Below are 53516 nucleotides of genomic sequence, written 5' to 3' on the forward strand. Positions count from 1 at the left end.
GACATAGTCTCAGAAGTCACACAATGTCACTTATGTGGCTGGGCTCAGTGGCCATGTCTGTAATCCTAGCACTTTGGGAGGCTGAGGTGGGAGGATTACTTAAGCCCAGGAATTCAAGACCAGCTTGGGCAACATAGTGAGACTGATAAGGAAAACCCGCATCTATTACTTGGCGCATCAGCCACCTGAGACCCCCACCCCTCACAGAAGACCCGCATCAGCATAATACTTATCTATTACCTAGCCCATCAACTAATCTATTACCTGGCGCATAAGCATAACACTAAACCTATTACCTGGCGCAACAACATAATACTAACATATTACCTTAGCTAACTGAAACCCCACTACTCAGACCACCCCAACTTAATAAAAGTGGGAAAAATTGGGAAGACAGGGCTCAGAATTTGGTGGCGAGACCCCTCTGAGCCCGCCGGAGAATAAACCTTGATTCTCCAACTCTCCGTGTGCCGCTAGGTTTGTCCTTGGGACCACTTGCTGTAACAAGACCCTGTCTCTACCAAAAAATATTAAAAAATAAAATATTATCTGGGTGTGGTGGTGCGAGCCTGCAGTTCCCAGCTACTCTTGAGGCTAAGGCAGGAGGATCATTTGAGCCCAGGAGTTTGCGGTTACATTGAGCTATGATTGTACCAGTGCATTCTAGCCCTAGGGGACAAAGTGACACCCTGTCTCTAAAAAATAAATAAAAATTAAAAAACATTGTCACTTATGCCAAAGTCAGGCTGCCATGATTTGAATCGAGGGACATACAGCACCCACCTAATGGAAGGAATGTCATGATCACATTGTAGGAAGAACATATAGGATGGGAGATATTGTGGTAAAATCTGGCAGATCTGGGAACCTGAGCACCATTAGAAAAAATACAACATAAAAATTAATCAATTATTCCAATCTCAGCTGATTCCATGACACCACCTGGCAATCCTTGAACATTTCTCTACTCAACTTGCCGTGATTATGTCAAACCGTCTCCACCATGGAAGGCACTATGTGTATGTCTTTGCTGATATTCATTCCCAACCACCTTTTCCCCATCCATGTGCTTTAAAGAGGTTAGAAAAGCTAAACACTCACTTTCCTAGGCTCTCTTTCATCTGTGTGACACAGTTCCATCCAGTGTAATGTAAGCAAAAATCTCCTGAGGGATTTCTGGGCAAGCTTCTTCCTTGAATAGGCAAAATGATGCATATTGCCACCGTCTGGGAGAGGCCAAAAGAATTGCAGAAGTATTGGCCCTGCTGTCATTGAGCCACTGAACCAATGTAGCCGCCTACCTTCAGGCCTCCTAGCCCATGAGACAATATACTTATTTGTTTAAGCCACTGATAGGTTTTCTGTTACTTGTAGCCAATACAATCACTCTCCTGAATCCCCTGCTCCTCCACTTTCTCTCTTTTATAAAAGACTTCAGCTGGTAATTTTCTCTTTCTTGCCACCAAACCTACCACTTGCTGCATCCATAGCTACCTTGTTTCCCCCTTCCCTTTTGTTATAATGGAAGAAGGGTTCCTGCTCCACAGACCAAGGAGTGGGAGTAAATGGGGAGATGCTAATCTTGAATCCATTCTATATTCATCTTCCAGTTGTCAACGAAAAGAAGCCAAACTGTAAAATAATCTAAAGAGGTTTATTCTGAGACAAGTTTGAGGACCATGACCTGGAGCCACGCCCTAGAAGCCTTGAACAAGCGGACTTGCTGTGGTTGGGTTACTGTTTGGTTTTATACATTTCAGGGAGTCATGGATTACAGGTAAATTCATAAATCAATACATGGAAGGCACGCATTGGTTTGGCCTGAAAAGGTGAGCCATCTCAAAGAGGGGGTTGAGGGGCTTACAGGTGGGTTTAAAGACTCTTTGACTTATAATTGGTTAAAGAAATGAAGCTTTGTCTACAGACTTGGAATGTCTTAAGTTAAGGAAGTCTCTTAATCAGAGACAAGCTACTAGCCGTATGTTTGTTGTGTAGATGGAGGCCCTGCAGGTTTGTCTTGCAAAGCCTTAGGCTTGTTAATGAGTTACAAAGGATGTCTCCAAGAATGGAGGAGGGCATGATGAGGCATTTCTGACCTCCCTCTTCATGGCTGGCAATTCAGTTTTAGGGTATCCCCTTGGCCAAGAGGGGGGTCCATTCAGTCAGCAAGTGAGGGGGAGCCTTAAGATTTTATTTTAGTTCACACAGTTTTGGTTTTCATAGTCATTCTCACATGCTGGGCCTCTACTACTCATCAGCTGTGTAGCCTTAAACAGGCCATTAAAGTGGCAAATGTTTGTTGAGTAGATTCTAAGCTGTGCTCAATGAAGGCGCTGGGCTAGATGCTGGGGTTTGTCAGGGCCAGGAAACAGACGCAGTCCAAACAGGCAGAAAACTGTTTACAAGGTAGGGGAGGCACCGAGAGTGAACAACGTGGCTGGGAGGGAAGCGTGGGAAGAGCTCAGGAAGCAAGGCTGGAGAGGTAGGAAGGGGCCAGAGCCCCCTGAGTTCTACAGCCTCGACAGGGTAATGATTTTGGTTTTAATCCTAAATCAGAGACAGGAAGTAAGTTAATCTCTCTGAGCCTCAATCCTACCTTAAAAAATATGTTTCAGAACTAACTAGCCTGTTAGTCGCTTGTACTGGGTCCAGGTGTTTTGTTTTTTTTCAGGTCCAGAGTTAAAGGCAAGGACTTGTGTTTTTATTCATATTTGTGTGGCCAGTGCATAGCACATGGTAGGCGCTTAATAAATGTATGTTGTATGAATAAGTGAGAGTGTGGACTCCTCCACAGATTTCTGTTATTAAGACAACTAGTTTAATAGTTTTCTTTCTTGGCATTCCTTTCCTCTCCTCGGCTCCCCTACCTCCGCCCTCCCACGCCCCCTCCCCGCTCCTCCCGCTCCAATCCCCTCCCGACCCCCCGCCTCCCCGTCCCGGCCCCGCCCCGTGAGTCACGAAGGCGGAGAAGCCGAGGCGGGCTTTACGGCAGCCGCGTTGCGGCGGGGCGGGGCGTCGGGCGGCTGGCGTGCTTGGCGGCAGAGGTGGGAGGCAGGCCGGCAGGCAGACGTACTCGCAGGCGGGTGGCGGTGTCCGTGCTCGCTGGTGAGGGCGGGAGCGAGTGAGTCACTGAGCGTGTGTGAGGGAGGGAAGGAGCGAGCGGGCGAGCGAGCAGCCCGCGCCGTCCTCCCGCAGCACCAGCCAGGCCACGCCGCCGCCGCCTCCCCTCCGCCCTGCGCCCAGGCCGGGCCGAGCCGAGCCGGGTCGGGCCCGGGCCATGCTGCTCACCGTGTACTGTGTGCGGAGGGACCTCTCCGAGGTGACCTTTTCCCTCCAGGTCGACGCCGACTTCGAGCTGCACAACTTCCGCGCGCTGTGCGAGCTCGAGTCCGGCATCCCTGCAGCTGAGAGCCAGGTACGCCGGGGAGCGACCCGGGGTCCCCCCTCCCGGAGCTAGCCCTCCCTGCCTTGGGGCCTCATGCCCTCCCTTTGCTACTGGTGAAGAATTGGGTGGAGGAGAGCAAGGATAGCCATTCCTAGCTCGCCCCCGCATCCGGGAGGGAGCTGGAATCGGTAGCTGCCCCCACACACCCTGAGTGTGGGGTACGAGGAGAGAGAGCAGAGAACCTGACCGCAGACGCACCCAACAGCAGCATGAGGGGCGCGTGGACTGTTGAGTAGTCCTACCCACCTTCTGGCTTTTTGGCCCCTTCTCCCTTACTAATCCCAAATTTGGGGTGTAGTCGTGGACCTAAGAAGCAGTCTTGGGTTTGCAAGGGCTCATACATCCTGCTTCACCAACCAGAAATACCTGTTTGGATCACTGTGGTAGATAGATGTTCATCTGCTTTTTTGGAGAGGGTTCCTGCTTAACTAAATGCACTTTGCCTTTAAATGTACAGATTTGCTCTTTAGGTGAAGGAGAAAGTTTGAGACTTGGCACTACCTCGTTTTGAGGCCTTTGGAAGTGCTCTTTTCCATACCACATGGGTTTGTGGTTAAATTCTTTTTAAAAACAGTAATTACTCAAACCGTTTTCTTTCGGTTCTTCCCTGGTAGTAAGCCGACAATCCCTCTTTCTTTCAGGTAACTGTTCAGAGTTTGGGTCAATTCAAAGCTTAGTGCTTTGTAAGGATATTTGCTTGAAAATGCCCTAGTATCTTCTCAGTGCGATTTCGTGGTTTCATTTCCCTACACGGTTTGCTGGAAAGAAGTTCAGTCCGTCTTACATCTTAAATAAGCAAAGTCATTTATTTTCAAAACGCTTTGGGGCTTCCACTAGTCTTTATCAAACAAAATTGGTGACAATAGCTCTGTAGCCTTTACACTAAAACACTTAGATCCTGGCTTAAGTGGGAGGATATAGTCTAAACATTAAGAAAATTATAAAAGTGTTCTAAGACCCCAGAATGTAAATGTTGGTTTCCTACTGCAGTTAGGAAATAGTTCCAAAAACTGTTACCCAATTACAGCTTGTTCTGCTGTCTTATGGTAAGCAAATGTGTCAATATTTTGTTCAGAAGTATGATTCCTTTACACAATGTGAACTTCAGAACTTTGGCATAAAGCTATTCAGAAAGAATTTATTTCAAGGCACAGAGTGTCACTCAATTACACAGGCTGGCAAAGGCTACAAAGAAATTGTTAAAAGGGATTTTTCTTTTTTTGCAACTTCTTTTATAAAAAGTTAATCCACAAAAACTCAGGAACTAGTTCCTGTCAGTGAATCCCTCATGTGGAGAACTAGGAAAGGACAGTTTAAATAGAGAGGGAAAATGAACTCAATTTTTGAGGATGGCTTTTTCAGTTCTTTTCCTTGTGGCTGTTATAATATCCTAGTTATAATAATCAGCTGGTACGGGAAATAAAAAATTAAAATGTAAATTGATTTTGTTATTAAGGTTTGGGAAAAGAGATTGAGACTGTTTGTTTTTGCACTTTTTGTGATTGTTGTAGCAAGAAATTTAAGTAAATTAAAGGGGTGTCGGATTGAAAGACTGTTGTATGGTTGAGGCAGGCACTGTCCTCTGCCAGTTCAGAAAGTTGGGAATACCTTACTGATAGAACATAGGCTAAATCCAAACTCTCTGTCGTTTGTTTTGTCAATGTTATGGCATTTACTTCCTTCCCAAGCCAAATTAGCATATAGAAACCCGGGGTTCTGACTCGTGTTAAGCCTGTATTAGATAGCCGGAAACAACTCCTGTTTTTCAAGTTTGTTCTGTTGGCTCCACTGTAACCTGACAACACAGTGTCTATTTTAGGATGTCTGGTGGTCGGTTGTCTTTCCACTTGCTTGCCCATCAGGCAGGAACAGGATCCACCCTAGACACTTGAGTCATTTCCTTTCATCAAATCATAAAAGTAAACATCATTATAGTTTTAACCTACAAACACACCATCTTCACATAGTTGAGGGCCCCCTCCATTTACCTCCCAGGGTTCTGCTATTACTCATCTTCCCTTTCTCTCATAGATCTACTGGTTTGTTTACCTCACTCTTATTTTCTTATTTACCTTCTTCATTCTCAATCCTTCACCTCCCATTTCTGACTCCGTATCTTCAAGGGAGCTTTTTTGTTTTTTTTAATGTTCCTAGCTATTCTTTTCAGCCACTGTGTCCAGACTTCTGATCTCCAAACTTTTTCATATGTATCCTTGTCAGTAAAATGTTTCAGAACATGCTCGTAGTTACGTGTATAATATATACATGAACTAATGTTATGGATTATATATGTCCATGTATTATACACTATAAAATATATAACATGCATTATATGTACATATATGGTACATTATGTACATAAGTTACATTATATACATAAAGTAATATATACATTATAAACAAACACATAATAGAATTTCAGGAAAGTTGAAGTAAAGTAAATGGAAATAAAAATTCTAGTATTTTCTGTTTTCTTCCTGTACCCTTAAAGAATTGTCTTGCATCCCTGCCCCACAGTGGGTATCACTGGTTTAGAATTTAGTTTTCCACCTGAGTGACAATTGTACATAAGCATACACTTGGAAAATGTTAATTTTTAACAGCTCTAGTCTGATAATAGTAGTTATAATGCAGTGATAAAGAATTTAGAATAGAAACCATCTCTGCATGTGATTAAGGTTGGGCATGTTCCATCTCTTAATACAAGTGTGGGCCTGGAAAACCAGTCGTGGCTCTGATGCTTTGATGCAGACTTGTCTGGGTTAACTTCAGTGATCAGAACTTAGCTTCACTTTAAACTAATGTCTTCCTATTTTTGAAACATCATTATAATTTACTTCTGTAGGTAGCATGTGGTAAAAAGTGTGGAGAATGTGGAAGGGCCCTCAAATGACAGGCACATTTAAATGCCAAGTAATAGCAGTAACTGTATGATCCCGGAAACACAGCTCTATACACGGCATGGTCTGTGGTTTGTAAAATACTATTTTAAACCAGTGGAAACTGAAATTTCCTATTGTAGCTGGTTTTGGCATATTTATTGTCACAGGTAATTTTCATGTATTTTTTGCTGATCAACACTACATATTCATTATAGAAAATGTGTGACAAATAGAAAAGAATAAAGAAAAGCATACTTATTACCTCATAACCTAGAGAAAACTGTGGCTTACTTTTCAATGTATTTTTTCTAAGATTTTTTTCCTTTTTATAGTTAATAGGTCTTTTAAACGTGATGGGGCCTGAACAATATAAAATTGTTTATATGAAATTTATGTGAAAGGAAATTATCTTTTTTCAGTCACTGCTACAATGTTAGCATTTTCCCGTAACACTTCAGATTCTTCAAATGTATAATTTTTAATGGCTGTATAAATATACTGTCATATAGATGTACTGTAATTTATTTAACAGTTTCCTCGTTAGGCATAATATTGGGGGAAATTGGAAACAGCTATGGGTAACATTGTCACAGGCATTTATATACTTACATGTCCTCCACTTTATATGTCCTCCATTTCTGATTATTTTCTCAGGTTAAGAGGCAGAGTCTCACTCTATTGCCCAGGCTAGAGTGCCGTGGTGTCAGTCTAGCTCACAGCAACCTCAAACTCCTGGGCTCAAGCAATCCTTCTGCCTCAGCCTCTCGAGTAGCTGGGACTACAGGCATGCGCCACCATGCCTGGCTAATTTTTTCTATATATTTTTAGTTTTCCAGCTAATTTCTTTGTTTTTCTTTTAGTAGAGATGGAGTCTCACTCTGGCTCAGGCTGGTCTCCAACTCCTAAGCTCAAACAATCCTCCTGCCTTGGCCTCCCAGAGTGCTAGGATTACAGGTGTGAGCCACCGCGCCTGGCCAGGTTAAATTCTTAAAGATATGGAATTGCCAGGTCAAAGGCATAAACTTTTTGAAAGGCTTTTAGTAATCCTTGCCAAATTGCCTTCCAGAAGGATTGTAAAAGTCAAGTTGGCCATTACATGGAATGGTATGTATAGATAACTTGACTTACAGTGAGCACTCAGTTAATGGTAGTACTATCATGAAGCGATTCACATGTGGTTCCAAAGGTTTTGTGGCCAGTTTGTGGGTCCTTAATGCTAGAAATGTATTGCTAAGATTTCTGTTAATAGAAGGCTCTCATTCAGAGACCAGAAAACATTTGACCTCATGCTTAAATATTTTAGAGTTTTATTAATTAGTTTATTGTTAAATGTTGATTAAGATTAGAATTCAGTCTCTAGGGTTCCTCCTCTGGTGTAAGTACTAGCAGTTATGCCAGTTCTGCCCCTTAAGACCAGTAGCTATATACGTCATTCCATCATAACAGTTTCCATCGCGATAGCTGCCACAGTATTTCCTCAGCAGGCAGTATCATTTTTATAAAGGCAGGCAGCATGACCTAACAATAAAAATGTACAACCCAGATAATCACTAACATCAAGCATGTATATGAAATATGGAATATTGCTATCTGCCCCAATTTCCTGGAACTACTACTGAAGAACTTGGGTGAGGAGCAAATGTTCTTCACACTGACAAAGCAGCAGCTGTGCTCCATTTTAGTCTAAGGACACAAATGAGATCAACTAAAGCATAGTAACAATTATAATTACCACAAAGGACTGATTTCTTTGTTAAAATAGGCTTAAGAGTCCAAGAAAGAATTATTTTGCAATGTAAGTCCCAAAGTAAATCTGTGTGATCTTCCAGCTGAACATGAGTACCATCTGTATAATGGGAGTCCAGAGAGCAAGGAGGTGGTACTGTTCCTTTCTTCGTTTTCGGAGCAAGAGGATACATTAAGCAATGAACAGTATATTGATCCTCGTGGTGGGTATAAAGCCCTTAGTGGATCTTATTAAAGTCATCAGGCTAATTTACCAGGCCACTTTGGGGTTATGTTTGGGGAAGATGTATTACTATAAGGTACTAGAGAAAAGTATGGGCTTTAGAGTCAGTCAGGTGTGGTACTAGTCACAGTTCTCTCTTTTTAATAGCCGTGTGGCCTCAGGTCACTTAACTCTCTGTATCTGTTTCCCTGTCCATAAAATGCGACAAATAATGGCTAACTCATAAAATGATTGTGAGACTTAAATGAGAGGATGTGAGGGTTAAGTGGGAGACTGAGAGAACCTGGTAGGTTGCTGGCTCTTAATAGAAGCTCATTCAGTGATAGCTAACTGCTATTTTAATTTGGCTTTCCAGGTAGTATTTCGAACCCAAAGAGAATTCAGTGATCTTGTGGATAGGATCATCTTGATCCTCCTGAGTTTGAGTCATTGTAAATAAATAAATTTTCTCTTATCAGCTAGAATATGTCATTGCTGCAGGAGACTGATAACGTATCTCCATATATATGAGAGTTGAGTTTCTGAGCCTGGAAAATTAAAGAGTAGGTTGTTCATTACTGGTGACTTCACTATGGTGGCTTCACAATATTGATGCCACCTTAGTTGGCATTTCTCTTGGCTTGGCATGCCTCTTTCTTGTTGCACACCTCAACCTGTGACACTTATCACTTCTGGTTTATGGATTTTCTTCCAAGCAACCTCACAAGTTATAATATGACTCTTGGTTATACTGCAAAAAGTCTATGTTAATTCTGATATACTTTACTGTGAGATATGTGCTTAAATAAGGCTGTGTGAATGGGATGATAGAGTGACAGTTGCAGTCCGTTGGAATGTATTTTAACTCTGCAAGTTGGGGTTAAGAAGCTATTACGCTTTTTCTAGTCATGTATAAAACTTGTAAAGTGTATTTGAACCTACAGTCAGTTTTTTGCTCAGCCCCAGAAGGAACTAGATTCAGTTTCCTATTAGTCCTGTTCCTCATGTTAGTGTAAATTCTGAGAGCAGATGTAACAATCACTTTTTTCCTGTTTAAATGCTACATTTTCAGTTCTGTGCCAGTTAACCTTACCATGAGAGCTGTGAAGAAACATTGTAGAACGATGGTGTAGCAGAAAGAACTGGAAGGGATAGCTGTAATGATAATCTAGCTCCAACTGCTTGCTTGACAAATGGGAAGGGTGGCTTGGACTCTCTGAGTGGCATGCCCCTCTCTGGGAGTTACTGGCAGAGCCAGCACAGAACTCAAGTTCCTCAGTTTGCATGTGGCCTGGTGAAAAGCGAATCACTAGGAAGAAAAGCTTTCAAAGCCTGAGTTTATTCTGAATGCCTTCTGGAGTATATAATCGTGCAGGGCAGGTTTTATGTTCCTTCTTGATAAAATTACAGTAGGCCTTTGTGTGTTCATTTCTTTTCTTTCCACACCACATTTTTATTTAGTACATCCTTGATCCTTTTTTCCATCTGTGTTTAATTGTTTTTTTCTGAATTTCTTTCACTTTTAATTTCCACTCATAAGCATAAGAGTGGTAAAACTGGAGAGGGTAGAACAGAAGTAAGAATGCAGGAAGGGTGACATTTGGGAAACTTTTAAACCTGCTAATGTACAACATCATTTAAAAGTACACATTATTTAATAGTACTGTAGTTAGAATACTCAGAGTAAATTATTCCTTTCCCTCCCTGCTCAAAATAAATCTAAAATTATGTCCACTACTTTCATAAATTCATCCTTTAATTCAACAAATATTTGAACATCAATTATATAACAGGTCCTGTTATGGTGAATGAAACAAAGAGTCCCTGTCCTCAAGTGGCTTACATTTGGTGGGGCACAAAGATAACAAATAAATAAATATATAATATATAGTATGTTAGGTGAAAATACGTTTTAAATATGATATTACGAAAGAGCTCCAAAGAGGTAATGTTTGATCAGAGACCTCAAAAAAATTACTAGAGAAAACATTCCTTAGGTGGAGACAAGAATAAGTGAAACAGCCCTGATGGGCAGGTTGATCCCTGTTATTTGAGGAAAACAGACATGCCAGGTGAGGTCAGAAGGGGAGCCAGGGGCCAAATTTCTGGGGCCTGGTAGGTGATGGGAAGGATTTGGGTTTTATTCTAGGTGTGTTCAAAACCCATTGGAAGGCTGGGCATGGTGGCTCATGCCTGTAATCCTAGCACTCTGGGAGGCCGAGGCGGGGGGATCGCTTGAGGTCAGGAGTTCGAGACCAGCCTGAGCAAGAGCTAGACTCCATCTCTACTAAAAATAGAAAAAAATTAGCCAGGTATGGTGGCACACGCTTGTTCCCAGCTTCTAGGGAGGCTGAGGCAGGAGGATCGCTTGAGCCTAGGAGTTTGAGGTTGCTATGATCTAGGCTAACGCCATAGCTCTCTAGCCTGGGCAACAGAGTGAGACTCTGTCTCAAAAAAAAAAAAAAAGTTGGAGTGTTTTGAACAGGGAATTATATTATCTGATAAGAGGAAAACTGGTCTTTTCTGCTTTGTATGCCATGTTGCTTCTCAGTGCTTTATACTGTTACATATCTTTTCTTCTTGTAGATTGTCTATGCTGAAAGACCTCTCACAGACAACCACAGATCCCTGGCTTCTTATGGTTTGAAAGATGGGGATGTTGTGATTTTACGACAGAAGGAGAATGCAGACCCTCGACCTCCAGTGCAATTCTCAAGTAAGACATCTCTTAGTGGTTTAGCATCTCCTAATACAAGCATCAATAGGTAGCGGAACATAGTGGTTCAGTTTTGAATTCAGACTACTAGGATACAGATCGTGACTCTGCCTCTTGCCTACTGTGTAACTTTGGACAAGTTATGTAATCTCTCTAAATCGGTTTCTTCTCCTTTAAGATAGGAGCCATGATTAATCCCAACTCCTCAAGTTGACGTGAGAATAGTGCATGTAAAACCATCAGCGCATAGCAAGCCCTCAATAAATGTTAGCTTCTCTTATCAGTGATATTAAGCAATAATCTTTATCCTTGGGAAGGACTTGAGATACTACATATGCCTATGATTTGTAACTGACTTTTGCTACTTTGTGTCTGACTTTCAGTGCCTTTGTGGAGCATTTTATAGTCAGCTAGGCACTTGCACCCACATTTCACATGATCTCATAAATTGGTTGTGGGGGAAGAGATCCCTCTTTGTGATTATTTATCATTAACAGATGAAGCTTAGATTTTAAATGATGTCTTCAAAGTTACATTGCTAGTAAGTGAAGACACAGGAATTAAAACTTCGTGCTTTTTCCATTATACTAAACTTGATGAACATTAAGTAGCTAGGCCACCAAGTTGTTTTTCCCACCAACTTACGTTAATCATGTGAAAAGAAACTGTTAGCTGTCTTGAATGCTCTATCCAGAATAGGTCTTTATAGTCTGGAATCTGTGCATTGGGATTGAGGAACTTTCTGTGTTACTGAAATAATATGCAGAATTGTGTGGGTGTGAATGTGTGTGCATTTGATGGGGTAAGGGGCCAAAGCTGTCTTCAGACACTCAGAGGGGCTCATGAGCCACAAAAAGTTTATAAGGTTCTGATGTGGAACTGCTTGGTGAAATGCGTTAGTTTTTTCCATTTCCTGACATATTCTGCTGTTGCTTTAAATAGTATTTAGCCTCCAGGTCACCTGGTTTTAAAGTTTATGTTAACAGATGATAGGAGTCTGGGTGATGACCGACGCCAGCTTTGAGCACAGTGCTTGCATTCAGCCTGAAACTGGAGCTGTGCAGGACCAGCAAGCACTGGCTCCACCAGATCTGGATTACATTAGTCCCTTGGGGCTACTGCTAAACTTTATAAAGAGTAGTTGTTCAAATATACCAGTCAATAAAAACCAAATCTTCCTTTGGTTAATTTGGTGAGATTGTAAGTTCTGGAGAGTCACCGTTTTTTTTCCTGTAGTGTCCCATATGGACAAAATAGCCCATAGGTTGTGGATAGAAGGGATCTGGTCCATAAAGTAAACATGTTTTTCAAAATTATTCTGAAGTGAGTGGACTCTGAAGATAATGTGTAACAGTGGTGGAGATAAAATTTCTTGGCCTGCAAAGAAGGCCTGTCCATATGTGTTTTGCTAGCTGTTATAGATTAACTACCTCACAGAAATCATGCCATTCACGTTACCTTTTCATTGGTTGGGAGTTAACACTCTGTCTCCCTCTCTCTTTCTCATTCTCTCACTCATTCTCACTTTCTCAGTCTCTCACACACACACTAGCTGACAGCTGAAGTCTGTTTGAAGAAAGTGGATAGTCAAACCTGTACTAAAGGGCAGAAACTTTATGCCTGAGTTGAAGCATTCCCTTTTTCTGTTTGAGGTCCAAAAGGCTTCAGGATAGTCCCATACTTGGGACAAAGTTCGGCTGTCAAATACATTTTGGGGCTTAAAGAAATGTTGATTCACTCAGGCTTAGCCCCTCATTCTGGCTCTACTTGTTTACTTTTTCTTTTTTTTAAATAACAGCTTTATTAAGATAAAATTCACGTACCACACAGTTCACTCATTTAAAGGGTATACTTCAATGGTTTTTAGTATAGTCATAGAGTTGTGCAACCATCACCACAATCAATTTCAGCATATTTTCTTCACCTTAAAAAAGGAATCCTGTATCCACAGCAGTGAGTCCCCTTTTCTCTCTAAGCTCCCCAGCCTGAGGCAACCACAGTCTACTTTCTGTCACTATGTATTTACCTATTGGGGGCATTTCATAGAAATGGAGTCATTCTGTATGTGAGTCCTTTGTGCAAGGATTAAAACTCCCTTTTATTTTATTTTCCTTCCATTTTATTTTTTAATTTTTTTTAGAGATGGGGTCTCACTGTGTTGCCCAGGCTGGATTTGAACCCCTGAGCTCAAGCAATCCTCCCTTCTCCAACTCCTGAGCAGCTGGGATTACAGGCACACACTGCCATGCCTGGCTTTCCTTTCATTTTAATAAGGTCAGCTCACCCTGAAGCATAGATGTTGTAGCCTCTGGACCTGTGATGGCTTTTGGTGTACTCAACACTGAGAACCTATGCAAGTCCCGTTTCTTCTTTCTCCTGTAAATTGGTTACACCACCTACCTCTGCAGAGGCATGAGAAAAATTAGCAGTGATGCACAGATGAAAGTGCAGATTCACAACTATTAAGAACTTCCCTAAGCCTAAGCCAATATGCTTAGCACAGACTTGCACAATTTAACGTCTAACATTTGTGCTGTTCTCTTGATATGTGTAGTATTCTTTATCCCAAGTGTCAGGGCTCTTTGAAGCATATGTCAAACCAAACTAGGATTTTTTTCAAGAACAACGTCCAGAATTATGCAATTATATTTATTGAGACTAGCTTTAATTTTTTAAAAACATAAATAAAAATTTGATGTCTACTCTGGGATATTTTATAATTGGGGTTATACCATTGCCTGTTCCCCCTTCTTTCCTATCAGTTTACTCTCCCATTGCCTGTTCCCCCTTCTTTCCTATCAGTTCACTCTCAGACTGTAGTCTTTACATTGAGAGTCAGTGTGAGACAGAGCAAGAGAAAAGGCATTCGTGTCTACAGTTGCCATTTGCTGCTGTTCCATACCATGTATGAGCAAGTGTTCTTTTGCCTTCAAATGTTTTTTTATGGAGTCATTCGAGTAAATTTTGAATTGATTTTCCCCAACAGACTTACCCCGAATAGATTTCAGTAGTATAGCTGTGCCTGGCACGTCAAGCCCCCGGCAGCGCCAGCCACCAGCAGCACAGCAGTCCCACTCATCTCCTGGAGAAATAGCTTCATCTCCTCAGGGTTTGGACAATCCGTCCTTGCTCCGAAACATGTTGCTCTCCAACCCACATGAGCTGTCCTTGCTGAAGGAACGCAATCCACCCCTGGCCGAAGCTCTGCTCAGCGGAGACCTTGGTAAGCTTATACATTTGGAAGGCTGTCAAGCTGGCCTGAGTTGCAGCAGTTGTGTCCCAGCAAATGGGAAGAGCCTCAAGCAGCTGGTGGGTTCGACCCACTGTCACATGATTTACCAAACACACCCGTCAGCTGTCTGTGAGAGGTAAACTAGCACCAAAGACCAAGGCTGAGTTAACTTGTCGTAGTGATAGGATTTTAGGACTGAAATCCATCTAGACCAGCCCCCTCAGTTTATGTTTTTTTCTCATTGTTTTTAGCAGCGTATAACCCAGGTACTGATATTTTGACTTGTCTTAGTTAGATCTTCAATTGAAGAGAACACCAGCAAGCCAGCTGATCCTGGCTGAAATGTTTTTAGTTGCTAAAAACAGGTCCAGTGCCATCAACCTGTACGGGAAAATGGAACCCCCCCACCCCCTCCACTCCAAGTTTAAGTGGTAGCAGGGTTGTTGCCAACAGTTTGTTTAGAGCTATATTTGAGCCATTCTTTTATGAAACAGAACATTGACTTTTAGTAATCTTTAGAAATAGTTTTTTCTGTAAATTCCTCTCATTTTACTCTTGGGTTTATAAGTTAGGTTAAAATTTAAAACATAATGAACATTTGATAACTCATTCTTTAGTTGACCATTTTTTAAATTGAGGCAATATTTACCTTACAGAGAAGTGCACAGATTTTAAGTATGTAATTCATTGAGTTTTGAAAAACTCATGTGACCCCAGTCAAGATACAGGACAATTCTCTCACTCTGGAAAGTTCCATTGTGTTCCCTTGTAGTCAGTTTTCTCCCCATATAGGCTATTTTGATAATCATAGGTTAGTTTTGCTTATTTTTGAACTTCATGTATATAGAATCACAGAGTATGTATTTTCATGTGTCAGGCCTGTTTAACTCAATTTAATGTTTTTTTTTTAGATCCATTCATGTGCGTATCAGTAGTTCATAAGACCATTATCATGGTTTCTTTAATTTGTTATGTCAGCAGATCTAATTGCCAAAGACCATGGTGATGGCACATTTAAGTTTACACATTTAAATGCACCACTATTTAAGAAATAGCAAAATAGATTCTTGTAATATCTTGTAGCAAGCAGTGTTTTCTTTATTAATTTTCCTGCCTGTACAAAATATTATAGGTAGACTAACAGTAGTTTACACTTAATTTATCTGGCTTAAGGCAGAGGGTGTTATTTATATAAAGGAAACAAAACTAGAAGGAGAAAAGGGGAGGATTATATAGTGCTCCATTTTGTTTCTAGGTAATAGAATAATGAGGGCAGTGGGAGGGGAAGAGTAAGGACATTCTATCTGCCACATGGATAGTCATTCCCCACTGATATAAATTGTAAGTCCTTATCTCTGAGTGGAAACAATATGATGGGTAACTTATGAGAATAAAAGGTTTTTGCAAATTCTTTTTTTACACTGAATTTAAATGAAGAAATAGTCTTGCCTCAGAGAATAGAAAGCAAATGTAATTTCTCTTCCCCTCCTCATCTCTCATAGTTGTATTTTGAGAAGTTGTTTGGTGTGGAAAAGTACCGATGAATGAAAATACAGTGGTACTTAAGATTTTTCTCCCTTATTTTTGTAGAGAAATTTACCAGAGTCCTGGTGGAGCAGCAGCAGGACCGAGCCCGGAGAGAGCAAGAAAGGATTCGTCTCTTTTCTGCTGATCCCTTTGACCTTGAAGCTCAGGCAAAGATAGAAGAAGATATAAGGTAATGATCTGTTCATGTAAAGAACAAGACTCAGAGATTCCAGTTTCCCAAACTGCAGGTCATCTGGCATCTGCTTGGAGGTAGCTTCCTGTTATGGAGTTGAGGAAGTAACCTCAGTCTTATAGGTTGTTCTTTTCTCTTCCCTTTTCCTCATATTTTGATTCAATATTACAAAAGTGTAGGTGTGTAACTTAATGACTTTCTCTTTTCCTAAAATTTTAAGGAAGACTCCCTGACAGAGCATCATTAAAACAGCTCCAGGTAGACAACCCCAGGACTGAGCAGAAGCCTCCATCTGGTGAGACCGAGAGGCTGGTTACTTTATTACATAGGCGAATATGAATCTCTTTCCTTGGACATATTGTGTGAGTCCTGATTAAATCCAAGGCTTGAACGTGGTTGGATTAGAGACGGCTCTGTACAAGTGGAACCTTGTAGTCCTGTTTTCGTTTTGCAGTTCTTGTATTGGCCATAGTGGATAAACTGACTGCCAGACACATTCCAGCTGCAGTTTCTATAATGTGAAGGTTCTCACCTGGGGCTACCTTAAAACCACATGAGAAGCTTTTAAAAGTGCAAATGCTTGGGCTCTTCTCCCAAATCCGATGAATCAGAATCTTCAGGCATGGAGCCTAAGCTAATACAGTGATGCTAATGCCTGTCTCAGCCTCAGTCACATTACTAGTCACAAGCAAGATACAGTTTAGTCAGTCCCTTTGAATGAAAGCTGCTCTTCCTCCCCTAGATTCAGTTTTTGTTGCCAGTTGTGAAGGACTTAGTGTAACTACTAACTGTGATAGTGCTCAGACTGAGTAGCTTTTTACGCACCGTGTCATGTCATCTTTGGTTGCTTAAATGGAGCTTAACTTGGTATTATGTTACCTTGTCAGCTTGGAAATCAAATAATGTTTTGTTAGTTTCTCATTATTCTAAGTGCATATGAAATCAAAGAAGTGTATATTGTACACCAAAGTCAATTGACATCCCTAAGCCATTCACTTGTGTTGTTGTTGATTAAGTGTTCCCATTAATTGTATTAGATATTGGTGAATATCTTTGAGAAGCATGTCACTAGTTAAATCTGTTCAGAGAAACAGGGGAAGATATTTGTGTCCTCTGAATTCGATCACATTGCAGCTATAAGAAAGAACTGATGTAAGTTTTAAAGATTTGTTTGGCTTGCTATACCAGTGATTACAGAGGGTACGTGTACACTGAGGTATGATAGTTTGCGTATTTGCCTAACTAAATTAAATGAAGGTGCTTTTGACTTTCTGAGAAGTTTAATATTTTATTACGGAATGGTTGGTAAAGCATTAAGTCAGTTCAGTTGGTCATTGTTACAAAAAGGACAGACATTATAGTTTAGAGCAGTGGTCAGCAGACTTTTTCAGTAAAAGGCCAGAGAGAGAATATTTTAGGCTTGCAGGCTATACAATCTCTATTGCTCATGTTCAACTCAGTCACTGCCGTGTGAAAGCTACCACAAATAATATGTAAATGCATGGTGTCACTGGGTTCCCATAAAAATTTATTTACCCAAAAAACAGGCTGCAAGTTGTTTACAATGTATTTTACCCACATCTTGTACCCTGTTTTGTTATTGTTTCTGTCCTTAGGTAAGTTGCCCAGCTGCTGACCTAGTTTACATTAATGTTGGTAGTGTTTGGTAACGTTTTTAAAAGGAGACTGGAAATGAAGACATGAAATGTTGGCATAAGCAAGAACTCTCTTTTATATGTTTGTCTCTGATTTAAGAATTAGATATGTTGAATTTTTGAAGAGATTATTTCATAGGCCAAGTGAATTATGATACATATGCATGCAATTTTAAGTGATAGATGCATTTTTCTGAGCATCTGTTCTCATGTTAGCACTGTATATTAGATCCTTTATACCTCTCAACAGCGTGTGATAGGAATTATTACCCTCATTTTACATATTAGAAAACCCAATCCTGGAGAAGCAGCAGGTGCAGCATGAGTAGTTGAAATGTCTGTGTACTCAGTTTGCAAACTTTCTTTTTTTGAGAGAGTCTTACTCTGTTGCCTGGGCTAGAGTGCCGTGGCATCAGCCTAGCTCACCATGTCTGGCTAATTTTTCTTTTTTAGTATAGATGGGGCCTGGCTCTTGCTCAAGCTGGTCTTCAACTCCTGATCTCAAGCAATCCTCTCATCTTGGCCTCCCAGAGTGCTAGGATTACAGGTGTGAGCCACCGTGCCCGGCCCCTGCAAACTTTTTTTTTTGAAGCATGAGGCATGGGAAATGTATGCAGATACCTAGTAAATCCTCAGTTAAAATTGCATTTACAAAATTTTAACATTCTACAGGATAAAAAGGGTATGACCCTTGCTCTCCAGTTTATTTTCTTATTTCTAAGCTTATAAAGGGAGCATAATTATTTTATATTAGGTAGTTTTTATGCCTTTAAATTTTTTGCCAGCTAAGTATCGCATTACCTCCTAATAAATCACCGATTGCAGGATAGGGTACCAATTTCCATGACTCAGTTGCTATAGTTGGGGCAAAAGATACGTACAAATTTTTAATATTGTGACTTTGAAACTGATTTCTCTTCATGGAAGTAATGTTTTCAGTGCCCCTGATCTTGGTCTCTTACAGGCAACAGAACATTGAGGAAAACATGACGATAGCAATGGAAGAGGCTCCAGAAAGTTTTGGCCAAGTAGTGATGCTTTATATAAACTGCAAAGTGAATGGACATCCTGTGAAAGCCTTCGTTGACTCAGGTGATGTCTCCCCGTCTTTTGTGTCTCGGTCTCCCTTTCTGACATGCTGACCTCACACGGGAGAAGAGGAGACTTGAGTGTCCGTTCAGATGGCCGTGCTCCTTTGGACCACTAACTTAACAAGCCTAGGAGTTACTGTTTCACTTGACAATCCTCTTATTAGTAATAGGTTTATTTCTTTAATGGTTTTTTAACCAGTTTTGTATTTTGCAGCGTCTCTTTTATCTTCCTAGCTCCCTTTATTTAGTATCCTGAATTTCTGAGATACTTCTGTAAGAAATTGGGATTAAATAGGTCTAGAAGAAGGAGCTGTATAGGGTATAGGTCAAACGTAGTTCAAACTGGCCTTTGTGCCAGCACTTTGCCAGGATCTGTGAGGAGTGTAAAACTTAGTAGTGGGCATGATTCTTGCCTTAATAGGTAAGGACGTGGAGTTTCCCACTTGAGGAGTCAGGTAATCCTTGTACTAACTGGCACCTTTTCTCTCAGTAACAACTCTTTGCTTTTTGGTAAGACCACAGTATGTAGCATGTTGTGAGTATATGACCGAGTGATCTCACATGTGTCTTAATTCTGGATCTCTCACTGAAGGTGGTAGGATAGGTGAGTTCATAAAGTAGATAAATCCCCTGCTCAAATAATACTTTCCTCCATTTGTTCATTCATGAATACTTGAGCACATGCTAGGTTTCACCTCGTTAAGCGTTTGTATCTTAAGATACAGATATTTCTGGGAGAAGTAAATCTGCTAATTATTGAGTTTAAAAAATACCTACTGAAGCCAGGTGCAGTGGTGTGCACCTGTAGTTCCAGATACTCAGGAGCCTGAGGTGGGAGGATCGTTTGAGCCCAGGAGTTCAAAGCTGCAATGTGATATGATTGTGCCTGTGAATAACCACTGCACTCCAGCCAGGATAACATAGCAAGACCCTGTCTTATTTTTTAAAAAAGTCCTGTTGAGTGCTGTGTGCAGGGCCTTGTGCTGGGGGCTTGTCAGTAAGATTTACTAACTAGAGCTTCAGAGAGCTCCTGTATGAGTGAGAGAGACGAATACATATGAGACCCTGTGTAACACTCAAGAAATAGTGATCCGTTACTGTGTGCCAAGCACCATGCTAGGGGCTTAATATATATCATCTCACTCAATTTTATTTCATCCTCAGAACATCTCTGTGAGCTTTATTCTATTATTCCTATTTTACACATAAAGAGGTCACGCTCTACAGTCTTTTTTACACATAAACTTAGATGTAGAGAGGTGAAGTGACTTTCAGGTATACAGGGTTTGTGAGTGGTGGACCTGGATTGAGCCCCAGATCTGCTTGATTCCAGAACTCTTAACCACCGTGCAAAAATCAGGTGAATGTTGGATAGACCTAAAGACCACATTCCCCCTCTGACTAGAGTGTTCAGGAGTGTCGTCTCAAAATGGGACATTTGAGCTGAGGTGCCTCCCTGGCCAGAGGATTTGGGGCTTTGATCTGAGGCTTGGGAAAAGGCAAGAGAGCAGGAGAAAGGTGCCCTTCTCATCCTGAGTTGCTTAATTATATCAATGACTAGCTTTGTGGATTAACGTGAGGAGGAAAGAAGCAAAGAAAGAATTGCTTTCCCACATTCCCTTTTCCTTCGTTGTCTCTGGGCCTTCTTGAATCTAATTTTCTTCAAATGCCAAGAGTGGCTGGATGCAGGGGCTCATGACTGTAATCCCAGCACTTTGGGAGGCCAAGGTGGGAGGACCCCTTGAGGCCAGGAGTTGAAGACCAGCATGAGCACATAGTGAGACCCTTTCTCTACAAAAAAATAGAAAAATTAGCTGGGCATGGTGATGCGCACCTGTATTCTCAGCTACTCAGGAGGCTGAGACAGGAGGATCACTTGAGCCCAGGAGTTTGAGGTTGGTGTGAGCTATGACTGCACCACTGCACTCCCAGCCTGGGCAACAGAGACCCTGTGTCTAAAAAAAATTTATTTTTAAATGCCAACAGCTTGCAATGCCCTAAAAATGTAGACTATCTAATGAGTAATAATGAACGGGAAGTGCTGGCATTGAATGAGAGGCAAAGTCATTGGGAAAGGGTGGTCAGTTGGGGAGGAGATGGGTCTTGAGCTGGGCCTTAAAAGCATCAGTGGAATTCAGAGAAAGTGAAAGCAGGGGAGGGACCGCTTTACAGGAGGGTCACATTCTTCCTGCTGAAGTAGAAGGGGTTGGAGTAGTAAGAATGCAAGGCTAGAAAGAAACAGTGGGGCCAGGGTGAGGTGGAGTCTGAAGCTGTGGTGATGGTGGTTTGAAACTAACAGAGTGGAAGCCATTGAGGACTTTTGAACAGATGAAGAAGCAAGTGATTTTAAGAAGGTGTATTTTAGGAAAACTGAAGGCAGACACAGATCTGGAGACTTCTGTCCCCCTCAGGGTCAGAACTATTTATTTCCTTGCTTTAAATTATGTATCCATAAAGTGGTTTGGAAGCCAGAGAAATTTTTCACTTGCCAGGGCATAGGGTGTGAGCGAGGCTGATTGTTAGGGTAGAAAGAGGGTCAGAAATAGCAGAAATTATGTAGAGCTTATTTACAATTTTGGGACAGTTCATGAGCCAGAGAGAAGGCTAGAAGACGAGTCAGAAGTGAACCATGCCAGGTTTTACGGCTGCAAGAAAATAATTCCATAGGCAAAGGTAGAGAAATCCAAAGTGGGAATTATTTGGGGAGAAAGAGCTTTATACCTGTTGGCTTTGAGGTAGAAATGTCTAAGACACAGGAATGTGGTATTAGAGTTTAAGGGAGAATTTAGGACTGTGAGTGAAGGTGTCTTGTCTTCTACACAGGCTGACTTTAGCTAAGTATATGTAACTGGGAGAGAAAATAGCTGAAATACCCTTATCTTTAAATGTTGGAGCAGAACATGGGGAGTTAACCTCTAATTGTTTGGGAGACTCCTGGCTTAATCTCCCAAGTAGTGAGTAGCTGGAACTATAGGCGTACACCGCTACACCTGGTTAATTTTTTAAAAAATTTTATGCAGAGTCAGGGTCTTGCTATTGCACAGGCTATATTTGAACTCCTGGCCTCAAGCAGTCCTCCCAACTTTGGCCTCCCAAAGTGGTAGGATTGTGGGCATGAGCCACCACACCTGGTGAGGATATATGTATTTTTTAACTAGGAAACTATTGTGTCCTAAAGTTTGAAGTAAAAATAACTTGGTAAAATGCTCAGAGATACTGAGTATAAACTGCTGAATGTAAAGTAGTGTTTAATTTAGTATTGCTATCTAGACATGGTGGTCATGATTTGAACTTTTAGGTCTTTCCAGGTAGTTTTGCATTTACTGGCAAAGTTTTAAACTATCATTTATTACATTGTAACAAAATATTCTTTCCCTCAGTGTCAAGTTTCCATAGTATGTTTCAGATTCCATTGTGTAACTGAAAATTGAGTAAGTGAGCAGGACACTTGGTAGGTAGGATTGATTTTTTGGAGATAAAAGCCTAGGCATATATTAATAGCTAACTTTTTACCTTATTATTATTGCTGTATTTTGAGTCTTGCCACAAGGGTGGATTTTGTTTATATTATCTGATGTTTCTCTCACTATCCAGGTGCCCAGATGACTATTATGAGCCAAGCTTGTGCAGAAAGGTGTAATATAATGAGACTGGTGGACCGTCGCTGGGCAGGGATTGCCAAAGGAGTGGGCACCCAGAAGATTATTGGAAGGGTACATCTAGGTGAGCAAAAGGCACTGGGAGTTGCTGTCTTTTCATAGGGTATTTGTAGGGTAGTAGGTTTGTAAGGTTTTAGAGGTTTTTTTGTTTTGTTTTGTTTTTTAATTTCTTTTGTGTGGATACATCTGATCCAATAAATCACATTCCTAGAAATTTTAAATCCTGTGTTCTATCCAAGATATACATGCTTTTGCTGGTTAAAAAAAACTTAGCCTCCTACGCACTTCTCTTTCCTGTTGCTCAGAGATAATCCCTTTCAGTTATTTTAGCTGATTTCTTTTGGTACTCACCTCTGTGTTTCTAAATAACATGTGTATATTTCTGTTTATTGTTGTGACTTTGTAAATGATTTTGAGAGCTTGAGTCATCTAATTGAATATGATGACTTTTCTTTCATGTCTAGTATTCTTTTCTCTTACAATGAATAATCGTCCTTTTTTTGTCATTTGGTTTGTTATGTACTATTCATCCCCATACACTTCCCTGGTTATGTAAATCTCCTTTAAACAGGTGCAGGCGTGTCAGGTATTGCATATGTTTCATTTTATTGAAGACACTTCTTCCCAAGCCTAGACTGCTGGTTCCAGGACTGCTTCACAGCTGTTGTTCTGAAACCTTTCTTGAATCCTGAGGAAGAAATCCTGAAGATTCCTTTCTCTTCTGTCTTGTGATGGATTACCTGAATCTCTGTCTTCCCATGTTTTGTCTTGCTCTTCAGTTTATTGGTGTGCCTCTTGCCGTAACTTCCTGAGAAGAGGTGCGTGGGAGTAAGTGGAGACCTTAAGTACCAGAACAAGTCTTTTTCCCCACGTTGTACTGGTCTGACTAGATTGGAAATTATTTTCTTTCACAATTTTGAGGCATTGCTCTTTAGTCTTTTCACTGTCAGTGTCCCTGTAGAGAAGCTGGATGCTATTCTGATTCGTGATCCTTTATGTGAAAGATTTTTTTTTTCTTCTTCGAAGCCTGTAGATCTTCTCTTTGACCTCAGTGTTTAGAAATTTTGTAGGGATGTACTTGGCTGTAGACCTCTTTTCATCTACTGTACTGGGTACTTGATAACCTTTTCAATCTGGAAACTCATGTCCTTCAGTTCTGGGGACTTTCCCTGAATTATTCTGAGGATGATTTTCCTCCCTTCTAGAATGTGTGCTATCCAGATAGGATAATCAGTCTTCCATCCTGAACTTGTCCTATAGTTTTCTTTTCTTTCTTTCATTGTGTTGTGGTTTTTTTGTGTGGGATTTCCTCGACTTTGTCTTCCAACCTTTCTGTTACTTTTGTGTTTGTATTTTATTTTAGATGGTTTTCATATTCTTGGATTCTGCTCATATTAAAGAGTGGGACACCAAAAGGCTGTTTGGAAGGTGACCTGGGTGGGCAGCCATGGCACCTGTGGTCTTCACTATAGGGTGGTCTGGAAGTTGGCAGGGAGAAAAGGGCTGGAGTCTCAGTAAACTTTGACTTAATTCATCCCCCTGGTTTTTAGTCACATGCTCATTGTTCTGTCCCTGTCTTCCTCCATGCCCATCTTGTTAAGAGTGCCTCTGTTTCACCCTCTCCAGAAAATAAACCTCTAGTCTGCTGCTGGGGTGAAGGGTCACCTGGCTGAGCAGAGTGCAGGAGGGGACGCCCCAAGGTCTAACTGTGCCTATACAGACTTCCAACCAGCCTTCCTGCTTTGGGCCCACCTCTACTCCTATTTGCAGAGGTACTTGTGATCAATTCCTAAACCTTGAAGGAGTTGTGTGATGTAAATTGGGTTGCTCTCAGTTTTCCTCATTGTCATCTGCTTTTTAGTTCCAAAATTTTGTTTGTTATCTCTTCCATTGTATTTGGCCTTAGGAATTTGTACCTTAAAAAAAAACCCAAAAACTTTTTTCCAAATTTTTTAGGAGTAAATGTAGATAAATGTGTGTGTTCAGTCCTTCATCTCTAACCAGAACTGTTCTTTTTTTTTTTTTCTTTCTTTTGCTATCCATTTAATAGATGCTCATTGTAGAGAACTTTGAATGTATTGAAGTGTAAGAAGCAGCAAAAAAAAAAAATTCTCTTAAATCCCTTAAGTAAGACTCAATCACCAGTATCATTTGGGTATATCTCCTTCTGGTCTTTTTTCCGTGCATTTTTTTCTGATAAAAGGTGGTCATATAATGTATAAAATTTTATACTCTGCTTTAAGAAAAAGTAACATTTTCCTAATGTCACTATGAATTTCATAGGTATTATTTACATAAATGTATAGCATTATTTTATATGGGTTTAATGATCAACTTTTGGGGTATGTTTCCCCCCCCCATATTTTGTTGGCAGTATAGTTTTATGCACATTTTGATATTTTTCCTCAGTCAAGATTCCTATAAGTGAAACAACTGAATCAAAAGTTATGAATACTTTTAAGGCTGTTAATATATTGCCAACTAGTACCAGTCTGGTTTATCCAGCACTGAATGAACACTCATCTTTTTTTTTTTTTTTTTGAGACAGAGTCTCTGTTGCCTGGGCTAGAGTGTCATGGCGTCAGCCTAGCTGACACCAACCTCAAACTCCTGGGCTCAAGCAATCCTACTGCCTCACCCTCCCGAGTAGCTGGGACTACAGGCATGCACCACCATGCCTGGCTAATTTTTTATATATACATAATTTTTTTTTAGTTGTCCAGCTAATTTCTTTCTATTTTTTTAGTAGAGACAGGGTCTCGCTCTTGCTCAGGCTGGTCTTGAATTCCTGAGCTCAAATGATCCGCCCACCTCGGCCTCCCAGAGTGCTAGGATTACAGGCGTGAGCCACCGCGCCCAGCCAACGCTCATCTTAATATCTAATACTTTTAAGTAATACTAGTTCTCCCCCTTAAATTTATAAATAAAAAAGTGGTTTCTTACTGTTGTGAGTTATTTTTCTTTCACTGCAAATGATAGTTTTTCTACTCATTTGCCTTTTCTTTCCTTCTTTTGAAATACATTTGTATATTTATTAGGGTATTTTGTTTCTTTTATGATTTGTGTAGCATAAGGATAGTTTAAATACCTTATTCTTGTACTTTCCTAAGCACAGCAGGACTGAGTTGGGAAGGAATACCACAAACTGATTGGTTCAGAGGTTAAGGGGGGAGGATCCCTTGAGTCCAGGAGTTTGAGGCTGCAGTGAGCTATGATGATGCCACTGCAGTCTAGCTTGGGTGACAGCTTGGCAAGACCCTATCTCTCTCTCTTTTTTTTTTTTAACAAAAAACTTTCATCAAAAAAACATCATAAAGAAAGTGAATAAACACCAACTAGGAAAGAACTTTAGGAACCCATATAACTAATAAAGGATTTGTATTCAAAATGCATACATATGTGTGCCTATCTTCTAACTCAGTAAGACAGACAATATAAAAATTTACAGAGACACTTGAACAAGCACTTGAGAAAATCCAGATGGTTATTAAATACATGAAAATTTCCTTAACCTCATTAATCAGGTAAATACAAAATTACTTATCAGATTAGCAAAGATTTAAAATCTAATATTAAGCCTTCATTGACCTTTTTTTTGAGACAGAGTCTTGCTTTGTTGCCCTGGGTGAAATGCAGTGGCAGCATCGCAGCTGATCGCAACATCCAACTTCTAGGCTCGAGCAATTCTCCTGCCTTTCAGCCTCCGGAGTAGCTGGGACTATAGACATGTACCACCACACCCGACCCTTCATTGACTTTTAAGCTGATCGTTGGTCTTAGATTTTCATACTTAACTCATCTGTTTGCATGCTTTGCCTTGGCTTTGATTGATTGTAGGAAGCAAGGTACTGAATGATAGGTACATTTCCAAAGCTTGTCTGGGGCTTTTGAAGAAAACATCAGTAACCTTTTCTCTTCTTTGTGTGCTTTAGCTCAGGTTCAAATTGAAGGAGATTTCTTGGCGTGTTCTTTCTCTATACTTGAGGAACAGCCCATGGACATGCTTCTGGGACTGGACATGCTTAAACGGCATCAGGTAATTAAGAGATTCACTTTTCCTTTTGCATCTGCTTTTTGTACTTCGATTATATTATCATATCATTTCTATTGGTTATGTCTACTGGAAAACCAAGAAGCCTGACTTTTTAAACCTGGAAATGTCTTTAATTGATTATGTTGTAATGCAAGGGTTGAAATGATGTATTAGTTAAAATAGAATCGGTTTTTGTGAGCTCTTCTGTGAATCTGTTTAATCTTACCATGTGTTTTCAGATTATAATGGGCAATTTGGTTCCCTTGTTTTAAGGTTCTGATTAGAACTGGTAAGATTCTCATTAGTAGTTTTTTCATGATTTAGTGTAAGTTCAGTAAATCTTCAGTATTTTTAGATGCTTGTCAAACAGTACTTGGAAAGACGACCTTCAAGATTAAGGAAGGAGAGCTAGGTATGGTGGCACTTGCCTATAATCCCAGCTATTAATACTCAGGAGGCTGATGCAGGAGGATCACTTGAGCCCAGGAGTTTGAGACCAGTCTGGGCAACATATTGAGACCCCCATCTCTGAAACTAAAAAATTAAAAGAAAAGATTAAGGAAAATATACTTATGATATTGGAATTGAAAATGTTTATTTAGTATAGGGAGAATAAAATATATGTAAATATATGTATTTTAATCGGGGCTGTTCTCATTATCAAGAGTATTATACTGTTTTTGTTTTGAGACAGAGTCTCACTCTGGGTGGAATGCAGTGGCATCATTGTAGCTCACTGCAACCTCAAACTCCTGGGCTTAAGTGATCCTCCTGCCTCACCCTCCCAAGCACTGGGACTACAGGCACACACTGCAACGCCTGGCTAATTTTTCTATTTCTTTAGTAGAGACAGGGTCTCACTTTTGCTCAGGCTGGTCTTGAACTCCTGACCTCAAGCAGTCCTCCTGCCTTGGCCTCCCAGAGTGCTTGGACATACAGGTGTGAGCCACCTGGCCCTACTGAGAATAATATGTTGCTTTGTGTTGATATTTAGTTTTCTACTCTGAAGCCCAATAATTTAAGATATACCGCTCTCATTGAAGAAGCAGTTGATGTCCACTGGGTAATAAAAATTTTTCATGGTAGGGTTTTATAGGTAGTAAATATTTCTATGTCACTATTTTTTAAAATATTAAATTCTTATAAAAGAAGATGTATTATATTGATAATAAGATACAACATTCTAAATAGAAGGAATGAGTGAATGTGTGTGTAAATAAGCCTAATTTATCAACTTGTTACTATTTTTCAGTCATGGTATAGACCAACAGTCTCCAGCTTTATGGATATAAAACATAGGTGTACAACTGTTCTATGTTAAGTAGTTGTAAAAATACACAGAAAGCAAGGATAGCATAAGTATGAAATAAAAGACACTTTTGTAGAGATTTGCCTTGCACATCCACCACTATTGATTGAGACTGTTGGTATGGAATTTAAATAAAAGCTGTATTTTTATTGTGATAAGTGAAAGAAGCAAAATAAGACTGTATGGCCTCGATTTTATAAGAAGTCATTTGTGTGTTCTTAAAGGTGGGGCTGCTAATCATGCGTGGCACTGTTCCAGATTTTGTGCAGTGAACATGTATTGTTACATTTATAATCAGAAATGAACAAATCTTGTGTTTTGTTGTTGTTGTTGTTTTTTGTTTTTGTTTTTTTTTTTGAGACAGAGTCTCTGTTGCCCAGGCTAGAGTGCCATGGCGTCAGCCTAGCTCACAGCAACCTCAAACTCCTGGCTCAAATGATCCTTCTGTCTCAGCCTCCCGTGTAGCTGGGACTACAGGCATGTGCCACCACACCTGGCTAATTTTTTCTATATATTTTTAGTTGTCCAGCTAATTTCTTTCTATTTTTAGTAGAGGCAGGGTCTCACTCTTGGTCAGGCTGGTCTTGAACTCCTGACCTTGAGCGATCATCCCACCTTGGCCTCCCAGAGTGCTAGGATTACAGGCGTAAGCCACCACACCTGGCCAGATTTTTTTTTAAAGATAAATAAATGTAAACTATATCCTGTAAAAATTATTTTCCTGTGAACTTTGAGTATTAAAAAAAATTATAAATTAACAGTATCATCCAGTTAAAGGTTAAATACTTCTAGATACACTAGTTTTTGTGCACCTCTCTGTCCTTGTCAGTGTTGTTCTTTGTGTTTGGGGTTTTATTTTTATTTTCAATTTTTTTTAGAGATAGGGTCTTCCCCCATCACCCAGGCTGGAGTGCAGTGGCCTGATCATAGCTCACTGTAACCTCAAATTCCTGGTCTAAAGTGATCCTCCCACCTCAGCCTCCCCAGGTGCTGGGGTTATATGCGTGAGCCACCACACCAGCCTGAATGGAGTTTAAATTTGGGATCATAATCTTTCTTCATGATGTTTTATCTACTATCACCATTCTTTGTTTTCCTCCTTCTAAGTGTTCCATTGACCTCAAGAAAAATGTACTCGTGATCGGCACTACAGGCTCACAAACCACCTTCCTTCCTGAGGGAGAGCTACCAGAATGTGCCCGGTTGGCATACGGGGCTGGGGCCAATCGAGAGGATGTGCGGCCAGAGGAGATTGCAGACCAAGAATTAGCTGAAGCCCTTCAAAAGTCAGCAGAGGATGCAGGTATTTGGAATGGCCTAGCTCTTGAATGATACTTGATTGTTGGGTGAGTGGGGACATGCAAGCTTCAAGGGGATAGTGACCTTTCCAGTTTGTAATTACTCTCATCGTCCTGTAGTCGTATATGTATTCATTGTTTGTCTTCTTACTTCCTCCTTCCCATCTCTTAATACAGTAAAGAAAAACTCCGTGTTTCAACAGATCAAGAAACAAAAAAGTTCATTGTTATGTGTAAGATAGATTGGGGGATCATTTGCCTAGACTTTTTTTCTTTTTTTGTAGAGATGAGGTCTCTCTGGCTCAGGCTGGTCTTGAACTCCTGAGCTCAAGGAATTCTCCCACCTCGGCCTCCCAGAGTGCTGGGTTTACAGGCGTGAGCCACCACGCCTGGCCAGCCTAGACATATTTTGGTAGCTTCCTAAAATGTCTTGTGCTGTTTTTTTCCCTAAAGAATGTTTTAACAGTATAGCAGACACTAACTTTTGAGGTCAGCCATATTTCCCTGAAAGTTTCTTTTCTTAGGCCTGTTTATTTTGAAGGATAGCATTGCTACTGTAACTGAGCAGCCCCAAGTTTAAAAATATTTACTGAAATTGCTGCCACCAAAGACAGAACCAACAGTAAGAAGCATAATTGAACATTAATCAAAATGTAGTGTTTTATGCTCTGAACCTGTGATCACAGTAGTGTCATCAGGCCATATTAGGACAGTATGTACCCACGCATGGTGGCTCACTCCTGGGATGTATTTTCTAGAAGCCGAAAAGAATTAACTTTTAACGGCGGGCGCAGTGGCTCACACCTGTAATCCTAGCACTCTGGGAGGCCAAGGCAGGAGGATCTCTTGAAGTCGGGAGTTTGAGACCAGTCTGAGCAACAGTGAGACCCGGTCTCTATTAAAAATAGAAGAAAAACTAGCTAGGCATGATGGCGCATGCCTGTCATCCCAAGTACTCAGTAGGCTAAGACAGGAGGATCACTTGAGCCCAGGAGTTTGAGGTTGCTATGAGCTAGGCTGATGCCATGGCACTGTAGCCTGGTCGATAGAGTGGGACTCTGTCTCAAAAAAAAGAATTAAGTTTTAAGTTTGGGTTATTTTAAAATCTTGAGCTGCAGTTATTCATCAGAATGACTAATATCACACATTGCTTTTTCTAGAACATTAAAATGTTTTAAGAGTTATGGGTTCAGGGAATAGCTTTCTTCTAAAGAGAGAAGAGGTATGAACTTTAAAAATAAGCCAGGTTTGGCCGGGTGTGGTGGCTCATGCCTGTAATCCTAGCACTCTAGAAGGCCAGTGAGCTTAGGAGTTCGAGACCAGCCTGGGGAAGAGCGAGAGACCCTGTCTCTACTATTAAAAAAAAAAAAAAAAAGGCGGGGCGGGGGGAAGAAATTAGCTGGACATCTAAAAATATATAGAGAAAAAAATTAGCCGGGCATGGTGGCGCATGCCTGTAGTCCCAGCTACTTGGGAGGCTGAGGCAGAAGGATTACTTGAGCCCAGGAGTTTGAGGTTGCTGTGAGCTACGCTGACGCCATGGCACTCTAGCCCAGGCAACAGAGTGAAACTCTGTCTCAAAATAAATAAATAAATAAGCCAGGTTTTGCCACTGTTTTACTGGAGAACATTGAGATGCCCAACCTTGAGCTTCTTTAAAATGAGCATGCGTAACAGATGGAGTTTTCTGAAGTAGCCTTGTTTAGAATCTACTCCAGCACCTTTTAGCTCAGTTTTACATACAAAGTACAGTTTTGGTGGCGACAAGTATTTTGTAGGAAGGGGAGAATTTTGAACAACCAGACAGGGAGAGACTAATTTTAATAGTTTTAACCTTCTCAGAAAGGTAAGCTTGAATGAGTTTGACACATCCACTTACAACATTTTGCGTTTGGGGGGGTAATTTGTTGTCTTAGTCATAATACAGTGTGTTAATATGAGACTATATTACCATTTCGTGAAATGCCTTTTTTTTTTTTTTTTTTAACCTCTACAGTTTTGCTGCTATTATTTAAGACATGTTAGCTGATAATAGCAGTGTTTTCTAACCTACTAATAACAGTTACCCTCTTTGGGTAATTACCTTATTTCATTTAAAATTTTAGTGGATTAAAAGAGATACACTGATGTGTTCGGGCTCAGTGAAGGGGCTGTACCAATTTCAAAGGATTAAAAAGAGATGGCTTTTTACCCATGTAACCTTCTGTTCCTAATGTATATGGTTTATGTTAATTTTTAGAGTGTTTAAATAGTTAAATAATTTTACAGCATCAGGTCCTGTTTGTTTAGAACATTGGCTTTCCTGGCATTATCAAAATCAAAACTCTGGACATAGTAGGTGAAAGTATTTTGTTTAAAGCTATTTTTTTAGTAGATACTTTACACCAAAGTATCTTTATCTTTTCTATTAATTGAAAAATAATTCAGAGTAGAAGCTATATCTGATATGTTATATAAAAACTGAGTAAAAGGTAAAGAAGTTGAGGGTAGAATTTAACCAGGTTTGCTTTGTTTTCTTCTAAAAATTAATCTCAACTGAGAAAGAACTTTGGAAAGTGACTGTTATATGTACTGACTCACCTTTACTCCATAAGAAGATTTTTTTTATCATGTATTAATTCCATCTAATAGATTTACTTTTTTCACCTGTCTCACATGTTTGCCCATCAATCCTCTGTGTATGTGTAAAATTAATTTCTTTCCAAGTTGTATTAAAAATCTGTTGAAATTGATACATTGCTTTGTGTATTGTGAGAGAATTAAAGCAATCCATAAATCTTTTGGATGTCCAAACTACAGAAACTTTCCCCAGCTTTCACTCTACCAGTTCCTGATTTTAAAGATGGCAAGGAATGGAGACTATAACCCTGCATGCTGTGTGGTTTGCATTGTTAACCCAAGTTTGCTTGTCTGTTTCCTAATTCAAACAGAGCGTCAGAAGCCATGATGCATGTAGTGTGTGTGTACTGCAGCTGGAGTGGGCCCCAGACCAGGTATTTATAGACACCACGTTAAGCCTTCCATCCAGTTGTCATCTGTGGTCTGAAAGTCTCTCTGTATCTTTAGCAGTTTTAGAAGTTAGCTTCTGTCATTCACCATTTCACCTTGTTTAATCTGGTTACAACTAGCCTGTATATAGGTTTCTATGTTGGCATGCATACATACATGTGTAAGTATAAATTCCTGTTTAAAATTTTATCAATTATTAGAACAATACAAGGGTGAAAAAAATCCCAGTAGAAACAGCGTCCATTATCCCTACCACATCTGACTATCATGAATGTCAAATCAAGAATATTGGTCTCACAGCACTTTGTCATTGGAGATAACTGCACTTTTTGGATTTCATAAGTTCCTTTCCTCTGAAAAACTTAGACCTCTTTTTTCACATTATTGCACATAACTACCTGGAGTTATAGAGGGGCAGAAATTTTAATTCTGTTGGAAAAATAGAATCTTAGCCCAGGGGACTAGTCGAGAGTCACAGAGTCAGTAATATAGGCAAAACTTATATTTTATTCTCTCAACAATAGAATCTAAGACTTCGCTTTTCCCTCTGTCCCTGGCCCGACAGATTTTCCATAGAAGGCACCCTGTTTCCACTTCCCTGTGGTATAAATTTGGTAAATGTCAACCTGAGTGTATCAGCTAATTTACCAAGAGGAAGAAAGGTGATCTTTTAAACTATCAACCTAGGACTTGATAGCAGTTTGCAGGCTGGTTGTAATTAGTACGTAGCATTTAATTTCTTTGTTCTCTCCCCCGCCCTTTTAAGGATGGGTTAAAAGCAGGCATAGTTTAATCTTAATATCCATTATCATCCACTTCTCTTATCATTCTGTAAATTGACCCAGTCCTTCCCTTCATTTAGAACTTAGGCCAGTGAAACTGACCTCTGCTGCAGGATTATATGCTACTTTCGTAGTGAATACAAAATCCATTGAGGCCATGTGCACCTTGACCTCACCTGGTTGTTCATAACTGGCATATCAGTGCCAGAAGGCTGTTAAGCATACCTCTCTGTTGGTAACATGGATATTTCACTGCATTGTACTTTTTCTGTTAGCATTAGTTCAGAATTGAATCTCTTCTAGAGTCAGCGTTAGAGATTGATAAATAAAACTTATAACTGTTTCCAGACTCTAATGCATATAGTTTAAACTGAGACAAATGCTGTTTTCCTATGTACCCCTAAACTATAAGTAAGGTAAGATTGTTTCATAAAAAGTCAATAACTTCCTGACTCTGTGCTTTATCTTCTCATGCTATTAACTAGTGTTTGATTAGAATGATTTAAAGCCATTTGAATATAACTGCATTGCTTCATAATTTAAGTCATGATCAAGCCCCCCTCCACATTGCACATTAACATTTAGCACAAAGTGTTTGAGTTGCATCTGTCCTAATAGTGTGTATTTTGAGGTCAATTTTGTTATCAGTCTTTTGACTTTTAATTAAAGATCTTAAAATAAATGCATAGAGGTCAATTTTTAACTGTATCAGTGGCAAAAGGAGAGTTGGAGCTGATGGTTTTTTTCCCTTTTCCTTTAAATCTAAACTTAATGTTATTAGGAACTGATGGTTAATGATATCATTATGATGTTTAAGCTAGTGTTTAAGGCCTGCCATCTTGTTTGGTCATTAAATTGCAATGAATCTAAATAGTCATTGCCTATTGAAAAACTGTTAATGAATTATCTCCTTCCACTGCCCCATTCACATTCCTCTTTCCTTAAAACACTTGAATGTTCTTCATGTAGTTATACTCTTAATGTGATAAAAATAACTAGTAATCCTTTTAAAGTTGCATTATTTGGTGGGGCCTTGACTGGGATTTAATCCATTTGATCATTATTACTTTTATTCTCTGAGTCAGATGCTCGCATAGTTTTACTGTGATTTGGGGGAAGCTTGGCTAGAAATAAAATCGAATGTTTGCTTCTGTCTTCTAGCAGTCCCCAAGCATTACATAAATTCTTACTTCTCAGCCAGCCGCAGTGGCTCATGTCTGTAATCCCGGTACTTTGGGAGGCTGAGGTGGGAGGATCCCTTGAGGCCAAGAGTTTGAGACCAGCCTGGGCAACTTATTGAGACGTTGTCTCTACAAAAATTAAGAAAAATTAGCCAGACCTGGTGGTGGGTGCCTGTAGTCCCAGCTACTTGGGAGGCTGAGGCAGGAGGAACCCTTGAGCCTAGGAATTTAAGACTGCAATGAGCGGTGATGATGCCACTGCACTCCAGCCTGGGTGACAGAGCGAGACACTGTCTCTAAAAAAATTTCTTATTTCTCTGTATAATTCCTGCTCTGTCCCAGTATACCTGGTTTTAGACTTCTCATTTATAACCTCAGTGTTTATATTTGAATAGGAGAAGTGCTTTGGCATGAGAATCAGTCTACTGTAAAGTTTCTCAAGATCTATAATGTCTTTAAGAATCAACTGAGGAGCTTACTGAAAATGCAGATTCCAGGCTTTATTCCCAAGGATTTTACCCCAGAGTCTGTCTGCACCTTTAACAAGTATCCCAGCTGATTTTAGAGCAAGTGGTAAAGAAAATACACTTGGAGAAACTATTCTAGAGTTCTAGACTCACTGGGAATAAAGGTACATAAATGTCTTTCAGTCTTGAGCACTAACTCAGTCATTATGTGAATGCATGTTAATGGTACTCAATCATACTGAATTACAATATGCATGTTTTGTTAAGAACATGCCTACCTCTTATTCTGATGCTGTGATGTTAAATTGTCTACCACAGTGAAAAAGATTCTTGTATTTTTTTTTGCCCACCCCCCCCCCCCCAAGATTCTTGTATTTTTTAAATCATATCTATGAGAAACCGGAGCTTAAAGACTGATTTTATTCTGTGCTATTTAGATTTGTATCTTTTGATAATTTAATGGCCTTTGTTACTTGCTAATGAATCTTCTTCCTTTCTCTTTTGTTCCATATAGAGAAAAGCGGTGAAGAATCTACCTCACTGGGAATGTCATCAGTACCAACTTCAGATGGATTGAACCATCCAGCCCATCCTTCAGGACAGAGTACTGAGATTGGTAATCCTACGAGTCTTGCTCGCTCTGTCTCTGCTTCAGTCTGCCCTATCAAGCCCAGTGACCCAGAAAGCATTGAACCTAAAGCTGTGAAGGCTCTGAAGGCTTCAGCTGAATTCCAGATAAATTCCAAAAAGAAAGAACATCTTCCTCTGCAGGATCATTCTGATCATGCTTCTTCAGTAGACCATGCTCCAGCAGACCAGAGTTCAGTTATGCCTTTGCAGAATTCACCGGAAGAAGCACTTGTTGCAGATAATCTCGAGAAATCTGCTGGAAAAAACACCCAGGGCCTCAAATTTCATCTCCATACAAGACAGAAAACTAATTTATCTGTGACAACTACTAGGATGCATGAACCACAGATGTTTCTAGGCGAAAAAGGTTGGGATCCAGAAAATCAGAACCTGACTCAAGTGCATGGCCTTCAGCAGCATGAAGAACCAGGGAATGAACAGTATGAGGTTGAACAACAGAATGCTCCTTGTGACCAAGAACATCTTTGTGACATAGAGGACCTTGAACTTCCTGGAGAAAGGCAACAGAACCAACAAACAATTGTTGATTTGGAAGCTACAATGAAAGGAGATAGGCTACAGCAGAATGTGGATCTTCCAAGTACAAAGAAAAGTATTCTACCTTCAGGATGCTTTGGCTGCTCAAATTCAGAAACACTTATGGAAATAGATATTGTTGAACAGTCCCTAGTTGCTGTGCTTAATTCAGCAGGCAGTCAGAATGCTGATGTCAAGAATGTCACTGCATCGGGTCTCACTTTAGATAATCCCTTGATGGAAGTAGAGACATCAAAATGTAACCCTTCACCTGAAATTTTGAATTCCATTTCCACTCAAGATTCACAGCCCTCAGAAAGTAATGTTGAAAGGTCTGGAACAAATGAAGAATATGGCAATTACTCCCCCTCTCTGAGTGTCTGTGGCAATTGTCAGCCCTCTGTGGAGTCAACAGAAGAATCTTGTTCATCTATAACAGCAGCGTTGAAAGAACTTCATGAACTTTTGGTTATTAGCAGTAAACCAGCTTCAGAAAATCCATCTGAAGAAGTTATCTGTCAATCAGAAGCAGTAGCAGATGGCCAAGCTGGTATGAAGGGCCTTTCTGAAAGATGCACCCAAAATGAGCATCTTACCCAGGATGAACAGTGTCCACAAGTCTCCTTTCATCAGGCCATATCTGTGTCAGTGAAGGCAGAGAGCTTGACAGGCACTTCACCTGGCACTGGAATAGAAGATGTAGAAAATATAAACTCCAGGGGTCCAAGTGATGGTCTGTCAACTGATAAGGAAGGTGTCCCCAAATCTAGGGAATCAGTAAATGAGGACAGTTCTGTCACTGTAACCTCAGCTAAAACGTCTAATCAATTACACTGCACCTTAGGTGTAGAAATTTCACCCAAACTTTTAGCAGGTGAGGAGGATGCACTCAATCAGACTTCTGAGCAAACTAAAACTTTGTCATCCAGTTTCATATTGGTTAAAGACCTGGGTCAGGGCATACAAAATCCAGTAACAGACAGACCCGAAACCAGAGAAAATGTCTGTCCTGAAGCTGCGAGGCCATTTCTTGAATACGTATCACCTACCAGCCATCCATCATCAAGTCCCTCCGTTCTTCCACCATTAATTTTTCCTGCCACAGATATTGACCGGATTCTCCGTGCTGGCTTTACTTTGCAGGAAGCTCTTGGGGCTTTGCATCAAGTTGGTGGAAATGCAGACCTTGCACTTCTTGTTTTGCTCGCAAAGAACATTGTAGTTCCTACATAACTATGGGAAAGTGGGCTAGACCATATTCCATTCCCTTAAAAAAAAAAAAAAAAGCTCTCTCTATATACACACTCACCACATATACAGTATATGTAGAAACCTGCAAGCAGAATGTTGAGCCAGATTTTTTTTAAGAGATTTTTTTCGGCCAAAGTAATTTATGATCTCTTGTCTGATGAATTTGTCTATTCTATTTGTTAAAATTTGGGCCTTTTTAAATGTATTGGCAGTATGTGCATACAAAGCTTTTTATTCTCATTACGATGATGTATTCTGGAATAAAATGGATGGTTTTGTTTATAGCATACCATTTTAGAATGAGAGTGAATGCTTTGGAAAGCAGAAGCCATGAGAAAAATCCCACCACCTATGCAGCTAAAAACAGATCAACTCCCCACCGTAACTGTGTCTGTGCTGTCAGCAAGGTATGGCTTGTTGACTCAGTTGTCAATTTAGAAACTTCTGACCACATAGTTTGGTGTTTGGAATTATACCCAGTGCTCTGTGTATTATGATTCACCAATTATAACAGGAAATTGAAGAATAATTGAATAATATCTCCTAGAGTGGTATGTTTTTATTTGTGTGCTTAGGATTTGGCATTTTAATAGGGTGAGTGGGAGGGCTTAAAACTTGAGCTACTTTGTGCATTACAGGCTTCTGTGTGGATTGCCAAATACATGTATTACATTGGGTGGGACCTTGTGGGGGAATTAGCATTAGAGTGAAACATGGTGCTACCCAGATTAAAGAAGAAAAACAAGAAAAACCACCATAATTCCATTTGCAGATGTCAAGAACTGTGAGAGGAAAAACAATGGCCTAAACACTGGAATTTACTAGAGGTTGGGTTTGCTAGCATCTCACTGATAACACCTCAACCCTTAATTACTAAAGATGAACTTCAGTTCAGCTTATGGGTTGATTGCCAGCAGTTTATTTCCTTTCAAAACTCATCTTCTACTAGGAAATTCTTCAGAAGCTCACTTTGAGCTGTGATCTGAGTGAAATACTCTGAAGTATGATAACCTTGTTACTGGTTCATCTTGGTGCTTGGAATGGTCAGTCTGTTTGGTGAGTGTCCTTAATAGCAGTGGAAATAGCAATTGCAGTTTCTAAGTGGCCTTGGTAGAGTTTTCCATCCCTTTCTTTTCTCAGGAGTTTCTTAAAGCAAGACTCATCATATTTGTGTTTACCATGTCAAGTTAGAGTGGGGCATAATATATAGATGTATTTATTGTGGCCTTTTTTTAAATATAAGGACTAGCCCTTGGAAATCATTGTCCTGTGGGCCCCACTGTGCAATAATCCTACTGGATAGGTTTTAGGTAATTCTTTCCTGGAATATAAACTGTTAGGTACCTAGCAGGAATCTGAAATCTTGGTTTTATTGAAAAGAATTTTGAGAATGATTTCTTATTCCAGGTTATAGTTTCTAACATGTTTGAAACAAATTTTGAAAGAGTGATTTCTCAACTTAGTATTAAATGATTTTGTCTTAAGTCTGACTCTTTGAAAGCTTGTTCTTTCTATTAAATTTCAAGTCATTGAGCACAATCAAAATGGAGGCTCATCTCTCAGGAGTTTTTGAAATTTTAATTTAGAGATATTTCTCTTCTACCCTATCCCAGCCTCTCTCTTTTTGCTATGATGTTTGTGTTCTATAAGACTTCAGTGACGTGGTGGCAAGCCATGGATTCATCATGATCCTTTAAGAAGTTAGGACATGGTTGAGGTTGACGGAAGGAGTTTAGTTTACTGCTTTCCAGAGGGCACTCAGAACAGCAGGTTAGCCAGGTTGTCTTTAAGATGTTCTTTTAGACAATCACTTCTTACAGACACTTTTGCCTGCCCTACACCAAAGATGTAAGATGCACTAGGAAACTGCTTATAGGATTCTGTCAACTGACTCTTAGAGCTGTGATTGTAATTAAGTAGTTGGTACTATGATCGAAGCAAAATCTAGTAGCAATGCAATGGGGCCCTATATTTGCTTTATGAGTGGTGGTTTGGAATGTATTTTAAGCTTATAAATCTTTGGAGCCCTGGGGTGGGCTAGGTTGGGGTGGGGGAACTTATTAATGACAATAGACTCCTCCCAAAAGGCCTTCTGTGTAAAGCTGGGCCTTGCAGTTTTCTGTGTGAGCAGAACACACTTTGGCACACTGTTCTGCAGCATGGCCACTGAACTTTTACAATGTGGAGATTTGAGAAACAGTCCCAGGTGGAATATATAATAACAGTCTGGAAAAGATTTCATTGCAATAGCTTTTGATATATGTATATTTATTTTTAGGAGAAAATTGAATAGATCTATAGTTGTACCTGTATTCTTCTTAGGAATACTTTGAATGAGCTTAATCCACTTGCCCCAAATATCTATATCCCTGTTCCTTTTTGTCTTTTTTTTTTTTTTCAAGGATGGGTTCTCATTCTCACTGTGTTGGCCAGGCTGAACTCAAACTTCTGGCCTCACAGTGTGCTACTGCACCCATCTCTCACCATTATTTTCATAATTGCTTTTGATTTTTAAAATCTCGTCCATTTGTATAAAAATAAAATTGTTAACACCGTTAGGCTTTTGGGTAACTTAAATTTAGCAGTTCTAGAATGCGAAGGGTATTAAGAAATTTTACACTAGTAAACCTTCATTGTCAGTTTTTCAATATTTAACACCTTAAGAGCTCCAGAAGTGCAGAAATTGTAGGTTAACATGTAAAAATAAAATCAAATCATTGTTAATTCCTGTGGTTGCCAACAGAACTGATAACAGCCAGCCATAACCAGTAATGGGCAGCTTTACTGGACAGCTCCTTTACTATAACCAGGTAGTGGGCAGTTTTGTGGTCAGCACTTGTCTCCATGGGTGGTCTCTGTTTATTCACCAAAGAGAGATTTTCCTATAGAACTTGTGCCATTTTCCATTAAGTTGGTTCCTAGGCAGAAGGATGCGCTTGGTTAACCAGACAGCAGCTATACCTAGACTATAGATTTTGCTCATTGACACTGTTAAAAGGACTATTTCCAGGCAGCCAACAGTTTTCATTCCACAGTTTGGGCTTTAGCTATTAACACGTAAAGATAACCAGTTGCTTGGCGGAGGAAGCTGGGTAGGTGGTGTGTGCATGTGTTAAAACTGTCCTGCCTTGCACCTCACAACGCTTTCTAGAGCTCCTTGTCTCCTGATGTACTGAAGGAGACACACCCCCATATATTTTTTCCCAAAGCCTTTCTCTAGCAAAAAGGTGCATAGAAATGGAATATGAGGCTTTGTGTCACTGATTTTATGATAACCAGTGGAACCTGCCTGTTCTTCCCTTACCACAGCTTTCTATCTCCAGTGAAAGCCATAAAAATTTAGTTTAACTTTGTAGCTTGTGTCCATATATACAGGTATAAGCTATCCTATACATGTGGTGATTGACAAATATCTTACAGTTAATTTTATATAGATTAAAAACCGAGCAATTTTTGTATCTATAGACATACTCTTCACTTAACGGTGGCTTTTGTCCCACCATGTATATAGCAAGCAGCCATGCGAATCACTGGCCAGAAAAGTTGTGGCGCATTCTGATTGCCTTTTCTTACCTGTTTGCCACCTGTGGGGAGGGTGAGCCAGGGTAATTGAACTGCTGCACATTTCAAATTTGTTACCACTGGCTGTGCGTCTTAAGAGAAGCTGACCGGATTATGCATTCTGCTGTTCACTAGCACAAATAATCACCAAAAAGCAAAATTTCTGTTTTGAATTTGGTAAGTTAGTGTAGTCTGTGGCTGAACTAGAAAGATAAAGTTATCAAGAGCTTCCCTTCCTAGAAGACAAATGTTACCTTTCACTTAGGAATTCTATAAAAAATAAAATTGCTTTTTCTTCCTGAGAATTAATGCCAATTCCTGATTAAAAAAAAAAAAAAAAAGGCTAAGAAATTCAAAGCCTGTCCTTGAGAGCTGGAAATGTAAAATCATGGTTCGATTTTTCTACTTTATTGGTCCCTCAGTAGGTTTTACTAGGAGTTCATTGAATAAACTAAGGAATTTAGGGGTAAACCTTTGATGTACTTGATTTTCTTTTGTGCCTTAGTTTCTCTGAATAGCAGAGGCATCAAATTTTGGTGAGGAGTAGAAATGGGAGTGTTAGGGGAAAGGTCTGAAGATAGCCCTCCTGTAGATAGAGGGCATACTTAAAGTGGCCCCAAGGCTTACCTTTTTTGAGTTGATTCAGAGTTACCCACATCAAATCACTAGATTTCCCCAGATAGGAGGATTAAAATATGGATTTTGAGCCTGAGCAACGTAACAAGACACTGTCTCCACAAAAAAATTTGAAAAACTAGCTGGGCATGTGCTGCGTGACTGTAGTCCAAGCCACTTGGGAGGCTGAGCCAGGAGGATCTCTTGAGCCGAGGAGTTTGAGGCCGCAGTGAGCAATGATGCCACTGCACTCTAGCCCAGGTGACAGAGGGAGACTGTCTCCTAAAAAAAAAAATAACTTTTTACATTACATGTACCAAAAACTGTCTTTAGCTGTTATGTTCTTTGTTGTACTATCAGTGTGTTGGTTAATGGAGAGAAAAGTTCAAGAAAATCTTATATATTTGAAAGGAAATGGGTACTTTCTTGAAGCCTATGCAATATGCATCTTTGAACAAGAATTCTTAGTACTTTGACTCATTCATCAAACTTATGAGTGCCTGTGTGCCAGGCACGGGTGAACTCTGGGGATCCAGGGGTGACTAAAACATATGGAACCCTGCCCTTGGGAAGCTTTCAGTCTAGTGGGGAGACATGAAACATTTTAGCTTCCAAAGCAAGCTCTATTTTTGCTTATTAGCATGCTCTTATTTAGAAAGTCATTAGAGTTACTTGGTTTCATCTCAGAGCAGACTGGGAAAATCAGGCTCACGATGGAGTTAGATGCAATGAACTTGAAACATCTCTTTAAAAATCTGTTTTTAAAAAAGTAGAATCAGAAACCAACAAAAAATGTAACATTTGGTAGATCAGGTACTGAGAAATAATGCTGAGGGAGGAGGGAATGGGCGGGATAGAAGGGCAACAGGTAAATGGAAGATGACCCTAAAATGTACCAGTGACAGCCTTTCCTTCCATCAGGACCTCCTTGCATGCAGGGTAGAGAGAGGGCGTGCGTGGCAGCATTTTCCTTGCACCTCCTCTGTGAGCACGGCTGCTCAGTGCTGGCCATCTGGGCTAACGGGACTTCAGCAGAGAGTTCTGTAGGATGTGCTATTTTAAAGCAGCTGAGTGCAGCATGTGAAAATGGGAATCTATAGCAGAAAATGTAGCAAGCAATGGCATTGGGATTGGGTGGTGGACAGGACTGACTGACAGGAGGCTTCAGGGCTCTACTAAGTCTGTCCATAGGACAGCTCTGCCAAAGGGACAGTCTTTAAACCCATTATTTAAAATGCCACAAAAGATGTCATCCTGAAGCATACAGGTAGAATTTCTGGATCTTAACTAGTGACTTCCTGAGGTTTACAGTTAGAAAACTTGCACAAAGGTTTATCAGTTATATGTTGGTGATTGATAATCTAGACCCTCTGGGGGCTGTAGAACAGGAAAGGATACAGTTGGTAAGTTTTTAGAGCTCCGTCTAATGGAATGAAATCTGCAAAGAAAACAGTTCAAGGGCGTAAGGGTTAGAGAATGTTTCTTTTACCTAAAACTACAGAAGATCAGGAATGTGGGGGTACAGAATATAAAATTCGGATAATTTAAACAGAACTATATTTCTTTAAATATGTATGGTAAGGTTTTCATTAGCTAATTTTGGGAGGGAGCATGCTAGGGTATTTCTAATGGGAAACTTTTGTTTACAAGAGTTTGTTTTACATGCAACCCTGAATGAACATGGTGGAAAGGTAGAGCTGTATTTCCTGCCAGAAGCAGTCAGATCAGTCTGTTTTCACATTCCTTCTGTGAGTACCTGAGGCAGACGAGACTCTTTCCTTTCTTGAAGGCCCCACAGCTTTCTGAGTTTGCCACCCATCTGAGACCTTCTCCTTTGATTAGGTTTCCATTCTCTATGCCCCTGATCATCCTTTTGAAGTAGTTCTGGTCATACCCAGGGCAGTTCAACATACTGAGTTGCTTTTTTTTCCCCACTGTGTACCTTCAATGAAAATTGATTTGCTCGTTTTTATTTCAAATCTCTTCTTGGCAAGTTGGGCTAATGGCCTTTGCACTCAAAGGTTTGTTTATCAGTTTTGTAGCCATATTTGGCAAGTTGTAGCAAATAGAAACCCCCTCTTTTCTTCCCACCCCTTCTATGTTCTTGCAGTAGCTCACATATTGCAAGATTTTCTGACTTTTCTTAAGCTTTGAGACTACTGCATCTTAGAAGAACTAGGCTGATTGGCAAAATATGCTTGCCAGTGGCTCAGTCATTCCCATGATGCTTTGGTTTTGAGAGTTGGGAAAACTCTGAGAACTTAAGGGAACCAAACTCAGGAATCCCAAAGTTGGTTGCATTGTGCCATTGGTTTAGAGGCTGAACATAGGACCTGTCTGCAGCTGAGTGAACTAGATGTATTTGGGTTTGAATATTTGTCACATGCTGAAATGTAAGTCAGCCCTAAATAATCAAACACTTTATTTTATTTTTCTTTTTTTAATAGGAACTTTCTGAAGAAAAAGTGGTGTGTAAAACATTTGATATTTAAGACAATAAAGTTTTTATCATAAGACTTCTGTTTGATCAATTTCTTTTAAACTGAGATGGTTACTTTTGTCCTTATCTCTATCTCCGTGCCCCTTTAAATAACTTATACCTAGGCACTGTGACTTGTGGCACGTGCCTGAACCCCAGAAGAAATGGGCATCTCAGAGCCATTAAAGTAAATTCCAGAGAAGTGTTGCAGGAGAACAGCTATCTGCTGGTGTAAAATATGTGCATTTTAGAGCGAGGTGTGGTGACACACACCTGTGGTCCCAGCTGTGTGGGAGGCTGAGGTGGGAGGATCACTTGAGCCCAGGAAGCCAGCCTGGACGACCTAGTGAGATCTCATCTAAAAAATGTGCATTTTGTAACTGCAAATGCAGTTGATGCACAGTAATAGAAATAACACTTGCAGGCCGGGCGCGGTGGCTCACGCCTGTAATCTTAGCACTCTGGGAGGCTGAGGTGGGTGGATCTTTTGAGCTCAGGAGACCAGCCTGAGCAAGAAGGAGACCCCATCTCTACTAAAAATAGAAAGAAATTATAGGGACAGCTAAAAATATATACAGAAAAAATTAGCCGGGCATGATGGTGCATGCCTGTAGTCCCAGCTACGCGGGAAGCTGAGGCAGGATTGCTTGAGCCCAGGAGTTTGAGGTTGCTGTGAGCTAGGCTGACGCTACGGCACTCCAGCCTGGGCAACAGAGTGAGACTCTGTCTCAAAAAAAGAAAAAAAAAAAAGAAATAACACCTGCAATAGAGTATGGTGGTTAAGAGCAGTCTCTAGAGCTAGGTTGCTTGGGTTTGAATTGTAGCTTTGCCACTTGATAGGTCACAGGACTACATTGTCTAACCTTTCTGTTCATGCGTTTACACGTATAAAATGAGGACTGTCAGCGTGGTTGTAGGGCTTAAATGAGTTAATGTATGTAAAGTGCTTAGAAGAACAGCTGGCACAAAGTAAGTGCTCATTAGGTGTGAGCTAGTAGTATTCATTGTATCATTTAAGGGATTTGAGGATGCTAAATGGAATTTCCAGAGGTGAGTTAGCTCATCCAACAGTCTGATGTGGGGGAAGGGCTTTGCCCCATGCAGCCAGTCCTTCAGGGTCCTAGCCTACCAGTTCTTCAATATGTGGCTTCCAAGGTTGCCTTTTGACATCAGCATCCAGCCAGCATACCAGAGTAAAAGAACGAGTTTGTTCGTGGGAGTTTTTATGTACCAGGCCTGGAAGTGATGTCATTCACTTCTCTACCGACATTCACTCAGTCACATGATCACACCAAACTGCAAGGGCAGGTTGTGAACTAGAATCTACTTGTGTGCCCAGGAAGATTGGAAGTACAGTTTGGTGGTCAGCTAGCAGTCCTTCAATTTCTCCCTACACGTAGACCACACATAACCTTTTCCCAAAGGAGATGGCCCCATATCCCATCTGGGCACTTGAGTGACCTCAAAGTCCAGAGTCCCCTGCAATGTCCTGTCCTCTTCAGGTCTTGATTGTGGCCCCTTAAGTTCTGACAAACTCTGAATTCACAGATAAATGATCTGCTCCTACTCCACATACAGTGACGGAGCAGGGACAGAATAACCACAATGGCAAATCCCAATTGGAAAAGGGAAGAATGGGAAATGAAGCCGTTACTGGCTCCAACAATTAGAAAATGTGCTGGACAGGCATCATGAAGTGGTTTATTTAAGATTCTCATCATCCAGTTCAGAGGAAACTCCCTTGTCCACGGCCCCTCCTGAGTAGGTGTTGAGTTTGCTCTCCCTGGGGGTGGGCACGGCTTTCCTAGCCAGCTTACTGCTGGCACAAGTCTGGGGACCTGAGGGCTGTCTAAAGGTTTGGAAAAGAGTCAGTGGCTTTTGAAATCCGAGTTTGTGGTTTCTTTGGCAAAATTATTTACATAGTTACAGTAGGGTTCTGATATTTGCTTCCAGTCATTCTACATGCCAGTAACCATACTTGCAGTTCTTCCTCGTTAATTTTGCTCTCTCACTTCTAGTTCCCTCTCAGTGGCACTTGCCTTGAGTTCATCTGAAATATATTTGAGTGGGAAAACCTTAATATATAATATTTGCTGCAGGGATGAGTCTTACTGGGCCTTGGTATTCAAAGCCTATTTCAAACTTAGCTCTTATCTGGGGTCTACAAGAAGGAAACTGGTGTTTTACAACCCTCAAGGCCCCAGGTGTTTTGGCTCTTTTCATTTCTGCTTATAACGAGTCAATTCTTTCCTAAGCTTAGGTCTTTCGTGTAACACATACAAAGTAAAACACAGCACACTAGCATGACTTTTCAACTCTTCCTCTTAGGCTGGAGCTTCAGGCTGTGGCGTTAATGTAGCCAACTATCCAAATTGCCACAGAAGACAGTTTTTCCAGATGTCTCCCCCGCTGAATAGCAAATCTCCATTTTTCCAGCTTTCTATATCGGTTGCCTTCTTGACCACCAAATCAGTGTCATATTAGATTTTTGTGATAAATATCCCATTTCACTACCAATTTTAAATTAGTTCAGGTAGGCTAACTGCTGCAGCAAACCAATCCTAAATATCAGTAGCTTAACACAAAAAAACCATACCGCTCCTTCATGAACAGTCCACTGTGGATCCAAGTCAGTCAGGTGGGAGCGGGTAGGAGAGCTCTTCTCCACACTGTCATTCAGGAACGAGGCTTCCAGCAGTTCTGCTATTTTCACGTGGATCCCAAAGCTGCCTTGGCCTTCAACATTCCACTGGAAGATGATGGAAGAGAGGAGGCAAGTTCAAGGGATTTTATGGGCCAGACCTGGAAAGGATACATATCACTTCCCACACCAAATCAGCAAAAGCAGTCACCTGGCCACACCTAGTTGAAGGAGCAGCAGGAAAATGTAGATGACTAGCTGGTGTCTGGTAAGAAATCAGCTAACTTCAGCTTTGGCCTCAGAAAGAGAGAATATCAATTTTCTAATGTCTGGTCAGGAAGTAGAGTCTTGTCTTGACTCCCAGTTATATACTCACAAATTAAGATCCATACTTCTGAACTGTTTAGAGTTGTTTTCTTTATTGTTGAGAGTTTCAAGACAATTTCTTTCCTATCCTAACGCTTTCTAAATGATGTAACTATGGCTAATTTGTAAAATTTAAGGTTGTTTAAAATGAACCATTTTGAGACTCTTGAGTAACTTAGACACACCCTAGGGTGTTAACCAGTGTAGAATTACTGCTTTGTGTATAGGTTTGCGCTGTGAGGCCTTTATTTGAGAGAATTTCAATGTATAATACATAGACCAGCTGGTTTGAACAGCTTAGACAAATCCCCCCTTGTTCTGTTATCCTTCCTCACCTTTCTAAAAAGAATGGTGAGAAAAAAGGTTATCTATGGTTGGAGATAAGAATTAATTGTTATTTTGCTGTTCAGATCTTAATCTTTTGATATTCAGTTTCATTTGAAATGAGATTTCTAGTACTTGAAAGAGCTCACTTTATAACAGTAGAAGTTGTGAGACAGTAATTAGTTATTAGTGGAAAGAATTAGGGGGTCCTTGGCACAGAGAAAGGGGAAGTCTCTGCATCTTTATTTTTAAAAAGACAAAATGTCAGGGGAGTAAACATATTGAGAAGGGTTATGGCAGAAATCTATACAGGTTGGGGGAAGAAAGTATAAGAAAAGGGTAGGATATAAAAGGGGACTTCAAAAGGTTCATGGAAAATGGAATTAAAATTAAAAAATAAAAACTTTATTTCTTAACATAAGCACCATGAAGTTCAAGAGACTTTGTAAGTGATGATACCAGCCATTTAATCCATCCCTAAAGAGCTGAGTATTCTGGGATTTTGTCCATGTTAATGCACTCTCTTTTACATTATTAACCAAAGAAAAATGAGTGACCTTTAAAGATTTATTTTATTTTTTATTTTTTGTAGAGACGGGGTCTTGCTATGTTGCACTGGCTGGTCTCAAACTCCTGGCCTCAAGTGATCTTCCCAAAGTGCTGGGATTACAGGTGTGAACCACTGTACTTGGCCCTTTTTCAGATTAGGAAACAAAAATAAATCAGAAGGAGCCAAATCAGGACTATAAAGTGACGCCTAATGATTTCTTTGAAACACTGGAAAAATTGCCCTTGTTTGATGACAGGAATGAATAGGTGCACTGTTGTGATGAAGGACTCTTCTGCTGAAGCTTTCCCAGGCATTTTTCTGCTAAAACTTTGGCTAACTTTCTGAAAACACTCTTATAATAAGCAGATGTTACTGTTCTTTGGCCCTCCAGAAGGTCAACAAGCAAAATGCCTTAAGCATCCAAAAAACCTGTTGCCATGACCTTTGCCATGACCGTTGCGTGACCTCTTGGTAGCCATTGCTTTGATTGTGCTTTGTCTTCAGGATTGTACTGGAAAAGATTGTCCAGTTACAATTCTTCAAGGAAAATGCTTCAGGATCTTGATCCCACTTGTTTAAAATTTCTATTGAAAGCTCTGTTCTTAGTTGGGCGCTGTGGCTCATGCCTGTAAACCTAACACTCTGGGAGGCTGAGACGGGAGGATCATTTGAGCTCAGGAATGACCAGCCTGAGCAAGAGTGAGACCCCATCTCTACTAAAAAAATAGAAAGAAATTAGCCAGACAACTAAAAACATATAGAAAAAATTAGCTGGGCATGGTGGCGCAAGCCTATAGTCCCAGCTACTTGGGAGACTGAGGCAGAAGGATTGCTTGAGTCCAGGAGTTTGAGGTTGCTATGAGCTAGGCTAACGCCACAGCACTCTAGCCCGCACAATAGAGTGACACTCTGTCTCAAAAAAAAAAAAAAAAAAAAAAAAAAAAAAAAAACTCTGCTCTTGTCTGCAGCTGATCTGTGCACAACTGTTTTGGCACCCATTGAGTGGAATGGAAAGTTTGCTGAACTTTGATTTCTTTTTTTTTTTTTTTTTTGAGACAGAGTGTCGCTTTGTTGCCCTGGCTAGAGTGAGTGCCATGGCGTCAGCCTAGCTCACAGCAACCTCAAACTCCTGGGCTTAAGCAATCCTACTGCCTCAGCCTCCCAAGTAGCTGGGACTACAGGCATGCGCCACCATGCCCGGCTAATTTTTTCTATATATATTTTAGTTGGCCAGATAATTTCTTTTTATTTTTAGTAGAGACGGGGTCTTGCTCTTGCTCAGGCTGGTCTCGAACTCCTGACCTTGAGCGATCCACCCACCTCGGCCTCCCAGAGAGCTAGGATACAGGCGTGAGCCACCGCGCCCGGCCTGAACTTTGATTTCTTTAAGTCAGAATTGCATAAGCTGAACTAATTGAGATGTCTGTGATATTGGCTATTTCTTCTGTTAATCATCAGTCCTCTTCAATTAGGCACGAACAAGATGAATTGTTTTCCTTGCATATTGATATGGATGGTCTGCCACTATAGGCTTCATCTTCAATATCATCTTGTCCCTTCTTAAAACAGTTATCCATGTGTAAACTGCTGATTTCTTTGGGGCTTTGTCCCCATAAGCTTTTCATAAAGCATCAGTGATTTTACCATTCTTCTACCCAAGCTTCACCATAAATTTCATGTTTGTTCTTGCTTCAATTCCAGCAGAATTCATGTTGCTGTAATAGGGGCTCTTTTCAAACTCATGTCACCCTTCTTAGTGCTTCAAACTAGATTCTGTTCAGACATGTTATAAGTTAGTATAAATTTATTTTGGTGCAAAAAAATTGGAAACCCATGCACAGTTTTTTCATAGTATGCATTCCCCACAAACTTTTAAAAGTCCCATCATACATTTAAAAGTAGAAATACAGGGCCAAATGTGGGGCTCACACCTGTAGTCCCAGCACTTTGGGAGGCCAAGGCAGGAGAATTGCTTGAGGCCAGGAGTTCAAGACCAGCCTGGGCAGCAAAGAGAGACCCTGTCTCTAGAAGAAAATTTTTTAAAAATTGCCCAATGTGGTGGTGCATGCCTGTAGTCCCAGCTACTTGGGAGGCTGAGGCGGGAGGATCACTTGAGCCCAGAAGTTCGAGGCTGCAGTGAGCTATAATTGTACAATTGCACTCCAGCCTGGGTGACAGAGCAAGACCCTGTCTCAAAAAACAAAAAAAAAAAGAAAGAAAAAGAAAAGAAAATTTACTAAAAAGTAGAAATACAAGGAAATAGAAAAAAAATTTCAAAAAAGAACATAATTCTAAATCTCAAAATATGTAGCAAGCAGAACATATTGCCGTGTTGCATAAAAGGGCTAAATTATCACCGGACACTGCTTCCTTGTTCAGAGCTATAAGTGTGCTAACAGGATAAACAACTACCAAGACTTAGCTGTGGAGCCAGTATGGCTTGGTTCCTCCTAGAAAGTTACCAAAAGCCAACATTTTCCCTGTCTGATCCCAGATATATGAAAGTGAAGTGCCCTGAGCTGGAAATACTCCACCCCTCCCTGCCTGCTCCCCTCACCATCTCTGCCTGAGAAGTAAATAGCCACTGCACCCTTCCAGCTGTTCACTCTGAAACCTCCACACGTCCAAACTCATCCTAAATCCTGTCAACTCCGATGCAAAACGTGAGAAACCTGATCATATCTAGAACCCTGGCCCCAGGCACCATCCCCTCTCACCTGGATTATTGCAGCAGGGCACCCTGCGCTGCTCTCGTCCCCTCCATTCTGTTCTTAGCACAACAGCCAGCACGACTGTGTGGAGTCAGATCAGGCCTCTCTCCTCAAAACTCTTCAGTGGTCCCCACCTCACACAGAGTAAAAGCTGAAGTCCCTATGATGCTTCCAGGGCCCCTGTGGACCTCTCTGCCTTCACCTCCTGCTGCCTCCTCCCTGGCTCTGAGCCACCCTGGCCTCCATGGTCCTTGAATGCACCGTGCTTGCTGCCCCCTCAGGGCCTTGGTGCTTGCTCTTTCCTTAGCCTAGACTGCTCTTTCTCCAGATGCCTTCGTGGCTTCTCTCCTGTTTCTTTCCAGTCTCTGCTTCAAATATTTGATAAGTATTTGACAACCTATTTAGGTAAAGTAGCCACAGAAGGCCTCATCCAGGTGATAATAAGTGACAATATATTACCTTAGTGATATCACCTTAGTGAGGCCTTCTCTGGCTACTTTATCTAGAATTGTAGCTGCCCCCGCCGTGTCACTTCCCTTTTATATTTTTCTCCTTAGCACCTAACACACTCTGTGTTTCACTTGTGTATCTTGTTTATTATCTTTCTCCCCCACTAGAATGGAATTTATGTTTGTCCTTTTAATGCGATATCCTCAGTGCCTGGAACGGTGCTTTGTGCGGGGTAACCACTCAGATACGTTTGGAATGAATAAATCCATGAATACCATTATTCAGCCTCAGTTTCCTCATTTCAAAGACCCTTAGGGACTGTGCCATAAGTGGGGTGACATAGCTAGTGGCACAACTGTGCCTGAAACCCAGCCAGGTCATTGAGGTCAGTCTGCAGATTTAGAAAAGTTAGCCCAGGATGACGTTGAGTTTAATGTAGATTTAAGACACATGACATTCTAAGGTTAGTATGTGTGCAGGCTTGTGTGTGAAGTAGCACTTTTTATTATACCCACATGTAAGACTAAGTTGGGACACTGGCCAACAGCACCTCTCTGCTAATAGTTGTACAGACTTTGACCATAGTTCCTCATCCGTTATCTTCCTAGAATGGAAAGGCCCAATTCAGGTGCAAAGAGAAGCCACTTGACATTTGTTCTTAGTTCTCTTTCTGTCCTTTTACTTCCATGGCCAGCTAAAACTTTTTCTGCATTTCAGTTGAATTAAAAGTTAATCAGAAAAAAGAAAAAATTAATCAGAAGATATTCATTCAGTAAACATTCAGTAGCCTGTGCCAGACACTCCGCTGGCGTGTGAATCCGGCGTTGAAGGAGCTGAGCAAAGGGTCACGTGCCCACAGAGCTTCCATTGTGGCCGTCCCTGGAGAGTGACAAAAGACACACCCCAAGTAGTGATCAATTCTACGATGAAAATTTACTAGATTAGCATGTTGGAGGGACTAGAGGCTACCCAGTCAAGAAGAAAGGTCTTCTGAGGAGGTGACATTTAAATTGAGAACTGACGAAAATGCCCCTGCCAGGTGAGGATTTGGGACGTCTTAGGCTTTATTCCCTAAGCTAGGCTGAGGGAATAAAGAGACCCAAAATTTCAATAACTTACTACAACAAAAGTTTACATTGGACTTTGTTACAGTCCAAGGCAGGTGTTTTCGGTTCATAGGCAGCTCTCCACCACGCAGTGATTCCGGGATCTAGGCTCTTTACATTTTGTAAGTCTGATATCCCCTTGACTTCATCTCACCTGGAGGGAGAGGAAACAGCATGGAAGAGGATACCCACTTGCTCAGAAGCCCAGCCTAGGGCGGATCACTTCATTTCTGTCCATGTTCCATCGGAGAGGACTGGATCGCATACCTGTGCCTATGGCAAAGGGGGCTGAGAAAGGTAGTCTAGCACTGTGCCTGGCTCCAATCCTGTCACTGTGGAAAGAGAGCAGATTATTGTGAACAGCCAGAGGCCTTGGCCACAACGGGGAAGAGCATTCCCAGTAAGGGCCTCGGGTGTGAACATCCTGGTGTGTCTGGAACACACCAGCAGAAAGATTAGGAGATGAGTCGGTGGGGAGGCTGGATGAGATCAGCCATTATGGCCTTGGAGGCCAGAGAAGAGTATGGGTTTTATTCCAAATGCTAGGATAGGAAGCTGCTGGAGGCTTTTCAGCTAGGAGGCTGAATGATATCCCAATTTCTACCAACCCATCTTGCTGACTGGACAGTAATGAAGAAGGAACTGGATGCTTGACACTTTAAAATAAAATCAGTTAGATTACAGCTGTTTTGTGGTTTCCCCAGTCCTAAAGTTGCAGATTGTCTGCACTTCTTCCTGGTGCTGGACTTAAGGTGTGGGGACCTGGGCTGTTGAAGTCATGCACAACCTGCCCCCCAGACTCCCCTCTCCAGATGGGGATCAAAGAGCTTCATAAGCCTGACGGCCAAGGAAACACGTGTTTCTCCTCTGGAAACACGAATGCGTTTGCCCTGAGTTTGGAGGGAAGGGAGGAATTAGTCCCTTAAACCATCGTCTATTTTTTTTTTTCAATCCTGTCCAATGACTTTTTAGAGGTGTGGCAGGATGAAGCTGCCAGAAGGTTTTCCTACCTTTTTCCTCTCTGGGGCAGTACACATCTTTGGAAAGAAAAGCACAGGCTATTTTGTGCCCTCCTGTGGTCTTGCCTTCCTTCCCAGATTCTTCCCTCCTCTTACGGCATTTAGCAGTGTGAGACTTAGATGAGGACACTATTAAAAAGCAAAACAAAAAAACCCCACAAGAACAGAATCTTTTTTCCTGTGTCACTGATTTGGAAACTAAGGCAGACTGACTTGCCTGAGGCCCTGGCATGAGTCAGTTAATGTTTTTGATTCTTGCTGCCTTTGACTCAGAGTCCCATGTACTTGCCATGTGATCAGCAAAGTCTTGTGCAATAAATGAATGGGCTTCAATTTCAAGCTTAATGACTCCCAATAACAGCCTTGATGGGCATTCTGTGTTCTTCATTTCAGATTTGCCCTGTTTTTGACAAGCAGGATGCAGTCCATATTTGAACTCTGAGCATGGAGCAATTACCTGCACATGAACGCACTTGGCCTCCTCCCTTTCCTGCAAGAAGTCTTGTTGGACTAAAATGTGCATCTCTTTTCCCACCCGCTCATATACCCGTGCAAACCTTGGGAATTTGGAAGACAGTAAGACCATATGTTTCTCTGAATGTTGTAAAAATTTGAACATGGGCCGGATGAGGTAGCTCATACTTTTAATCCTAGCACTCTGGGAGGCTGAGGCAGAAAGATCGCTTGAGCTCAGGAGTTGGAGACCAGCCTGAGCAACATCAAGACCCTAACTCTACTAAAAATAGAAAAAATTAGCTGGGCCTGGGGGCGTAGGCCTGTAGTCCCTCCCAGCTACTCGGGAGGCTGAGGCAGGAGGACTGCTTGAGCCCAGGAGTTTGAGGTTGCAGT

The 53516-nt window shown here is 40.8% G+C and overlaps 2 protein-coding genes across 2 annotated transcripts; both read left to right on the forward strand.

The window, feature by feature from the left end:
- Positions 1-3050: 3050 nt before the first annotated feature.
- Positions 3051-31981, forward strand: DDI2 (DNA damage inducible 1 homolog 2). The gene is made up of 9 exons (XM_069479380.1): positions 3051-3415; positions 10862-10991; positions 13978-14214; positions 15814-15940; positions 18563-18690; positions 22284-22412; positions 26281-26384; positions 28798-28993; positions 31919-31981. Exons 1-9 carry the CDS (start codon positions 3278-3280, stop codon positions 31933-31935), a joined length of 1206 nt encoding a protein of 401 aa, XP_069335481.1. The 5' UTR covers positions 3051-3277; the 3' UTR covers positions 31936-31981.
- RSC1A1 (regulator of solute carriers 1) lies at positions 31929-43492 on the forward strand. The gene is made up of 2 exons (XM_069479378.1): positions 31929-31981; positions 34942-43492. Exon 2 carries the CDS (start codon positions 34974-34976, stop codon positions 36825-36827), a length of 1854 nt encoding a protein of 617 aa, XP_069335479.1. The 5' UTR covers positions 31929-31981; positions 34942-34973; the 3' UTR covers positions 36828-43492.
- Positions 43493-53516: the final 10024 nt, after the last annotated feature.

Source organism: Eulemur rufifrons, chromosome 8, assembly GCF_041146395.1.
Source record: "Eulemur rufifrons isolate Redbay chromosome 8, OSU_ERuf_1, whole genome shotgun sequence".
Lineage (NCBI taxonomy): Eukaryota > Metazoa > Chordata > Mammalia > Primates > Lemuridae > Eulemur > Eulemur rufifrons.

Coding starts and splice junctions, on each gene's coding strand:
- RSC1A1 (XM_069479378.1), top strand. CDS start 34,974: ATGTCATCAGTACCAACTTCAGATGGATTGAACCATCCAGCCCATCCT.
- DDI2 (XM_069479380.1), top strand. CDS start 3,278: ATGCTGCTCACCGTGTACTGTGTGCGGAGGGACCTCTCCGAGGTGACC. Junction 10,992..13,977: donor ACCTCCAGTGCAATTCTCAA/GTAAGACATCTC, acceptor TTTCCCCAACAG/ACTTACCCCGAATAGATTTC. Junction 14,215..15,813: donor TCTGCTCAGCGGAGACCTTG/GTAAGCTTATAC, acceptor TTATTTTTGTAG/AGAAATTTACCAGAGTCCTG.